The 71,129-nt window shown below is 38.2% G+C and overlaps 3 protein-coding genes, 1 long non-coding RNA gene and 5 other non-coding genes across 11 annotated transcripts in view; 2 read left to right on the forward strand and 7 right to left on the reverse strand.

The window, feature by feature from the left end:
• Positions 1-3,147: 3,147 nt before the first annotated feature.
• LOC121639383 lies at positions 3,148-27,588 on the reverse strand. Its single transcript, XR_006010146.1, has 3 exons — positions 27,510-27,588; positions 3,803-3,810; positions 3,148-3,159 (listed from the first exon to the last, which is right to left on the reverse strand). It is a non-coding gene; the product is annotated as an uncharacterized LOC121639383 (long non-coding RNA).
• On the forward strand, positions 11,410-43,807 carry LOC121639382 (meiosis 1 associated protein). Of its 3 annotated transcripts, XM_041984572.1 has the most exons (13): positions 11,410-11,648; positions 12,072-12,127; positions 13,332-13,595; positions 13,707-13,904; positions 17,985-18,150; positions 35,170-35,325; positions 35,431-35,590; positions 38,567-38,708; positions 39,195-39,258; positions 39,351-39,493; positions 39,730-39,845; positions 40,119-40,200; positions 43,213-43,807. In XM_041984572.1, exons 2-13 carry the CDS (start codon positions 12,116-12,118, stop codon positions 43,429-43,431), a joined length of 1,722 nt encoding a protein of 573 aa, XP_041840506.1. In that variant the 5' UTR covers positions 11,410-11,648; positions 12,072-12,115; the 3' UTR covers positions 43,432-43,807. The 3 variants fall into 3 exon arrangements, with proteins under 3 accessions (XP_041840506.1, XP_041840508.1, XP_041840507.1); XM_041984574.1 differs by lacking the exon at positions 40,119-40,200; XM_041984573.1 differs by lacking the exon at positions 12,072-12,127.
• trnaa-ugc lies at positions 14,988-15,059 on the reverse strand. The gene has a single exon. It is a non-coding gene; the product is annotated as a tRNA-Ala (tRNA).
• On the reverse strand, positions 16,923-16,994 carry trnaa-cgc. Its single transcript has one exon. It is a non-coding gene; the product is annotated as a tRNA-Ala (tRNA).
• On the reverse strand, positions 24,021-24,092 carry trnaa-cgc. The gene has a single exon. It is a non-coding gene; the product is annotated as a tRNA-Ala (tRNA).
• Positions 24,294-24,365, reverse strand: trnaa-ugc. Its single transcript has one exon. It is a non-coding gene; the product is annotated as a tRNA-Ala (tRNA).
• Positions 28,562-28,633, reverse strand: trnaa-ugc. The gene has a single exon. It is a non-coding gene; the product is annotated as a tRNA-Ala (tRNA).
• Positions 43,808-53,026: 9,219 nt separating the features above from the next.
• Positions 53,027-66,528, reverse strand: dok1b (docking protein 1b). The gene is made up of 5 exons (XM_041986490.1): positions 66,173-66,528; positions 55,988-56,308; positions 55,401-55,494; positions 55,095-55,267; positions 53,027-54,566 (listed from the first exon to the last, which is right to left on the reverse strand). Exons 1-5 carry the CDS (start codon positions 66,227-66,229, stop codon positions 53,181-53,183), a joined length of 2,031 nt encoding a protein of 676 aa, XP_041842424.1. The 5' UTR covers positions 66,230-66,528; the 3' UTR covers positions 53,027-53,180.
• A 2,390-nt stretch (positions 66,529-68,918) lies between these two features.
• Positions 68,919-71,129, forward strand: part of nagk (N-acetylglucosamine kinase) — a 3,636-nt gene continuing 1,425 nt past the window's right edge. Inside the window, exons 1-8 of the mRNA XM_041986676.1 lie at positions 68,919-69,069; positions 69,467-69,551; positions 69,649-69,747; positions 69,830-69,971; positions 70,356-70,466; positions 70,563-70,675; positions 70,787-70,874; positions 70,970-71,067. Coding sequence (XP_041842610.1) covers positions 69,041-69,069; positions 69,467-69,551; positions 69,649-69,747; positions 69,830-69,971; positions 70,356-70,466; positions 70,563-70,675; positions 70,787-70,874; positions 70,970-71,067 — 765 coding nt within the window. The 5' untranslated portion in view covers positions 68,919-69,040. The remainder of the gene's footprint in view (positions 69,070-69,466; positions 69,552-69,648; positions 69,748-69,829; positions 69,972-70,355; positions 70,467-70,562; positions 70,676-70,786; positions 70,875-70,969; positions 71,068-71,129) is intronic.

Raw genomic sequence — 71,129 nt, forward strand, 5'->3', positions numbered from 1 at the left:
GCTCAAACTTATAGGAACTTATGCTAATTTTAGCTGGTTTAGAGTAGAATGAAATACATTGGTTGTGAAATTAAAGGAACTTAAATTACAAATACTTTTTTAATCCCCAAAGTGGAAATAATAAAAACATATAATTTAGCATATATCATAGTTTAATTATTTCTTCATCAAAATTATCTCAACTTGGCTGCAAAGATAATTTGTTTTGGCATTTATATAACCATCCACCACACTTCTTAGCAAAAGTTGCATACATTTATAGTGCAAATTATTTACTCAACTAAAAAAAGAATCACGAAGCTAAATTAAAAGCTAAATCGGATAAAAGCTTATTTATCAAAAGCTGCAGAGAAATCAAATTGCCTGTAGGGTGTGTGGGAAAACAATCCCACAAACCCTGAGTGCAGACACGCATGTACAGGTGGACATAAGTTGTGGTTTCAGAACAACTGCTTTGACTTTGTGCATGTATATGTCAGAAACTGAACTTTGAAAACACAGTTGTGCATGAAGATGGATCTGCTGAAAGACATTAAATTTACTAGAAAATACAGTTACTTTTTTATTTTGTGCTCATTTACTGCTAATGCTAATTGCTAATGCTTTCCAGATAAACCAAACTGAGAAGTTCAAACTTCTGCAGCATATATGATGCAATTTTTTCTATTCTGATACCCTATTTATTTTACGTAAACCTGCTAGCTGATTTCTTTAGTCTCTGTGTTTAATACTAACTTGTGACAAGCAAAGAGACTTGACTCATCCATTAGCACTAATAGACTAAATGACAGGCAGGATGCAACCTGTTGTAAAACAATTCATTGACAATGAACAGGAAATATGGCATGAGCTACATCTGTTAGATAGATACATAAAATGGAAAAAAATCCCTTTTTCTTCTCTTAATCAAGTTCTAAGTTTCCCCACACGTGTGTCATATGATTTCTTCAGTCTCTTTTCAGGCAAGAGAAGCTTCTGGCAGAACAGATGATGTTTCATGAGGTTTGGAGGAACACAGGACTCATTGAAATATGATTAGATCTCTGTCTCCACTTGACAGATATCAAAGGCTGTCCACATGAAAACAACATCATATGACAGGGGTGGTAATACACAGCTGCAAGACAGTTTGCACTGCATTAGGGAGGACTGAGTTTAATGGAGCGCGAGCATGACTCATCAGGAAAGATAAAATGGTATTCTGGTAAATGCAGAGGGACAATTAAATATGGGGACGAGACATTAAATATGCATGAACAAATTCACACCACAGTGTTCAAAATACTCTTCTTCAATTTGCTGTGTTTACATGGTATTTTTGACCTGCAAAAAAGAGACCTTTGCTGCTGCAGACTTGGGCTTCAGGCCATCAAATCCTCAACTTTAAAACTACTAAATCTGTTGTGTGGGTCCTGTATCTTTGCTGAGTTATAATCCCGTCACAGATGTTACTGACCAAGAATAGAATCACTAACTCCACGTTTTGTTACTTAAATCAGAGAGCAATGACTGAGAACATAAAAAAAACAAGAGTTCAAAAGTAGCCTCTTCCCATTTATCTGAAAATCATGGGTTCCACATCTACCCACCCACACACACTCAAACACATGTTCAATCTTTTAATGTTTCTGTAATTAAGACAAAGAGCCCTATTATAACTCTATTAATGAGTGGAACAACTACGAGTCCAATCAAGTGATTTAGTCCATTCATTTTTTGGTTTCTATGGCAACAGACCTTCTGAACCTCTAAACGCTTAATTAACAGTGGTGACTGCACGACATAATGTAGTCCATTAAGACGTACTTCATACTCTGTTAATCAAGAGCAACATGAACATGAAAAATGGAGCTTTACTCAAATAACTGAAGGTTAGTGAGAGAAACAAGCTATCTGATGATGTGTAATTTGAATTAGTCATGATTTATGCCTCATATTGGGAATGTGTGACGTCTGGAGTGAGATGCAATTATCTTTGTTGCAATTAAAGACTGCCTGCATCTAAACAATAACATGTAGACACTAAGATTAATGATTTTGGGAGCTTTGATAGCTTATACGTAGAAATAATCTGACAGTTATCCAATAGTTTACCACGTTGCAAAATGATGGGAGTATTCATAACATGCTTTCATATCAGAGCTATGATTTCTTAGAGTTTGATTGAAAAACAAACTAAGATTTTCTTTGCTTGTGGCAGGCATGAACTATGATAGAATTCACTGTAAGCATAAAATATCTCAGTTATATGACAGCCACATACAATAATAAGTATAATAGCTGCATTTCTATTTAAATGTATGCTGTGCAACCATAAACTGATAAATAAAATACAAACTTACACACATTTCTGTTCACTAATATCATCACAGTTTGATTGGTTCAATAAGCTTAACAGGAAGTGATTATATGAAGGAAGTAAAAGTTGCAAGATTTTGTGATACCATGGAATACCCCATAAAAGAACCTAGTTGGAGTACAATTCAATTCAGCATTCCCCAAGAAAGAACTGGTTTAGATTAGAAATAAAAGTGTATTATTACCCTTGCAGGTTTATTTAATTCAGTCTATTTGTGTTTATTTTTACAAATAGACATCACAGGTAACCATACTCTAGGTCTGCTAACTTTAGCATTAGCTACCATAATTCACAACAAATCCTCATCTCGAAGGCACTTTTTATATATTTGTGAGACTTGGCTGTTAAATTTAAAAATACAAATGCAACTAGTAGTGCTTGCTCCAAAAGTTGATATCAAATGTGTGCAAATATACGCATATAAGCAGGTTTAATGCCTATGTGGCAACAACTTTAAATTTAAGATATGGACAAGTCAAAATAGAGGAATAAATGTATTTGAATATATTTCATGTAGTAAAACCATTGCAGAAAAGTTAGGATTATGACAAGCCGAAGAAAAATAATATAACATAGTCAGTCATTCATAACAATCAGCCCAATGAAACGAAGGCAGTCAGCTCTATCTATTTTGAAGCGCCTAACCTAGTTTTTCTTTGTGGTTTGATCAATTCTGAGCCAAAAGCAATTAGGCAAACTCAGTAGCCTTGTCAGCAAATGCAATGAATTCAATGCAGCATTGAAAAATCAACCACAGCACAGATTTTCTACTCTCCAGTCTCCATTCACCTCAGCCTTTTCTTCTTCTTTGTCCCTTTCCATTTTACCCTGTAAAGAAATGACAGAGTGATTAACTGCAGAAATCTGCCTGCTGGCCTCTCTCGCACACATACAGTGTGACAGGCACAAAACTCAAAATTCATCATTTGTGTGAAGGGGGCTGAATGTGAGGGCTCCTATTTAGAGAGCCCCAATTTCCATGACAACAGGTCAGAGGATTAGGGTGAAAACCTGTCACACCAGGAGAATTGACTGAGCACCTTGTCTGAGATGAGCACTTTAAAATGAAGGGAAGGAGCAGAGGATGGGGGTGGAAATGAAAGCTGGCTGGAAGGATCAAGGGAGAATGAAGGAATGGGTAATGATCCTGCCAAAGATCAACTACCCCACATCCTCATTCATTGTAAGGCTCTGTGGGTAACTCAAACCCAGATGTACTCATGGAAGATGTGTGTTGTATAGCACGAACAAAACAGAAAAATTGCCTTAATTGCTTAAAAGAGAAAATTTAGAGAATCCATGTGTAACAGGCCTGTAACAAAACAAAGCAACTTACCATGGCAGCTTCCCACCACACCCGGCGAAAGTAAAGATATTCGTTTTTCATTCAGAAGATAAACATTACAAGTGTGAGCAGGATGCTTCAACATTCTAACATATAACATTACAGCCTGATCAAAAATCTTAATGGCTTTGCATTTTTTTTGTCTTAGTCCAGAACATGTAGTGAGAAAGGATAATACCAGCCTTGTACATTTACACTAAATTTAGCCACTATATATCCTAATGCTGTAAAATCACACATGGAAAGCTTAAAATGCTTTTAAATGAAGTAAAACAGCCATGAGAGCATGTTGACCATAATAAAAATGGCCGGTCCTTTCATGAATTTGAAGTATTTTTGTATTGAAACTATCAGTTAGAAATTAATTAACCTGTTAAGTTTGGTTTAGTAGCAGTCACACCTCTGATCTCCTGGTCCACTCACTCAACAGTATTTGTCTCCATCTTTTAACCCCACCCTTCTTTATCACTGTCCTCATTCATCCTCATTCATCTTTCCCTCCTTCATCTATTCCTCCATCCTCGCCCTCCCATATTTACTCATCCATTTCCATTCTTTCACCCAACCATCCTTCCTTGCTTCATCCATCCTCCCCCTTCTCACCCATCTTTCTTCCTCCTCCTTCATTTCTTCCTGCCTCCATCACCCAGTCATCTGTCCTTACCTTCCCCACTCATCCATTCATTCCTTCTTCCCTCTCATCTGTTTATCCCTTCTTCCATCCATCCTTCGCTCCCCAATATGTATCTATCCCTCCCTCGCTCATCCATTCACCCCTTCTTTCCTTCATCATCCATTCATTCCTTATTCTCTCCCTCATCCTTTCAACCTTTCTCCCTATCCATTAGTCTTTCCTACCTACCCTTTCTTCATCTATCCTCCTCTCATCTTAACCCATCAACCCGTCATCTTCTCACCTCTCAACCTTTACCCTACGTTGACCTTTTCTTGTCCTTCTTTAAATCGTTCCTTTGTTTCTTGTTTATTCCAGGTACCATGTGGGAGGGGTCCTAAGTCGGCTTGGGTCACCGACATCCTTGCACAGAACCCCCATACTGAGCGTCCTTCTTCCATCTGAGACACCGAATCAATCAATCAATCACTTCATTTATGTAGCCCATTTCACAACAAAGATAGAGCTGCACACAAAATCAATATACCACAATAAATAAAATCACATCATAAAAAATAAATACCCCAGATAAACCAGATAACTTTCAAATCTCTCCATTGTTTCATCCATTCCTTTCATTAAACCAGTAAACCTCCTTGCTAGTGAATGTTCCATTAAACCTGAAATGTGCAACATGTGCAGTGCCCACAGTTGAGTCATACAAGGCAATTATCCAGGAAGGTGGGAGACGGGAGGAAAACATGTCATTCGGCTTCAAAACCTTCAAACAAGACCATGAAGAATTATCAGCAACAGAAATAATTTTAGAGTCATATCATCAGCCTTGAGGAGACTGGCACCAGGATTACAGCGTCATTTTAAAGTCTAGTTTCTTTACGTTTATATAATCTTTTTAGCACATGAGGAGCAGCTCCGACAAAATTTAGATTATCCTTTCAAAGCACAACCATGCAGTAAAATCACCCTGTATGAGGATGTTGCGTGTGGTTTCCTCTATGCAAGTTTATCAGTTTCCCTTTTTCATTTTAGAGTACTTCTCCTTATTTCATTACTAATATTAAGTTCATGAAAATTCAACAATTTATCTCTGTTAAGGATAAGTGTGGATGGCAGGAACCTCACAGAAACGAATAGATGAATGAAAAGCAAAAATAGTTTTAATAACAAAGAAATGTAATCAAGTTCAGAAAAACTGTGGCAATGCGGAGTTGCTGGGGATCTTCCAACATGCAGAAACTCCAGAGGCTGAATCCAGGGAACAAAAGGTCATGCAGTCGGCTTAAACTGAACTGAGAGGGACAAAAACAGACAAAATCAAATCAAGACAGGGGGAAAAGAACTCACTTGTTAGGTGGCCATAATTTACTGCTGGTAAGCAGACAAACTGGCGCTGAATGAAGAGCAATCCCAGGTCTTGATGCTGGAGCCAAATGAGGAGCACCTGTGTCCAATAATCAGCCACTCAGGAGTGCTAGGAGGAAGGAGGAGCAAAAACACAAACCTCAACAATCTTAATGTTTCACTGTTGCAAAAAACAGTTTTCTTTCATGTTTCAACCTGTTTGTAAAATTAATTGACGGGGAACTTGTCACTCACCACAGTTTTCTCTATAATGAATGGTTTGGAGTAACGGTTGCATGGCTGGCTACAGCTTTACTCCAATTAGCTGTCCCTGAATTTCTACAGAAATTAGCAGCCATTCATGTTCATCTTTAAACATCTGCTGTTTTTAAATTAATCAAATTAGAAAAGTTTTCTATCTCTCTCTCTCTCTCTCTCTCTCTCTCTCTCTCTCTCTCTCTCTCTCTCTCTCTCAATGCATAGCAGGATCTATCAGGATATAAAGGATCAGGATAGAATAATAGGAAACAATGCAAGAGTGGCTGAGGGAATTGCTTTGTTTCCACAAGGACTGTATTGACACTTTATAACACATGCACAATAACATATCATTTTATAGCCTAAAAGGTTAAGCTTTATGAGAGACACTGTTATTCTCACATATAGATGCAGTTTGTATCACCTAAATGTACTTTGCCAGTTTCAGGCATTATTTAAAAAAAAAAGAACGACAGGAAACAAATCTTTAACTTGTGGCTTCTGATTACACAAGAAAAAGATCTACGATTAACTTATTAATCTTTTGTAACCTGGATTGAAGTCTATGCAGGGGTCTATATATAAATAAACAGGCATGTATACATGGACATTATCTAGCCTGGGGGTAGACGACAAGCTGGGGGAAGCACAAAGGGACAGTGGGGACATTACTACCATGATGTACTCGTCTCCTTTGTCATCCCTTTCTTTTTTACCTCATATACGGATACAGAAGTGAGAGTAAAAATAAAATGTGTTGAGAAAGATAAAACATTTTCTTATGATCTTCATGAAATATTCCCTTCATGCTAGCTGCTAAATCGTCTTGTTGCAGGTCCTTTATCTATATACGCCTGAAGTCAACAAGGCCATTGATTGATTGCTTTTAGTCACATAATTATTTATGTGAATAAATCCTTTACTACTGGCTATGAAATCACTGAATTACCTTTTAAAAGAAAAACAAAGATCCTCTTGCTTCAAAGCATTAACATGACGCATCAGTACAGCTGTCCTAATCCATAATCTGTCCTGAAGCTTGTTCCTTTTCTGAACATTGAACGAGAGTAAAGAGCAACAACAGAATGGATTGTTGAAGAGTGACAAGTCACATAGGCTGATTGGATGGGACCAGTGCTGTTGCTGTTACTGTACAGAGTCATATTGTCTATACTGTCCCAGTTGAAGGGGGGGTTGTTCCTTACATATCAGCATCACACATATGGCAAAATAAGACACAAAGAAGACCATTGTCCATTGTTTCCTAGATTCACAATTAAGGAATCAGCCATGATTGTGCTGATTTTTCCACATGCTAAGATTTTTTACATGTGTATTTAAGAAAAAAACAATAAGGTTTTGTCTAAAAGAGAAAAAATCTGTCCATTCTTACATCTACTTATCAATTACAAGACTCCAACTTTGATTCCAGTCTCTTCAATAATATTCCACTTGTTTTTGACCTAGAAGTCAACAGGTAAATGGTTAAGTATTGACGTAAAAGCAATTTGATCATGTTATAATCCCAGTTATTTCTCTAAAAGCCATCAAATTGCCTTTTTAGTCCATATGCCGAAGTTATAATTCACATTTTAACGAGGCCATGAGGAGGATGGAGGATAAACTGAACAGAATTACGTCATGCAGCTCACACCATTAATCCAGAGATTTAAGTTCACTCAAACATGAGTCATCCATGCTGACGAGGTGTCTCTCAGGAGTTTGCCCTCCAGAGACTCATGTTACCCCTTTACATTATGAACACTGCCTCACTGATGAGGCTGACATCACAAGGCTATCAGGAGTGTTCTTTGTTTGGTAAACAAAGGAAACCAGTGTTGCTGATGTTAGAAACTGGGAAAAAATCAAGGTAGTAGAATAAACCTTATCTTTTCCTGTATTTGCCTAAGAGAGAGAAAAAAACTGGCTGCAGCACATCTATAATCTCATTAGAGGGGAGGACTGTTCCCAGATTTTCTAAATTAAATCAGATTTATGATTGATATGTAATGGATGATTACATTTGGCAGCACCTGAATTGTCTTAGTTATATGTCGAATAAGCAAGTGGACAGCTGCAGAATTAAGTGCTCCATCATCTCTTTCATCATTTAATACACTGAATACACACAAATGCTATAACATTTGCTTAATCAAATGCCATAAATCTCTTTAAAACTTTGCAAACAGATTATTTGGCCTCTTAGAGTCAATGCTCACCAAGCAAGTTAAAGTAATAGGGCAACAAAACAGCTTAAATTGTTTCTGCATTTCTGTAGCAGCAGCTTCTGTTCTTAAAAAGTCTGATGTTTGAGTTCTCTGACCTCAGTGCAGCCACTGCTTATTCTACCATTAGTCTTAAAACCTTGGGGTTATGTAAAGTTCCAGGAAATGTGCTGATGCCTGCAGCCAAAAGAGCAGTATTTAGTTGCAGGCAAAAAGACGTTACTGGGTCATAATGAACAGATAAGGTCTCATGGTGATAAAAAAAAATATTGTTAATAACACATCCGTGTTGCTTTATATCAACACAGACAGAAACCACCTCCTACCACTTAGAGATTCTTTAGTTAAACAAAGCTTCATGGCATTAGGCAAAGCTCTCGACAAACCATTAAGTCATAAAGGGTTTGCATCCGAAGCATTTCCTTCAAGTTAAGAGCAGTAAATGTGTTAACTGACCACTGCTTCGGCTTTGTTCTCCACTGTGCTCCGTAGCAGAAGTAAGTGCATAGCCACAGTAAACAAGTTTGTGCTCAGCAGCGAACTCATTTTCCCACCCAGATTAGTAAGACTCTCAAAGAATTAATGCTTTCCATCGCTAAGCTGAAAATGCACACACAAATACACAAATACATGTCTGCACACACATACACTTTCTACAGCTGCAGTTCGCATAAAAATTAGAATTACACTGCGACCCAAACAGATCCTCTGAAAATAGGATTGGATTGGCTTTAAAATGGTTTTCATGTGGTAAAAAAAGTATTATAATTTGTCCTTATTTGTGCTACTGAGTAAAATCCAATGATAAAAAATAAGGTAACTAGTTCTTAAAAATGTTGCCATGACTCTCATAAGAGCTACTAGGAGAGATAATATTTTATTATTTAATTTAGAAGAGCCTCATGTTTCTGTAGAATTACAACACAATAACAAACCATCACATTTTCCCCTTGTGTAGCCTAAATGGCATCTGTGCTTTATATAAGTCCTTTTCCATCTTTTTATGGTTTTTATTTATTTAATTTTAATTTATTTAATTTATTTTTCATACAATTCAACAAAAAAAAGATCAAAGAAAACAGAGACTTCAAAAGCAAGAATGAAAATTATCAGAAATAAGTAAATTTGAAAAAAAAAAAAAACATTTAATCTGCCCCTTTTGGACATGACAATTTAATCTAAATACATATACAATTTTTATATGATTGATTCCAAATTGTGAACACCTCCCTCTCCTGCTGTTTATTTGAGAGATACGGTGTGGTTTTAACATAACATGGTAAACATGTTGTTAGACATGTACCACTTTCATATGTGGCTTTAAATCAGATACATATTTGATGTTTTTCAAAGTGACCTCAGTCCGACGGCCATGTCGCATTTCATCAGACTTTTACGTCACTGAAGTGAGACAGACATCATAAATCTGGACAGGAGGAAGCGGGATACAGCCAGATTAAAAGCAAACAGGGGCCAAATGATATTATAATTTTCTTAGCTTAAATTGCGCAACTTCAAAATGACTACATACACACTATGTTGTAGCTTCCACATGGGGGGACTTCATGGGTACAGATGGGCTTTACGTTTCTTTTTCTTTTTTTCCATTTATTTAAACACTTTGTGATGCATTTTTTGTTATATACTGTTAACAAAAACTTCTTAAGGCAGCAGATTTTACAAGCAACACATCATCACAGTAAAAAAAAAGAAAAAAAAAAAAAAGCGTAAAAGGACCAAATAAATAAATACTGTACAAAATAAGTTATAAACCCACTGAGCAAAGTTTCCACCAGTTCCCCGAAGTCAATCAAAATCCATGGCGGATTAGTGCATTCTTAAAGCTCCAATTGACCTAGAACTGTGTGTTTGTCACAACTAAATAAAGAAGCACATCCACGTATGCATTTATGTGTGCAAGTGCATCATTGTAAGAGTGTGTCTGTGCTCCAATCATATCAAAGCACCTAATCCCTTTACATGGGCCTTATATTTGAGACTAAATGCTCCAATGTCTGTTTTAGTGAAGAGCTGCATAGTGAAAGCAATGCATCCTTCATGGAATCATATGCGCAACATGCAAAACATAAGATTAGAGCTTTAAACACAGACAGACATGACATAGATGAGGAGGGATAAGTATGGATGACAGAAAACTGATGGGGCGCAGATGGAGACATGAAAACTTCAAATGAGGAAAAAGGAAGATGAAATCCAGACAAGGACACATGATGAAGAATTGCTAGAATGCTCAAGAAGCCATCACCACACATACGGAGGATACACACACACATTTATAGCATGCTTTCGAGCAAAAAATTGGGTAAAAATCCATCAGTAAATGGTTCTGACAGATGCTAAACGTTAGCAGAAGTTATTTTTCTGTCACAAAAAAACATATACTTCTCAACTTATCACCAAAAGACAGATGTGCAGATTCCACATATCATCATGACAATTTCATACATATCCTTACAAGGAACATATTGTGTTAGTGGTGTCTAGGAGTTTAGCAGTACACTATAGTGTGTGTGTTAGTATGCATGTGTGAGAGCATGAGACACACAGAGAAAGAAAGAGCTTGAGAGGGCACCACGTCCATTACAAATTACATTAGTTCACACAAACATTCAGCAAAAAAATATTCAGTTCACTCTTCCAACCCTGTCTCGTTTTACATTTTGACTGCACTACAATGGCTTGGAAGGTGAATGTCTTTCCCGCATAAACACAAGTCCTGACTACTTGAAGGAACATCAATCAAGCAGGCCAAATGTAGATATCACTATCTCAGTGTGTCCCTGCCTGTAATATTAAAGGGAATTAACACATGGAAACTGGCTAAATAAAAGCAGAGGTTTAAAAAAAGACTAATCTTTCCAATCTAGTCAAAGGGTCAGACATCAGGTGGTCTCATACTGTCTAAACACTGTTAACTTTTCAACTTCACTGTTTGTTGTGGTTGGTTTGGGTTAGGCACAAGACATACATGGTTAAGACTAAATACTAATAATAAATTGTTAGGTATATGGGGATAAAAAAAACAATTTTCCTTAAATAGTAATACATATAATGTGTTATATTGTCATGAACACTTGTTCATACATACAAAACAGGCAATTAAAATGAAACTATCTCACAATTTATGCACACAACTGCATATTTACTAATAAAAATTATTTTTATTTTATTTTATTTTATTTTAACCTGTGGACACAGTGTTTCAGCCTGATTTGTGGTCCTGACTCTACTGGGCCACCATATGCTGCCAGATAGATAGCTAGCTTACTGTTAGCTCTAGTAAGCGTTAGCTTTCTAGTTAGTGAGATGTTAGGGTTTAGTTAACATCTAAGTTTTGTGTGTGTGTGTGTGTGTGTTTGTTTGTTTGTTTGTTTGTTTTGTTGTTGAAATCCTTTTTTACTTTCTTTGTTGTTTGTTTGTGCTTATAGCATTTATACATTTCAGCAGAGGCAGTTTAAAGACAAGGTAAGAGCTAGCTTATGTTGGCTAATAGACAACTTATGTTAGCTAAGTTAAGCTACAGTAGGAATAAAAATGGCAGAGTAGACAATAATCTAGTCTGATGCTATTTATTTGTAGTCTCTATCTATAGTTTTATCTAAAGAATTTGTTCTTAACTAACACTAATTAGGCATTAGGCATTATCATAATGATTATGTTTTATGCTACAGATAGGGTCATGGCTGAAGAGAAACAGATTTCTCTGTAATGTTGTGGAAAATTCACAGTATAAGATTTAGTGCCATAATCTGTGAGTTTTATTACTGTAATCCCACTGAAGAAATTAACTTGTTCAGACAACAAACCAATACAGGTGTGCCAAACTAAAGCTACAGTACATCCACTGCTCCACTGAATGTAATTAAATTTACTTCTCTGTGTTCAAAGAGAAGTCAAAGAGATGATGCAAGGGAAAGGTGTGAAGGTGAAAGATGTTTTATCTGGTAGATGAGGTTAGTTTGACTCTGAACAGGAGAATTGAATGAAAGACAGATTCTCGAGCTCAGTCTGTTATAGAGAATGATAAGCACTGACAAATGTTTACTGTCCAGGTACAATCAAGCCCAAACATTCATGTGTTTTCAGTGGGTTATGGTGTTATGTCTGCTTCTGTTCTTAGTTTGGATAAAGTGTTAGTTAGTCTTAGTTGTTAGTTTTAGTTGTGGTTAACAGCAGGCCAAGATTATTGTGAATACTGTATGTGTTTATTTGTGTTTGACCTCTATGACAAACAAATTATGTTAGGCAGATTTATGTCAAAATAATTACATGAACCTGTAGATTTATTCATCACTTAAATTAAAAATTCCCCTTGGTGAGTCCTCGTAGTAACTGTAGTGCTAATATCCTGGGAACAGGTTCATTATGGGGTTAATGGCTATGCAGCTTTAAATAGTAAATTATGGTAAGTAATGCCAAGGATAGATAGTTAAACATCCTGATTTTACATATTTCATCTTAAAGTTGCATATTTCATCTAACCAACAGTGTCAAACTCAAACACATTTAAATTTTGATAATATAAAAAACAGGATAACATTTAAAAAAATAAAATAAAAATGCTATTTTATGATTTAAATGTACTCACTGTCATGTTTTAGTCTCTTGTATGTACATTTCTGGTCTTCCCATATAACTGATCACTTAAGCAACTTTAGAAATAAAACAAAAACACCAAAACACCACCAACACCTATATGATGACATTATTAAAAGAATAATCACTGCTGGCTTGTCTGTTCTTGTTCACTGTGACATGGTGCATGGACATATAATGGTAGCTTTTCACAGATAATAATCTGTACATTCCCTAATGACAGGGTTTCAGATTAAGTGATTCATGCTGTTTGGGGGGTTGGCCTGTGGGGATTCCTAAACTTCATCTTCTGTGATGCATCACTGTCACAAAGATTAAACATTTTTTTCATCCTATAATCTTAGCTAAACTCAATAATCAAGCAAATTGAAGAAAATATGTTACCCTGGTTTGTAAATTATACCTCATGTGGCCAAATTGTCATCACTTAAATTAGTTCTTATTCTCTCATTTATCATGTTCTGTTTACCATGGCGCTTGCTTGATGATCGGGACTATAGATAATGTATTTTCTTTTGTCTTTATAAGCTTCATGTATTCTCCATTCACTAGTACTCCATGGACAACAGAAAGAGGCTCCCAGGTTCCTCCACTTCTGGAAGTTTGGTTTTTTGGTCTTCCTCGTTCCCACAACAACCAGCCAGAGCTCTCATTGTTGAGGCATTACCACCCTGGTGGTCAGAGACTTGCACAGTGCTTTGTGATGCACTTGACAACTTCCTGTCGCTGGCCTGTAGTCTCGATGGACCCTGCAGGATACCACTACTTAGCCTGTATGCCATCAGCATGCAGCAAGAGTGTCTTCTGCCATTTGTGGTAAGAGAAATAAAGGTCACATATTTCCAGATTCAACGGAAAAAACGTTCTCTCTCCTCTATTGTTTATTTTTTCCCATTTGTTACACAACCTTTCACTTTCTGTTTATAGCAAGTTCGTGGTAACTTGGCCAGACTGCATTCCTGTGTTGAAGAGCTGAGGTCTATTCCAGGTGAAGGCTGTATTAGAGGAACATCTAAAGGAGCTGATGTGTTGCGACAGGCAGTGCTGGACAGTCTGCAGCAGTTTAAACAGTACATCAGACACACCAGTGCTGGCAACAAAGCTTGTAATAATGCATCTGTGGAGGTGAGCACATATAGACTTCCCATGTCAACTAAGGAGGAAGAAAAAAAACTAATGTCTGTAAAAACAAGTCAACACAATTCAAGTTACAGCTCATTGGAAACTGGAGTTTTTAAAATAATTGATTTGGTTAGCCATTTATCTACCACTGGTTATCGACAGAGAGGAGCCAGTTATAAAATTTAAATTTTCTAAAATAAAGGTGAGAAGATTGGGAAAAGCGTAATAACAATCCTCTCTAGGAAACACTGTTATTGACTGTCATCATATCTAAAATCCCCCTGTTAATGCCAATATAATCATTCCTTTATGCCTGGAAAGTTGTGTTTCTAGAATGTGATGGTTTTATCAAGATTTTGGTAATATGCTCCCTTATTAACAATGTAATACATGAGAAGCAAATCTCAGCCACAGTTCAGTCTGTGTTTAAATCTTACCAGCTATGATGGTGATTGACAATGATAATGAAGGATTTTCAGTTCATTTCAGTAACTGACTGTGAGCGCTCATGTGTTCACTTCTGGAGTCATATCAGCCAAACAAAACTTTGTATTTATGATCGTTACCAGAGGCATTCTGGGCTGAAAACAGTACAGACAATTGTTGTGCTGCAGCAGCCTCGCAACAGAAAAGTTGTTAGTGTGACTACAAACAACCACCCATGACGCAGCAGATGAGCAAAATACACGTCATGCTCACGCCACTTCCCTGCTGTGGAACCAGCCCAAGATGCTTAGCCAGCCACAAACACATAGCCTTGGGCCTGGAGATGGATTCGCTTGAGACCAGAATCTTAAAAGTCAGGTCTGTACAGTTGTTTTAACCCCTTAAGAGCTCAAAGATGCTTGGAATTAGATCCAGAATTTTTATTTTTGCAGTGCCTGGATTACACCACAGAGATACATTTCCTCTAGTTTTGATTGCTTACATCTTGTAGATCTGTTTTTAGTCCAAAACCTATATTTAGATAGATTAACAAACAGCTGAATTGATTACACTAGCTACGAAATTTCCACAACATACTTTTCAGCTATTAATTGCATGTTCTGCTCATGAAGCAATGTGCCTCTAATGCGGGAAAACATCTGGAGATGCTGGGGATTGAACCCAGGACCTCATACACGCAAAGCATGCGCTCTACCACTGAGCCACATCCCCTGATGTCACCCAGAGAGAAGAACTAAACAAGAATGAAACATGCCTCATCATTTAAACATCAAAGTCAATCAGATTACCTCACATCTAGGTTACCTCACATCATTCTAGAATGCGCCGCTAGGTGGCAGCAGCAATTGTAGTAGCTCTGTTATTCATTCATTCATTCATCTAAATCTAAACATTTCTCAGCTTTTTTTAAACACTTCATTTTGGTAACTGAGGACTCTTCAATAGTCCACTTAAAAGAAGCTAATCTGCATTTCTATTGCAGTAAGTGGGCTTCACTTAGTAGCCATCAAATCATCATCTGACTATAACGAGTTGTAAAATGGACATCAGAAAAGCTTAAGTAGCTTCCTCTGCTCGCCTACTGGAATATCCAATAATCTGTTACTTATTCAGACAAACATTAAAACCTGTTTCCTGATGAAGTTTTGTTAATGCCATACAAAAAATATAACTAACTTGTTTCCATTTATTAATAGAGAGCATTAATATTGTTGCATTAAAAGTAAATTATGGACAATGTTAAAGGATCATAGCTACCACTTGGATGGAAAACATTAAATTGAATTACTCATCTGATGAAATTCAGAGACAACTGTAGCCTGAAAGTCCTGAATTCAAACTTGAGCCACATGTTTAACATTTTTTGTTAAACATTTAAATCCAACTTCTGAAAGCATCTAGTTGGTTAAATTTAAATGTTGTAAAGCCAGCTGAGACTGTCACTACCCTTCTTGTTAGATCTGAGCAACATGTCCTCTTGCCTCCAGACTGTGATTAGTTGATGAGGATTTCTCAGATCTAGTCAGCTGTTTCGGGAGGCTTTTGACAGATGATTACATTGAGACCTACTGTTCCCAGCAGCAGATATGAACAGACCTATTAGCAGACAGTGTGTAGAAACACAGCAGTTGTGTGCATCCGGTTAATCCATTGATACATGTTTTTATTCATTTACATGGTGCAAGTATTCATGCAGCTGCAGATTCTGCTTTTGGCATCAGAGTTGGAAACAAACCAGAACACATTAATAATCTGAATACAATCATCAATTACTGCAAATGTTAATGCAATTTAATGGTCTGCTAAACAACATCCTGACATTAATTTATCTTTTTCCTCCCATTAGGTATTTAAATTCACAGAAAACTAATTTCAGGTCTTCACATTATCAGGTTTTAGTTCTTATCTGAAGATGTTGTCATTGGCATGAAAGCATCTTTATTAAAAATGATGGATTAGTACAAACATTTGTCATTTTACCAGCAATCTTTATTTTAAAGATCACAATTTGCTTAGTTATAGAAAACATTGCTATCAAATTAAGTAATTAAGTGTTGCTGTCTGTGTCTATGTGTAGCTCTCGTTTGTATGTCTGATTTACATGAAAGGTGTGAGGCTTTACTGATCTCACACTGTAATCTTGCTTTAATTTTTATTGTTTTTATGATGATAATGTTACTGTAACGTTACTCCCAAAGTACAATATAAAAGTGCTAGGTAGGGGGCTTTCTCCTCCCATCTTGAAGGATATAAAAACTTTATACAGCAGTTAACAATATGACTTAAGTGTGCATCTTTATTGTTCCAGTGAGGCTGAAAAATCCTTTATTACTTTGCTTACTTTATTTTGAGCAGGTTCTTTATGCTTTGTCACTGCATTAATACATCCCCTCTGGTTTAGTTGTTTACTTCTTGTAGATCTATTTTTATGTTTGCAAAACATGTGCTGATTTGGTCAGAGAGTTGTCCACCCCATCCTCTTGAAGTATGTGTGTGTGTTCATATACTTGTTTAACAATTTCTACATACAAAGGATCTCAATTATTTAAATAATATTGAACAAGTCACAACAGCTGGAGATGCTGGGGATTGAACCCAGGACCTCATACATGCGAAGCATGCGCTCTACCACTGAGCTACATCCCCATTTTTTGGCTGATGCTAGGATACATTTTGGCACCGAAAACAATCACCGCACGATTGGATTTCAGGTCAAGTTTGAATTCCAGAGCTACAATCTGATATTGAGAATTGTAGGCACGCCAGTGTTGTTTTCGTCAACGATGACGAATTTATTTCGTTGACGAACATTTTTTATGACGATAACGAGACGTTGACGAGCTAAAAAATGCTCTCCGATGACAAGATGTTTGTGAGATTTCGTTGACGAGACGAAAATGTTCAAGGACTGATAGTTCGACATTAAAAATGCACGACATTTCTTTCCTCTTCTGACCGTGGTCGGAAGACACCGGAGAGATCCCTCTTCTCCAGAACCGAAGTAGCATTTGCTTCGGGGTTAACTCCTCTCTACATTTGTTAACGGGGTGAAAAACAAGGAAAGGAAGGCAGCATTTGCGCTGAGAAACGGCTTTATTACAAGACCTCGTTCATACTTTTTACACCACTTCTCCGCTCTCTTCACTCCCGATGGGCGTTTCCCTCCGCGTGCACGTTCACTCACGCTCACACACTCACTGAGCTGGCTGAACCACACACACACAGCAGTTAGACACATAACACATAGATGAATCATGACGGCAGCGTCGACAAAGCGGTTTGGTGGAAGCGACAAAACGGACATATTTTAACTGTAATGTTGAATTTCATGAGAGTGATTCTCAGTTATTATGACTACTGAGTTTGTGTCTTCGTCCACGATGAGTTCAATTTTCCTTTTGACCAAGAATGCCTGCTTCAAATTCCAGAAACTAGCACATCATAAAATGTGGACAATTGTTCAGTAGGCGTGAGGCCTCGGTCATTATTTCCAAGTGAAGATAAAACTTATATATTTATTTCCCTGCCTTTCTTTCTTTCTTTGCCTTACTTTTTCCACCATATCTTGTGCTGCTCTCACAAAATTTAGATTTATTTTTGTCCTTCAAACAAATTCCCCCCTCTTGCTCCTCCAAGGTTACCGTGGTGACCAGCCAGCTGGGGCACAGAGTTGTTCGTCAGCTGGAGACAGGGCTCAAAGATGCTGACCTGGTGTCACTGAGGCGGCTCCTGGTTGTACAGATCTGTGGTGCAGGTGACTGGGGACAGGACTCTCCCTCACCTGAGGACACTCAGACTGAAGGTATGGAAGATAAAAATACACACAAAGAAGAACACAACCAGAACCGCATTGCTTAGACATGTTGTTTATACACACTGTTTCTACTGGGTAACTGTACTATGAACAGAAAATATCACTTTATGTAAAAAGGCATAAAAGAGCACTGATAAATAGTCATTATGGTGGTCTGCTATCTATTTCCTAAGCTACTTTCCACATGCTTTTATCTTTTGCATTCATAATCATCTTCCTATTTAGGTCACTGCATTGTTTCAACTTTTTTTTTTTTAATTTTAGTACATCTAAATTCAATCCACATGCAACACTTTGTAGACTTCACCACAGCCCAAATATTTTCCAAGCCTGTCACGTAATTTCATAATCATATATAATAGTTTGTAATTGCACAGAGCTTCAAGTGGTGCGGTCTGAATTAGAAAGACGTCCCATTAGGATATGATTGGATTGAAGGAGGAGAAAAGGAGACAAGTGGAAAGCGAGAAAAGGAAAATATACAGAGGAAAAGAAAATTAGAGCAAACTTGGGGAGAGAAGAAGCATTCATTTAGAATACTTTTAAGCACTATGTGAAATATTTATTTTGTGGTGATAAATAGTTATCTGCATCTGACACAGTTTTATCAGTTATATAACATATATGCCTGAAAACTTGTTATCCTTGTCTCTTCTCCACAGTTTTTACATAATCTCTGTTTTGTCCCAGTTCTCCACATTAAACCTTGCTCCCCTTAGAGTTGATGCTGAGTGGCAAAACAATTTAGTGTCTGTAAAACTGGCAAGGCGAGAGGAAATAAAGATGTATGCACATGTTTATACCGTAAAAAAAGATGTCATTATTAAAAAAAAATCTTAAGGAATCCAAGTAAAAGTGTTCCTGCAGCAGCAATATAGGTAGATACTAAATTCATAGATCAATTTGCTGCTTATTGCTGTATCTCCCCAGTTTCTAATAAAAACAGTGATTCAAAGACATGTTTATAGCAGACCTCTGGAGGCATACTGTTATAGATATAAAGACTGTGTTCGGGCCTACACCCTTTTTCCTGGAGTGGTGCTGTTGGGATTCCTGATTTCCCAGAAACATGATGGTCTTGCAAGCTTGTTTATACTGCAGCATCCACCCTCATATTCATTTCAACAGCAGCGCTGCTACCAGGCCTCTCTTGTTTTATATCAAGATGTTTCACTGGAAATGGTTCTTTCAGTTCTGGAGAAAACAGGGTTGTAGTTATCAGGATATCTCCATACACGGTGCTAGTGGTTCTGCTACTATTTGTCTGGCTTGACGTGTACATCGTCTGTTCTGTGTTAGCTTCACAGATGTGATGGATGTGTTTATGTCTGCTGTGTAACAGGATTGCAAGTCTGAAAGCAACAGCTTTAACCAGAGACACTAAATGTTTTAACTCTTTGGGCCAGATGCTTGAAAGATGCATACACAAAAAAAACATGCATACACCTCTTACAGACAAACTAATATCTATAAAAGAAGAGTGTGTGGTGAGAACATGCAAACTTCATACATTTTTCAGACAGTGTGTACACACAGGGTGTGCACATCAGGATCCAGGGTGTAACTCATAAGGATAGATTATTAACTACATCTTCCGGGCAGATTCTTCTGTTTTATAATGCCTTTTTTGCTTATCGGCTTCATTTCCTTTGTCATTAATCCACATTTGGTTGCGAAAGGTTATGTGCAGCTTATACACTGCTTCACTATAATATTTGAACACAGTTTTGGTTCTAGGAATATTCGTGATTCTGTGGGGATCATTTAGCATTACTTTATTTATTTTAGTTGTGTCTGTATGTGAGAAAAAGGAAAAGTGTCTCCATGAAATGCAGTATAGTACAGGAAGTGGGAGGGGTAACTAGAATTTTTAGGAGACAAGTGAGACTTGCAAAAGCCAACTAACTAAATTTTTACTGTTATATTTATGATTGCAACAAAAACATGGTGTAGAAGACATATTCAAACTCTTTATTGGCAATCATTTTTGTAGAATAGCTTACTTTTCATAGTTTCCACTGTATTGTAGCATGTAATGATAGAAATAATTACAAAGTGCAATGAAGAATGGAGTTAAGAGTCAAAGCGTTGTATGTTTGATTGTGTGAAGGCCGACATTTTGATAAGCATCCTGTTTTTGTTAAACCTCCATCTATGTAAAATCCTGTCGATCTTGTTCTGTAAGTGTACAATTAAACACCAGGGAGAAGATGCAGAAAAAGACAGAAAGAGACAAAATTGTGGTTTTGGGATTCCTCTTCAAAGCTCAGCAGAGCTGCTTAGTGAAACAGTCAACAATCTGCCCCACACCGTAAACGTGGTCAAGTGTCTAACGTTACACCAGTTTTAAAAATCGTTGCATTGACTCCCTGTGCATTTGAGGATTGATTTTAAAGTTTAGTATATGAAATTCTTAATGATCTTTTTATATATCTGACTGCCTTTTAAATTATGAGCCCTCGCAGACCCGGCTTTGGCGAGGCCTTGTTCCATCATGACAGCCCTCGTCTGTGGAACAGCCTGCCAGAGAACCTCAGGGCTGCAGAGACTTTGGTGTTTTTAAAAAGAAGCTCAAGACTTCTTTTGTCGAAGAAGGAAAACATCTAAAACCTGCGGGACAGTGGCCCAAGGGGACTGGAATTTAAGTGCCCTTTGAAAAGGTTACACAGTCTGGCCTCCTGCTGTGGACTGCTACTGGTTTTGACGGTTGGCAGTGTGTATTTAGTCTGTGACATGATGAAAAAAAGTTAAACATGGAGGGAAGAGGACATTAAAAATGAATGATGTTTTTTTTATGAAAGCACACAAATATAAATGCCTCTGGTATTTTTAAAGTACTAATTATCTTAAATGATTAGATAGTCTGTGGCACAGTAAATCACAGACAATGGGGACGTGTGTAGCTGAAACAAGGAACTGATAATAAGTTAGATAAATCTAATCACCATAAATTCTGCATTCATGAGGGCATTCCTGCCAGCCTTACCTACATACTGTATTTTCCTCCCTCCAGACAACAGAAATATTAATTGTACTCCAGTTTCCTCCATCTGTTATTGTTGTGCATTTATAAGAAAGACAATACATATGCACATCAAACTAGCTGCACACAGACCAGTGTCTTTCATCTTTTTCTTTTTTTTTTTTTGCATATCTCATTGTAATGTATCGCCTCCAACTGACTTGTGATTTGATCAAGGCAGGATGCCAAGAAAAAAAGACTTAAGTGAAATGTGTTATTTTTGCAAAGTCACTTTAGTGCTGAAGGACACCCACTGTGACAAATGGTGATGCTCACACACAAAAAAACACACAAAGACTGTCTGAAGTAGTGGTAGTGATAAATTATTGTTACTGTGGCCTTTGTTTCTCAGCTGCTTCTCTTTTTTCTGGGCCTATTTAAACCTAAACAATAGGAGAAAATAGGATTTTATTGTTCTGAAAATTTCCTCTAAAGTCTAACAGCAGTTTAGTTTATACTGTCACTCCTCATGTTCTGGGACTATGTGGATAATTAACTGTATATTGGAGGCTTTACTATTCTATACCTTGTGATCTGAGTAGTGAAATAGAGATGCTCACATTTGAACTTGGAGCCTCACACCTACCAAGCTGACATACAGTGGTCCCTTGCTGTAACGTGGTTCACCTTTCACGGCCTCGCTGTTTTGCAGATTTTTTTAGTGCAATTTTGTTTTTTGGGGGTTTTTTTTGCAGCACATTGTGTTCTGCTTCCTGCGCTTTCATTCTGTAACACTGGACTTATTTTTCTACAAAGGGTTGAACTTTGAGGGTGTTCAAACAAGAGATAACCTGTGAAAATGATAATGCCTGTCTGAGAAAAGTATATAAAATATGTAGTGAGGGGTTTTACAGCCTTAAAACATCTATAATAATTGTAAAACATAAAGCTGACTACTTCGCAGATTTTACCTATTGCTGGTTATTTTTAGAACATAACTCATGTGATTAATGAGGGACCACAGTTTTACCTAAAAGTCATGTATATATATATGTTTATAGTGAGAAGGTAACATTTCCTTTAGACTGTGGATTTTATTGGACAGTGTTCAAGCATCGTGATGCCAACCTGTTGGGATGTATTAATTGACATCTTGCCCTAACTGTTTAAATCTGCACATCTGAACAACCATTTTGGACAATTATAGACCAGATGGGACTCAAATTTACTTCAGCCATGTAACTCCACATTTGACCCCTGATTAAGTCAGATGACAAAGTTGATCATTATTTTTTGACCATTACATCATTGGCAATGGTTACGTGATGTTTTTTAATTCAGAATTAATCATTCAAAATGAAATATTTCAGAATTAAAGTATTCTCCTTCACATTTACATGGAAATAGTAATTCCGAATTGTGGTTTAAACACCACTTTTTTTTCTTTTCTTTTCGTCTACAACATAGAAGACCACATAATTTAAAAGAAAAATGTTTTGCTTTGATTTTGATTATAATTTTGAAGCAGCTGCTTAACACTAACATACTAGTTCACTTTGGTCAGCTGAGGAGGAAAAGGGAGCTAGTTTACCATACGTGTGTCATCGCAACAGGACAAAGGAACGAGGATGCGCAGAATGACCAGAATTCATTTAAAGTGGAATGAACATATACATGACTTTTTTTTAAAGAGGATTCCATTTTTATTCTGTGGAATTAAAACTCTCCTGTAAACGTTGCTATTGTTGTCCTGGACCAATTTGCCCTGCTGCCACCTCCCTGTATGTAGCTTCCAGCCTCAACACTATTTTATTTGCTGTAGACACTTTGCTGGCCCCTTCCTGCAATAAATTTCAGTTATACTCATTTACAAACCTATTTTCTTTTGCTTCTCAGTAGTTAGTAGTTGATTGTATACCTTGGCGCATACCACACACTAAAAAAAGCTTTGGGATCTCTTGATTTTATGTGCCTGTTTGCAGCTTTTGTGTATATTAGTTTGGTTTCTCTTCAACATACATAGTGTTTACATTCATATGCAAATAAATGAGCTGTGCTTATGTGAAAATCAACATGGCTCGTGCTTCTTAAAGCTTTCTTTAAATCCTTTTCCAACAGCTGACAAAATCTGTTTGCTCTTTTCTTTTTTTTCTTTTTTTTACAAATGCTTATATAAAAAGGATTTAGTCTTATTCACATCACTTCTCAGCTTTGTTAAGTCAGTTATTTTGTTTAAAAACCAACTTTGTGTGAAAGCGTTCATTTGACCCACATTTATTTATCACCTAAATCCAGGTTCAGAATGAACAAATCCTTCACCGATGCAGCCATCAGTCTAACATCAAAACACTTCTTTGTTGCTGACCGGCATTAACTTGGAGTTGATCATTATTCTGCAGCAAACACACTCCAAACGAAACACATCAAGGTTGCACAGTAAAAATCTACTTTTTACTGGTGCTCATTCAGAGCTACTGCCTGATTTCAGCTACAACTCCATGCTGGTGAGATACTCATGATGTGTCCTTTTGTACAGGGAATCCTCAGTCTCCGTACAGACAGGAAGCAGAAACAGCATGTCATTAGTGTTTCTAATTTCACTGCTACCAGTTAGTTCACACTCCATATTTAACTGAGATTGGTTTAATGCAGGAATCCTCAGTCCTGGTCCTTGAGGGGCAAGGTCCTGCAGGTTTTAAAAGCTTCAAATCAATGGGTTATTAGCAGACTTATGCAAGCATTGACTTCAAGTCTGAATCTGGTGTTGTGTTGATGGTCCCAGTTGCAGAGGGAAACATCTGAAAGACACTGGGTCTCAAGGACCAGGACTTAGGATCCCTGGTATGAGGTGTTTATTCCAAGATTTTCTTTGTCCTGACGGGAATCAGAATAATTCTGGAGATGCTGGGGATTGAACCCAGGACCTCATACATGCGAAGCATGCGCTCTACCACTGAGCTACATCCCCTTGCTTTTGAGATGGATCTGAAGATTCATAGAATCGTCCTCCTCTGACCACAAAAAGGCATGCTGAGTTCACCAAATTTTTGGATAACTACAAAATGCTTGGTAAATTTTCAGTTTGTAGCATGCTCAAACTTCCTTGTATTTCATGGATGGTATTTTGGCACAGAGAATCAGAATGTAGAACTCTTTAATAAACAAATATTGGAGATGCTGGGGATTGAACCCAGGACCTCATACATGCAAAGCATGCGCTCTACCACTGAGCTACATCCCCTGACTTTTAAGAAAGATCTGAAGATTCATAGAATCGTCCTATTCTAACCACAAAAAGGCATGCTGAGTTTACCAAATCTTTAAATAACTAATAAAATGTTTAGTAAATTTTCAGTATAAGGCTTCAAACATGTAGCATGCTCAACCTTCCTTTGTATTTCATGGTTGGTATATCGGTATCATTACCAGTTTACTGCCAAATGAGTTCCAAAATATCGACAAATCGGCCAAAAATACAATATTGTGCATCCCCTAATGACCCCATGAGTTGGACTGATTGCTTCTTTTTGTTACAGCTTCCCAACCAGGCAGAAACATTTAATTTTCATTTGCTTTAGTTTTTTTTAAAAATTCTCAAAGAAAAACAAAATCATGGTACGTCTGATGTGCTCAGATTACTCAGAACTTCTGTGTGAACTCAACACCTGCTGGATGTTAATGAAAACCATTCTCACATTTTTGGGGAATCTAATCCCTTATTCCAAGATGTACATCCCCTCTGAATACCAGCCCAACAAGCATTCATTTGTTGCAGTTTTCTTTTTTTTATTATTATTTCTTTACCGCTGCAGATTAGCAACTTGGGAAATTAATGAAAAAGAAATGGGAAGCCTACTTTCTTAAACCCTGAAGGAAAAATATTACATAAAATAATATGTAGTCAGTTTACATGTGTAGGGTTGTGCACAGTTATTGTCATGCTTACCAATATATATACCTGGCATTACATTTAAAAGGTTATATCATAGGTAAAAAGTGTTCATTTCATGTTTTATTTTTTGTTTTGATTAAAACATCTGAGGTAAAAGTAGAAGCGGTCAATAAACAGGTTCATCATGGACTAACTTATCATTGTTTAGATTATTAAATCTCTCAAAAAGAAGTGATTATAACCTGTTACATCTCCTCTAATCCGCTTTCCCTTTTTTTCCATGACTAACCCTCATAATTTACTTCTCATTCCTTACAAACCACAGCACAAGCTTAGTCCTCTTCATGAATATTTCTCTACTCTGTTTTACATCCTGAGAGCAAATACATCTATAAATGAATAAATCACAGCTATCTTTCATTGCACCTTTTCCCACTCGTTGCAGGCTAATGTATAGGTATTGTATGTGTGTGTGTGTGTTTGTATATGTGTGCATGTGTGTGTGTGTGTGTCTGTGTGGTCCTTGCCAAAGTAATTTTCCTTCATAATTTTCACTTTTCTTTTAATGATACCTCACTTCCCAGCCTGTCATGCTCTATCAAACCATGGCAGAAAGATGGCAGGGCATTTTCCTCTTTCCTTCTCTTCTCTCTCCAGCTACCTAATTACTTTGTCCTCCTCCACTGCTTCCCTCCTCCTACATCTCTTTTTAGGAGAAAAATAATTCTTTGCAGTGTCATGCCTCCCTGTTCTCCCCTTTCCTCTCTCCTCTTATCTTCTGTATTACAATAGATTTATAATGTATTAACCTAGATTTAGTCAACTCCTCTGCCTAAATAAGTTTTTTTCCTCATTAAATACACTCCATTCATCAAAATACTGCTTTCATATTAATCTGTAACCATAAATAAAGATTAAGAGGGAAATCAAGTTATTTATTTAAATCCTTTTAAAAACTTCTGTGTAAAATGACTAAACAATACAAAAACAATGACAGGATCCTGTTCTCAATCCAAATATTTCTACATCTGGTCATAACTGGATACATGCATGTTGATAAGCTTGTGGGTGTTCTGTGTTGTGTAATCACGTAAACTGTTGTGCGTTCTGTATCCCTCCTTATCTTCGTGGCTGTCACCTTGAACAAGTCATGCTCTTTTTGTTTGGAAGTGTTTGCCGTTTCCATATTTGCCTTCTTTATAAGGCTAAAGCCATTTTCACACCCCACACAGTTGCGTTTGGATCAGCACACATTCCTCAAATCCAATTTGAGTTGCAGAAATAATGGCTGTGAAAATTTTGATCCCTAAAGAGAGGGATTATAATCCACGGCCCACAGCAAAGTCGTCTTCACAAAAGCTCACATTGAGTCATATTTCCTGTGTTACTTTACAACAATAGTGTGAAGTTTTATCTAGTCCCAGAGGCAGCAACTCTTCTCAGCTGGCCTGCTCTCCATGATTACTTTAAACTTAGATAGCAGAAAACTTGAGCCTTTTTCAAGCTGTTTGACAAAATAAATGCTTAGGACTGTTGTATTAACTTTGGCCATGTAGATTGTGAGGCAGAGTTTGATTGGAATCCAGGTGAATCATAAACATTTGACTTCCAGAGCCTACAATACAGTCACATGTCAAGCAATGTAGACATCTATCATGTAACTGCAGAAATACATCATTTGGGTATATGCACTTAGCAGAGCAGAAACAAAACTAAAAAAAAAAACATATAAACACACACCTAAACATGTCAACGATTAAAAATATCAGCAACTGTAAAGACAAAAATATAAATATGAATACAAACAACTTTATTGATCCTGAAGGAAGAGTCAAGTTTCAAAATCTTAATTGTCATTATGCAGGCATAATGACAATTTTGAGTTGGATAAAGATAGAAAATAAATAAGAACACCTCCATATTTACAGAAAATGAGAGAATTCACATTAGACGGTAATATTTACAGGGTGGATAAAGTACATCATAGTGCAAGGATAGAGGTCTGTGTGTGTGTGTGTGGGGGGGGGGGGGGGTCTTCAGTGTGTGACTGTGGAGGGTTGGGTGTATGTGTGTGTGTACTGTAAGGGGAGGCTGAACTGCAGGGGGGCTATTGCTTTCACAGCTCTGGGGAAGAAGCTGTCTCTGAGGCATGTCCACATGGCACTGAAGCTGGTTCAGATGTGAAAACGGTGGCGAAAATTAGGAGAAAGTCTTCAACATCCCCATGAAACTGCTGTAGTAGATACTACAAGGATGTGGGGCCGCTATGATGATTAATGAGTAACACTCCAGAGCTAGAACAATACGTAGCGCATCTGCTTGCTCCCGCTGCTGATAGTACAGTAGCGCAGTACTGTGTTGTGAAAGCAGTGCATTTTGTTGTTGCTGTGTTTATTGTTGATGTCTTTGGCATGCATTCATCACACTGACGTCATATCCTCTAGTGGTGTTGTTACACTGTCCTCACAGTACCACAGACAATAGAGGTACTACAGTGGTTTCGTGGAGATGGTGAAGCCTTTTTCCTAGTTTTCACCACCATTTTCACATCTGAACCGGCTTTGGCGCCATGTGGACATAGCCTGAGTCTTTTTGTGGTGGTTTTAATGTTCCTGTACCACTTTTCTGATGGAAATGGTACAAACAGTGCATTGCCCAGGTAGGTGGGGTTGGCTGCAATGCATCTGGTGTTCTTCTGGACTCAGGCGGTGTAGATGGGGTCCAGATCTGATAGACGGTGGCCCACAATCACTTGAGCTGTCCTCACCACCTGGGCTAACTACCTCTTATCCTGTGCTGTGCAGCTGCCATACCACACCGTCACATGTATGCAGAGAGGAGCATGCTCAGTCTTCCAGGACATCCTGTAATCTACTATGACCTCCTTTTGCACTGATGATTGATGAACCAGATTGATCTTGGAACACCATTTTATGAGACTCTGGACCTCTTTTCTGTAGTTGGTCTCATCATTGTTAGATATGAGCCATGGTACAGAGTGATGCTAACAGGCCCAGGTTGTGTAGCTTCAGGGCCAGCACATCTGGGAGAACAGTTTTAAATGCTGAGCTGAAGTCCACAAACAGCATCCTGACATAGGTGTTGGGAAGCTGCAGGTGAGTCAGGGCTGTGTGAATTGCTAGTCACACAATCTCAATCTAAAGCAAGAAAAGTCAGTACAGACATGAAATAGAAAGAGCAAGTCAATAGTCTTCTCATTTTCAAGACCCACTGGCTGTGTTCTTTAGTGAGATCAATTTAAGGCAGGCCTCTTCAATTCCAGTTTTTAAGGGTCATTTAGCTGTAGGTTTCAGATGCTGTCCTGCTTCAACATACATGATTCAGATTAATGGGTCATTAAGCATAATTTCAGTCAGTTGTGTCAGAACAGGGAAACGCCTGAAACATGCAGGACCATTAGCTAGTTTAAGGTGTTCATTCCAAAGTAAGAATGTGCCTTGTTTTCATTGAATGTACAAAGCACCAGTATAGAGACAGTCCTTTTGGGTTGTAACTCTTTACTTTTCAAGGAAATATCAAAGAGCTGGAGATGCTGGGGATCGAACCCAGGACCTCATACATGCAAAGCATGCGCTCTACCACTGAGCTACATCCCCGCTGAGTATTGGAAGGAGCTGAAGATAGAATCATCCTCCTCTGACCTCTCAAATGCATGATGAGTTTACCAAATTTTTGAATAACTACAAAATGTTTGGTAAATTTTCAGTTTGTAGCATGCTCAACCTTCCTTGTATTTCATGGTTGGTATGTTGGCACAGAGATTCAGAATGTAGAACTCTTTAATAAACAAAGACTGGAGATGCAACCCAGGACCTCATACATGCAAAGCATGCGCTCTACCACTGAGCTACATCCCCTTACTTCAGAGGAAGATCTGAAGATTCATAGAATCGTCCTATTCTAACCACAAAAAGGCATGCTGAGTTTACCAAATCTTTAAATAACTAAAAAAGGTTTAGTAAATTTTCAAAATAAGGCTTCAGACATGTAGCATGCTCAACCTTCCTTTGTATTTCATGGTTGGTATATCGGTATCATTACCAGTTTCCAGCCAAATGAGTTGCAAAATATCGACAAATCTGCCAAAAAAAACAATATTGTGCATCCCCTAATGACCCCATGAGTTGGACTGATTGCTTCTTTTTGTTACTGTCTTGCTGCAGCTTCCCAACCAGGCAGCAACATTTAATTTTCATTTGCTTTAGTTTTTTTAAAAATTCTCAAAGAAAAACAAAATCATGGTACGTCTGATGTGCTCAGATTACTCAGAACTCCTGTGTCAACACCTGCTGGATTTTAATGAAAACCATTCCCACATTTTTGTGCAATCAGTTTTCCAATTTTCAACAGACTTTTCCTTTTCAGCTACTGTTACGACCACACAGACACATTCATTCAACACAGGATCGTTATGTCCCTCTGTCTTACTCTCGGTCTCTCTCTTTTGGTAAATTTTCCATCACAGTCAGCGTGTTCAGTTTGGTGTGTGGTAGCAGAGAGGTGTTCAGAGGAAACTCCACCCAGACCTCCTGATGTATGCGCACTCACATAACTGCAACTACTGCAAAGCATTTGCAGCACACCCTCATATCATTTTGGCTGAAAACCAGGTAGAATCAAAATGAAAACTGGTTTTTTTTTCAGTCATTAATTGAATTATATGTTGTATGTACATGCACTCAGTGCCAAGGTCAGGCTCTTCACACCTCTGCATTAACAGAACAGCAGGTGGTCACACAGATGGAGACCAGCATCTGTTTACACCAGAATATGGAACACATTAGTCCCTCTGCTGCTCTACATCATGCACCCACTAAAACACACACCTTTTCTTTATATAAGAAAAATTCTGTCCCAACATATTAACTATCAGTTTATCTTCTTGTAATAATTGGTTCTTTTTTAATTTTCTGTTTGCACAAGTTGATAGCAAGAAAACAAATATTGTATGCACATCTGCACCATATCTAGGCGAACACACTTCAAACAAAGGGTGTGGTGACAGATGTTTTGTATCACTTCAGCTGTGGTTTGCAGATACACATTTTGGTTGCCAAAAGAAACCGTTTTAGTTACTCTGTAAAGCAAACAGCACAAAGGATGTTTTGTAAAAGGAATGTTGAAAGTATGTGAAGATACAAGTGAAACTAAAAAAGTTCCTCGCAGAGGTTCACAGTTATTAAACACCCCGACTGTGTTAGACACTCTTCTCTCTATCCTCTAGCTGCCATCCTGCTCTGTTAATCATATCCTTTTTTAGCCTTCAGCAACCCCAAGATTAGAAGTTGAATGTTTTGCAGTCAGAAGCATCATGATTTGTTGAGGTATGATACTGATTTTAGTTTACAAAGCCTGTTTCTGATGACTCCTGGAATTTGGCTTTTATTCAGCACTTCTAATTAAGTGTTGTAAACGATGTTTAAACCATGCAGCTGTTTTTTCTCATCGTCTCCTCTCTGGTTTCTGTTCCTTCTCTTTCATGTGCCTCCTTGATATGTTTGTTTCTAGTGCATCAAAGAATTCAGCCGGCTATCATCTTCTGGGCCTCCGTGTCCTTCTCCTCCATTTAACCATTGCCTTTATTTCATTTTTTTTTTCCAGAATCAAGTCAGTGCACTTGCATCATTCAATTGTGGACATTGTTTTTCTGATTTTTCTAAAAATTCAGATGTTTACATTTCTCATATGTAACCTTGTAGCACCAGAGTTATCATCATGAACAAATGGCTATTTATACAAGTAAAGCTTGCAGGGTTTTTCTTTATTTAGTCTGCCATATACAGTTATTTAACTTTTTATGCATAATAGAGTCTATCAGTAAACAATATTTTCATGCATTTTGCAGCTCATCTCATTTTCAGGTTGTTAAAATTCAACCTACTTCAGAAGTGGTCAAAAACTAGATTTGAATATTAAAAGCTTAATTTACTGAGGCCAGAAATGAGATGTCTCAAGTCTCAGGTGTGATGTTTTAGAGCATCAAACTTTGACATTTTAGATTATACATTGTAAACTTTAGGTCACACTCAACAAAGTAGATGTGTTCACTGGAGGAAACGCCAGCATGTGTCACATTTCTACAAAGTGTGGTTTTTCAGAGAAAAATTTCAGAGCAGGAAATACATAAAAGCATCTTTTGTAAGAACATTGATACCCCACCCAAAATCTAACAAGGCTTCACATGAGAATATCTCCCTCTCTAATAAAGATGTCCCATTATTCAACTTTCCCTGACACATTTCTTTTGTCTGTCCTTTGACATTCAGATAACAGAGGTGTTCTTTCCCTTCATCCTCACATCCTTTTAAAGCATCTGCTTAATTGTCCTTATGACCGTATGGCTTTGACAGCAGAGACTGTGAGGCAATTATGTCACACAGACGCTGGTCTTGTGAGACCATGTTTCAGACCAGATGATCAGTGTCCTATTTGTCATCGTCTAACAACATCAATGAGCTATTCATCATTGATGTTCACACAGACAGGGCGAAGACAGAGTGTGTGCTGTCAGCCTCACTTTATGACAGAGATGTTGATGTCAGAGGGAAATTCCTCATTCATCAACACTTGCTTCATGTTTATAAGCATGTTGTGAACTTGGTGTCAGAGGGACACGTGAGGGTGAAAGCTCACTTTCATGTTAATTTGATACATGAGCACAAGAACAAATAGATTCGTATAATACCTGGTGTACTTGAACCATAATATATTATATTGCCTATATGGAAACAATAAGGCATCTTTATTTTTAGTGATACAATGACACCTGAAAGCTAGTTAACTTAGTTAAGACAAAGCTATTATAACCACACCTACAGACATTAGATTAGAAGTTAAAATAAAGATGAAAATAATCCATTGTGTTAAAATGGTTATAAATATTCAATTTTGTAAGAATCTGAGACAATAAAACCACCCCTCAACCACTCTTTTCTGTGCATCAGCCGAGGATCAAACCTGTGTCAACTTCTTTGAAAACTGTGCTTAGTGCTCCTGCTAACACCAAAGGCTATCATCCTAGATGAACTAAGAAATGTAAACTAGAAGCTTTTAGGAGGATCCCCACCATTAGGCACAATGTCCATTACCCCTATCAGGAGATGATTATCTGAGAGTGAAAACAGAGCTGGAGAAGAGTGCTCAGCTTCCTCTACTTGTAAAGTATTAGTGTCATTACTTAAAATGCACAAGCTGATGCTAAATTGGTCAGTGGTCCTGAGGACAAGGCACTCCTCCTAATGCATAGATAAAAGGAAGCATTGCTGGATGAGGGTCAGAGAGAGTGGAGTTTTAACCCTTACTGACTGAAGGGAAGAACAGTATCTCTTAAAGAAAGCAACTAGTAGTTATTTAGTAGTCATTTACTTTCTTCTGTTATTTATGTACATATTTGCATTTATGTACTGTACATACTCACTCTGTCAGACCATACACTGTGCATATTTATTGTAATATATTTATATGGTGGATTTTAGGAGCTTTAGATGTCCAAAGCCAGATAGATAGGATTCTCCTTGGGAGGCTGTCACTTCTAATAAATATGACATTTAAAAAGTATTTCCATTTCTCCCCCCCCGTTGTGCAGAAAGTGACAAAATGACAGACTGTGAAAAATAAACCAGCATCCTTTAAAAATGCTCACCAGCCTGACTGTGTTGAGGGAAATAGGCACAAATCATGACTGAAATCTTTCCAAATGTATCTGCTCATGTTCATCAGGTTTAATGTGTCTTTTATGAGCGTATGTGTGTATCATACATACAAACCAGCAGTGGCTTTAGATTGCATTTGTTGTTCATATCACTTTTTTTTTATTTGCTATTTTTTTCCCCATTTTGTGATATTGTGTTTTGTATTTTATCCATGAATTTTATTACGGCCTCTTTTGCTCCTCAATTAACAAAATACAGTTTGAACATAGGTTCATGCCAGAAACACACACACTTAATGAGATTCGACTGCCATCTAGCCATGCTTACCTCAGCATGCATGTCACAAATACACACATATTCCCACAAGGATATTTTAACAAGATGCAGGAGCACAATTAGACTTGTAGATCAGGGGGATGGGTGACTAGCTCTGGTTCATGATTAAATAGTTTCCTAATCTCTAACCAGAGCAGGCAGATCAGAAACAGTTACACTGCAAGGAGAGAAAGTGCTATGCAGATGGGAAATAATATAATTGATTCCTTTTTTTTTATTATTTTTTCCAAATCTTGTATACCTGTAGTAAACACACTCTTAATGAACTCAGCTGAGACCGAGAAGGGGCCATCTGTAGAAGGATTTAACAGTGTAAACACATTCTTCTTCATGAGTGGAGATAAGCCCACCAGAGAGAAACTGCCTCATTATTTCAGCTCTTTACCATCTCACACAGCACTCTCATTGGGGTTAACTATCACCTACTCTCCTCTGGTAATGTAGTCATTCAGGCCTCTTGGAAATGCAGTACACCTCTGTTTTGCTCATCATTTTCTCTTTATCACACATTCTCAGAAACATACAAATACAGCTTCACTTGGTGGTCTATTTGCAAGCACTGCTGGCAGTGTGGTCCTTCATCCATCATCCATCATCCCCATCCATCTCTTTTCTATCTCATCTTATCTTCAGCTGCCTCTGATGTTTCTTCCGCCTGGTCTTGCTCTGTATGTATGTTCAAACTCCCTTAATTCCTTCTCTCTTCTGTCCTTCACTGGATTTAATCCACCTCCTTCTCCATCCATTTGTGCTCCCCAGACAAACATTATCGAAGGGAATGGCGATCGATTTACTCCAACCTACTTTCCTCCATCTATGGCTGCCTCTTGAGGATCTTTCTCTTGAATCTCTATTACGTTTTCCATAAAGACAAGGACCCATCCTGTCTTGGTTTGCTGTTTCTTCACCTTTAATTCTACATATATTTGTAATATTGGTAAACTCATATCTAATTCTTCTCTGCCACATTTAGATTTTTGGAGATGTGAAGATTAATGTGGAATAATACTAAATCTTTCTAACCATTTCTTTTTCTTTCCCTTTTCTGTACTGGTATACAGGATGTACAGGAACTGATCCCAAAAAGAGTTTTTGATTGTTAGGAGCTAGAGCAGTGTCACTTGTGACACATCTGAAAGCATTTTGACTTCATAGTATGGCTTCTTGACATGTAAAAGGAGAACTTGTAAAGCTAAAAAAGTTATTAGTAGACACTTCGTTGTGCTTTAAATCTTCTTTCTCTCTCAGCTTTCAACCCTCCTGCCCTCAACTGGCAGGGATCACACCACAGGCGACCAGTAGCAAAATATAGCAGAGGATATAATTATTTCCCTTCATACTGAGCTGCTTATTTCAAGATGAAACACTTCTGCAAGCTTTGGCCCAGAATCAAAAATATCTTCCGAACTGTAGCCACATCTGACAAAAATATGAAACGAGCAATGACATATTTTAGTCTGCTGTAGGAATTTAAAGTTGCTTCATTTCTTCCTGGCAAGGAAAGTCTAGCTAATATCCATCCATCTTCTCTGCTCTGTCTCCAACTTATCCTCCCTTCTGTCAACTTCATGATCCTCTGTTCTCCCTCTAGTCCCATTGCTCATCTCCTGATGGGTCATTAACTATTGAACAGGAGGCAAAAGTACTGAGAGACGAGGGGGGGTTTTGTAAGTCTTGTGTCCAGAATGCAATAACTAAATGGATATGAGGGGATGAGAACAGAAAGAGAAAACCAGAGCTCATAATAATAAATAGCAGTTTGCTTTATCCTATGGGACGAGGGAAAGGCACATAAATAAAAGAGGGTAAATCATCACAAAAACAAATTTTTCCCTGCATCTCCTGTTTTCTGAAATTTGACCTCATGAAATCAGTTCAAGCTCCTCTCATCCAGAAAGAATTGAAATAACTTTCAAACTATGCAGAGACCATGAAGCCTTCAAATGACAACAAGCTCAGAAGTCTGTGTGGGTCGCCGAGGTCATGCGCTGCTGAATTTGTTGGTGTTATTGAATATTGCTGCCATCTGGTGGTGACAAATGTTTGTCTCAGCAGTATGTTGTTCAGATATGGGTTTAAAAACCTTAACTTGATCTGTAACAGTCTTCTCCGACGATCTGATTTCCCTTTGCACACATCTGCAGATGCTCTGATGTTGGGCACAGAGGTCAACCTCCAGCAGGTGGAGAACAGCGTGTTTGCCATGGAGACTGTATTAAAGGCATGGCTTCAAGACCAAGGAGGAGACAGAGAGCATCTCCACCTTCTGCTACCAACCCCCTCTGATAATCCCATTCCAGGCTAGACTCACTTATACAAACACAAGTCTAATTTTTTCTTGGAAATTAGACATAAAAAGGCAGGAAATGTATTTATGTGATTATATTATGTGCACCTTTGTACAGTGTGTGTGAAGTGTGACATGCAGGAGCGTCTGGTTAGCCCCGCTCTGGTACCCCTGACCCCCAACCTTGGAGTAAAGACTGAGAGCATTAGAGACTTCCTGCCTGTCATTAAGGACTCGGCCAATCAGAGCTCCACACCACAGAAACTGAAGGCAGTCAAGTAAGTGAGCATCAGATGTGGAAGCCAAAAAAACAGCTAGTTGTACTGTTTCACTAACCACTGGTTCTCAAACTTTGTTTAACATTTTACCCCCTGAAGAATATTTTTCAGCTCAGTACCCCCTAAAACCAGGGGTGTAAATTTATATTTTAGTTGGGGGTTCGCATACAGCACAATCTTATCTCAGGCCAGTAAAAATAACAGCATAAAACTTATAAATAACTTTAAAATTTATTTTAGTGTAAAAAAGTACAAGTACATTATCAAGATTTTTATTAACGATCCTTTTATAAAATATTATGAATACCCTGAAATTTATTAAGAAATATAAGCAGTTTCAGTAATTTGCATCAGTTATACATTTACATTATTTTTTATTTACATATTTTATTTTCTTAAATATACTTTTTATTATATAAATTTTATATATATAAAATATAAAATATTCATATTTTTATTAAATATATATATATATTTAACTATTTTAATAACTTAATATGTTTTTACTATATTATTATATTTTTATTATAAATTTTGATCTGTAAAAACATTTTAAACTTTTATTTTCTATATCTTTTATTACATTCATTTTAACTTACAGATTACAATGGATCTGCAAGATCAGCCAACATTTAATCACAGGTGTCTGGAACTGAAAAATACACTATTTCATATTATGATTAAATTAACTTTCAAGATTTAAAGTTATTTTAAATGTACATACCTGTATATTTCCACATGTGTGTAGTAATCCTGACCACCTGGACCTACTCGCCTCATAATACAAACTAAAGTCAGATCTATGACAAAAGCGTTAAAAGAAAGAACAAGTTATTCCTCATTTTTTAGTTTCTCATGTACACCCTTGAGTGTCTCCAAGTACCGCAGATGAGGATACACTTACCCCTGCCTGCAGTCACTGCCTTTAACTGATCTTTTCTTTCACTTGTGATGAATCTACATCACAGATTTTCTAAGTTAAACGTAAGAAACTGTGCTAATAAATACTGACCTATATTTTCATGTGATTTGAATGAGTTGATATGTGTTGAAATGTTTGATAAATGGATATTACTCTTCAAAAATATGACAAATCTATGACAAAAGCAGTTAAAAGAAACTCTGACAGAGGACAAGTTTAACTTCTTTTTCTGCATGTAAAGGAAATAAACTATTTTTGTGTCACATCCACCCTTCATCATTTTTTGGACTGCTGAAACTTTGGGAGGGAGGATGTGTGCAGGCCATGTGCCGTTTGTGTACTGTTGCATGTTTCCAGTAATATCCCTCTGTCTATGAATGGCTTCTTTCTGACACTAGAGTAGTGAAATATTTCATAGATGAAACTCTCTCGTCGCATCAAAGCGAGCTTTGTTCTGCTGTGATGTTTGAAATATAGCAAAACAGCTACAGATGAGCAGAAAAAACTCCCCACCCTTGTTTATAGGTTTAAATTTAGAAGATTCAAATTCAGTGGTGCACAAGGAAAAGGCTGTCTGAATAAAGACTAGTACAGACTTCAGAGAATAAGATTTTTTTTTTTTTTAGTTCCATTTATCCATCCATCCTCAAGTGAGTCAGGGTAGACCCTGACTAGACCCTAGATCAATCACAGGGCCAACGCAGAGACCAACAACCACACAAGCTCACACTCTGAAAAGCAAACACAAAAGAATATAGATTATTGTCTTTAGAGCTGTACAGCTGATACTGTCATAGTGTGAGAGAAAATAGTTACCTTAGAACCTAAACAAAGACTCGGGAAGATAAGGAAAAGGAGCAAATAAAACTTTATTTACTTACTTGATAACTGAATGCTGTTGAAGGTAGTTTAGAAATTTAAAAACCATAAGAGACACAAGAAACAGGATGAATAGCTCAAGAGTCAAACTGAAAGAAACAGTACAAAACCCATCAACCAGGGCTACTCCGTTCGGCTCTAGAAGGGCCTTGCAAAAGTCTTGCAGGTTATCAATGTCTCTCTGCACCAACACACAAATTAATGACTCATTGTTCATAACGTTAAAGGATCCATTTAGCAGGGATATATTGAAAACCTGCAGAACTGCGACCCTCGTAGGACTGAATTGCGTAGCCCTGCCATAGACCCTGACTGATTTACTTCACAAGCTCCCAGGTAATTGTAATTAATATGACTTCTCACACATGTAATGTCCAAATCTTCACATTTAGAACATGAAAAAGTCTGACCTGCCCAAAATGTACATTTTTTTACAGATCAAATGACAACATTATAGATATTGTCACTCTTTTATTATGTCTGTTGAATTATTTCAGTACATCCGCTATTCCATTACAGAGAAAAGTTCATCATCTAGTCTTTTCTAATCGACCTAATGATGTACCAACTGTGCCGTTGTTTAAGTTATGAACTAAAGCTGCAAATTCGTACACTTTTTGAGTCTCATATGAATGAATCATTTTCTTGACACTGTTTTGAATATATCTTTATTATGAATGACTACTTTGTCATTTCTCCATAAATACACAAACACGCACAGTATAACATCACAGGCACATGTAGGTGTCTGACAGAAAGAAGGCACTTGGGTATAATTTGTGTTGGTTTATTGTCACCCAGATTTGCATTAGTTTTGGATTTTCTGGCAGGTGAAACTAATGTGTGTCAGTGAGTAAATGTGTGTCTGTTTTCAGGATACAGATCACTGTGCTGTGTTTGTTTTTCAAACAAATGACTCATAGTTTTTATATCAGTCACACTGTTACCAAGTTCACCTTGGCCGGGATGATGTCATTCTCTGTGCCTCTGCTCATGATGTCATGCACTGTACTTGCATACTGACTGCTGTCTGCTGAGCAGAGCAGGTTTTCTTTGACACAAAGAACATTTAGAAGTTTTCTGTAATTAAGTCTTTTTATTATATTCCATTGTAGAAACATCGGTCTATCAGGATTCTTATGGGAGCCATGGCTGTGTGTGTTTGTATGTTGCAGGCTGCTACGTGCAGACGGAGTGTGTGAGAGTGTGTTGTATGGCCTGCCGCTGGTCATCCGCCCCACCACCTGCTGGCGTCTGGACTGGGATGAGATGGAGACCAACCACAGCTTGTTCCACGCTCTCTGCCACACACTCAGGGTGTGAAAACTTTACTGATTTTCTTATCTTGTGACAGTTAAATTTAGAGGTTGCGCTGTAGATTTTAGCAATAGAAACAGACAGATGTCATTTTATGTGTTGATGTTAGAGCTGAGAAGGTTCAGTTTTTGGGAATCTTCTCAGTTATCCCATATTTGCAATATACCCAGGCCTTTGTTAATCAAACAGCCACAGGGTAGTACAAGTCACAGTAAACTTGAACAAGCTAACAAGGCTGTTTCCGTTTTAAAGGATTCATGCTGCTTAACTTTTTATCTGCTTATTTTTTGTTCTGTTTCATAATAATCTGTGCCATGACCACAGACATGTTTAAAACAACCTTTATATAGATCGTGTGTGAAAAGAAAACTTGCAGTAATTTTTAATTATCAGATTGGCTGACGTAAACATTTTCCTGTGTTCTCCTCTGCAAAACAAATGATAATCATTTCTAATATTATTTTATTTGCTTTTCTGGCTTTTAAGAGTCGTGACTTGTTACTGCTGCTGCAGATGGAGTCTGATCTAAGGTCTGCATCTGCAGCCTCAGGTCTGTGTGTTAGAGTCAACCGAAGTCATACTGGCAATCTATCAGTCTTGTTTGTGCACTCATGCTGCCCTCTCTGTTTGCAAACAACATAGGTGTGCATTCTCACTATATCCTCCAGCCATCCCCATCCCTCTCCCTCCTCTTGAAGCCTGTCGTCTCCAGAGAGTTGCTGCTGCCCTGCTCCCAGCCTGTCTCAGCTCAGGACCCAGCACCTTCTGCCTTGCAGACTGTGCAGGTCGGATCATCTTTGATATTTTTACACAAGTTAGACAAAGACATCAAGAGTTCAAACGTGCAAATTACTTGTGGATGCATAAATGTAGCAGTCTTCTATATTTAAAAATGAGAATTTGACCTTGTTTATCTTAATATGTCATGTGGTCAAGATTTATTACAGGACATTGTGATGATCTGATGGCATGTAAATGATGCTTGTTTACCTGAGTGTCCTGTGTTTTCTGTCTGTGTCAGGGTTGTCTTGCTCAGCTCAGTGAGGAGTTTGTGTTGAACCCGCTCTCACTGAGCAGTAACCTGTACCAGCACCTCAGGCACAGAGGCCTGCGCTCACAGCCACGGTACCCATACAGGTCAGCAGCAACAGGAGCCATGTCAGAAAACAAGACTCGGTCATGTATGCCTTGTGATAATTTTAGATAATAATATTCAGTTTACTGACAGACGTGAAGGATGCACAGGTAGATAGTGTAAGACAATACCCCAACAAAGATCATGACCAGGATAAAATTAGATGTAAGATTAATACAAATTGATACAAATACTAACACACACAGTTTGATTGGTTGTCATAAAGCAGGTAAGGATGACTATGATTAATATTAAAATGCTGTTTATGGCTTCAGACTTCAGTCAGCAGCTGCACACAGAGAGCATCCTCAGACTCTACAGAGCCCCAGAAACACAGCCAGCCGACAGCCACGACAGGTAAACACAACAACAGTGTCGCTGTCTGGTGCTCATAGAGATCGTAACATAAATCCACTCCATCTACACACACCTCCTCATGACTGCACCACTTTGTTAGGTGTACACACACACACTCATCCTACCTAGCAGTGAGCCTAGTGTGAATAATTACAAAGAATGTCATTTAAAGTAGCATGTAGTTTATCATTCTGTCTTCCTTAAATTATTTTATTTTTTTATTCATTGCACCGAGAGAAGCTGGTGCATTCTTGGAACATTACTGTGTGAAATAACAATAAACAGATCTTGAATCTTGAAATGGAGGCGTTGGCTTGAGAGAATGTTTGACAGCATAACCGGGCGGTTTCATTTTTAAAGCTGTGAAGATTGTAGTTATGTTTTTTACTGAAGCAACTTCCTCCAAACATTTCACTTCCTTATATTCTCACTAGATGGCAGCATGCAGTGCATGGAGAAACACGTGGGACAATCATCTCATAACTTTCTCAACACTGTTTGAAGACACTAGTTCTCTGTGAGAAGTGGGAAGGAAACTCTTCAGATGCAACAGTTGTTTCATAGTGTCTTCTGGAGTCAGATCATCAGCTGTACACAGCTTTTTGTTGTTGTAGTTTTTTATGCACATCAGAGTACTTTAGCCAAGATTACAGGATTACCGTGCTGTAAAATATCAGCTAAACAGTTGTTTTAGGGTCCAGTGTAAAACACAGATTTTTGACCTTTTAGTGTTTATTGTGGGATATTAAAAAATAGTCAAAGCTACGACTGAAGCTATTTGAAATTGTGCAAAAAATAAGCCTGTAAATAGAAGTTTGATTTTGACTCTGTAAAGAACTCAAAGCTGTTTTTTAAGGGTTTACAGAAACCTAAAATTCCTTTTATTTCTCACCCTGATTATAACTAGAATTAACGTTGATCCTGCTGGACGTTGTAGTTACAGCTTTCAATTGATTGGTTAGCCCATTAAAAATAAACAAAGTGCAGCTGAGTGAAATTTTAACTGAATAAATGTGTAAATGTAAAAAGTGTTGCGGTGGTTCCAGGCTGTAAGAACGAGGCTGGTTAGTAATTTATTTTGTTCCTTGCTGGAGAGGAAAATGCTAAGAGAATCTAGCTGCTGTTGTTTGGCATTTTCATTAAAAACCTCAATAAAATCTCCAGGGGGGGTAGCTGAAAGGATGCCATTGTAGGTCTGGGAGAGGTGATGTCTCAGTACTCCTCCTTTGTTAAGTGAAGGTTTATCTGCTTTGACACACAGTAGATGACTACAGCTGAGTCATAACACAGTGATGGTTGTAGACTCTAAAACATCAATAGTTTTTCAGGCTACTTAAGTGAAATCTCTCGCTATTTCCATCCGAACTGAAGAGTCTCCTCTGGATGAGAGCTAAACATCTTCAAGAAACTAAACCCAGTCCAGTTCACTAGACTCAGCAACATTTAATACCATGACAAGGATAAATGAAAACCTTAACAGACATCAATGAAAACAGTTTAAAGAAACATATGATTAAATAAATTCAGGTTATTTCCCTCCTATAAAAAAAAAATAGAGCCCTGCCAACGAAACCAACACAACCAATTTATGTGTTAAAGTGCATTTGTGAAAAGAAAACACAGAAATATGTTTGGAACTTTGAAGTCACACACACTCAAATTAAACCATCACAGACGTTTATCAACTAGCAGCAAACTGTCTGATCGTATATGTTATCAATTCCAATTCCTTCCCTTGGCCCTAACTTTGTTTTGAAGTGGGGATCTTAAGGCGTAGTGGTCATCTAGCTATCTAAATACTTCTTGTTCTCCAGAAGAAAAGAGGACTTCCTCTGAATAATAAAAAGATAGGACCATCGGTTTGAATTCGGACTGGGCCATTGTTATGACAAGGGTGGTACTCTATAACAATCGCTTGTATTGGATCATCTTATCATGTTTGTTTTCAGTGAGAAAATGACTCTTTAAAAAGTTATTACAAGTTGAAGCTGTCAAAAATACAGAAGGGTAAATTATAAAAAATCTTTAAATGCTAAATAAACATAAAGCCCACCATGACTGTAAAGAAAGATCCATCTGAAATCCGTACTGTAGCTTTATGGAAACCCAAAACTAAAATGTTCAAATAAGAAGTGGCATTGAGTCACACCCTATCTGTGTGTTTAATGCCACAACAGATAATGTTTTGAGTCATTCTGCTGTTTCATTTTAGTATCTTTATAATGAGTCATGCATGCTGATTAAACACACTGACAGACCAGTGCTGCAGTGCTAGCTGATACTCTGCATCACTGTAAAGAAAATGTTTCTCCTGTAAAAAGAGTCAAGCTAGAATTTAATAGTATTTGTTCCATGAAAAAAAATAACAAAAATTCTATTCCAGTGGGTTTCTTTGGGAATATTTAACTGGACTTTCATGAAGTTGATGTGGATGCAAAGATCTGAAGGCTTTCAGTATGACTCAAACTGTCATACTGTAATTAAGTCAGACTGTAAGTTATCACTTGTTCAAATATGACCAGTTTATGAAACAATATCTCACCTAAGAACTTGCATTTAATCTATTTATATTGTTCCACTACCTGAGCTGAGCCTCCCCGAGGCTAAATGTGTAGCAGTTGGCTGTGTGACTCATCAGGGCTGATAAGGCTGCTGGCATGCAAATAGCACACTTTAGTTAAAAACAAAGAAAATGTTCATTGCTCTTCTTGTTTTATCCTGCTCTTTAGTTTAATTCTGACATCTGATCATAACATGGGTTGTTTTTATTCCTTTTTTTCTTGTGTCCTTCCTCTTTTCCACTCTTGTATTGGTTTTCTTTTACACCCTGCTGAACCTCTTCCCCCCCTTGTTTAAATAACATCTATCTTCTCCATCTCTTGCTGCTCTTTTGAATCAAGTGTACAAAAAAAGCCATTCTCTTAATGACTGCATTATTAAGCCAATTTAAATGTTATTGCTTTAATTCCATCAAGCCTAAACTCACAGCATGTGTGTGTTGTTTCCGTTCAGCTACAAAAACAGGGTCGCCAACTGGGCTCCAACAGCAAGGTCAGGGCCACTGTGGCTCCTCTGCCCTCAACCGCCTCCTCCTTCTCTTCTTCCTCCTCCCTGGGACCTCCTCCTGCAAAGAATTCCCGCCCAGCTCTGAGCTTCCTCAGCAGCAGCTGTTGGGCCCGGGCCCCAGCTCAGGAAGACGGTGATGATGGCAGCTCTGTGATAATACAGTAACTGAAGGGTGAATGGAAGAAAGAGGGCAGTAAAAAAAAATGCTGATCACATCCTTAAAACACACACTTTGAAATCCTGACCTTCAGAGGGGTTTCCACACATTAATAGTAAAGCTTAGTCAGCATATAGGCAAAAACACACACACACGTTTACTAATTGGTCTACATTGTAAAGCCTGTGAGCAATTACGCAGCTAATAAAGCCTTTAAAGACGTTGTAAAGCAAGGGAAGACATGATAATTTGCACATAAATACACAGACAGTAACTTGCTGTGATAATACCCTGATTCTGCATTACACTCTGCGAGGTTTCATTTGACATTTCTTTTCATCTCTACTCTCACCACACAAGCAGTTTTAGCAGTTCTGACTAGACCTTAATTTAAGAACACCATCTATGTGCGTGCAAACGTGGTTGTGTGTGCATGTGTTAAAAAGGGAAAGTTTCAACTCACTGCTATGTGTGGACTGCTGAGGCAGCAAACTTTAAAACTGCACAGCATAAACAATGAAAAAGCAGGACTAAAGGAGAGAAGAAAGGAAACAGCAGAACAGTGATAATAAAAAGAAAGTAGCTGATACAAGATTAAAAGCTGATGGATATTTTAAAAGAAGCACTTCCACGGTACAGTAAGACGTGCTAACAGATCATTTAAACCTGAAAAAGTAACGATATTATAACGACTCAGACGTAATATGTCAGATACTCTGTGCAGCAAAGCTATGTGAGTATAAGGACTTACAGACAAACACACACATATGCACATTCCTCTTTCATTTTGCCCTTAAGCCCTGGTTTGAACACAGCTTCACTGTTTTAATGAGACAGAGAATAAAGCAGCAGACAGAGGGGCCTCTCTGCTCTCCTTCACCCCTACAGTGAGCTCCCGCTCTGGGGGCTGAAAGGCAGAATGAGTGGGGGGGGGGGGGGGGGGGGGGGGGGGGGGCATAGAAGAGAGACTGATGAAATCTCCAGGATGTTCTATGAACTAGTAGATATGACAAGTTTGTATTTTGACACATTTCCTTTGTGTGTTGGTTTGTCAGTGGATTAATTTGAGTCCATGAGGGGGCATCACTTTTTGCAAAGTCTTAAAATTACACACATGTAGGCTGTGATTCATGTTCATACGTAGATACTGATGTAAGTAATCCCTTTCGTCAGTTTATTCATTGTCAAAGAGCTTGTCATCCACATACACACACACTCAGTCGGGCTTAATGAGTTTCCCGCCATTCCGCCCCCTTGTTGAACTTTTTAACATTAAGGGACAACCCAGCAGCAAATGACTTTATGACACTACAGCGTCAGAGGACTTCCGCATTCACAAATTAAAACCACAACGATGCTTTTGTCCCGACAAGAATTCGCTCACATTTTACCAGCTTCACCATCCCGCCGCCCCTCTGTCACGTCCGTAGGTTCTAATTAATCGTCTTGAGCTCTGAGAAGTCGACAACATGTATGAATATCATCAGTTTATGAAACAGCAGCTTTTCTCCTAAAGAAAAGGTCAAAGGGCTAAAACTAGAGCTCCTCTGTTTGACCCTAACTTTATCAGACACGCGTCACTTTAAATGTCACAACTCAGAGAGATGAGTGGGACGTGACCGAGGGCTGGCTGAAGTGTGACTGTAGTCGGTTTAAATTCATTCAGAGCTACTGTTCTCCTCTTAGAAAAGTTTAGTTTTTTTTTCTTGTTATTCCTTATAGCTCTAACATACAAACACCCTTATCTCAGTGTTGACTCAGTCGTGTTCCTGTCCACCCTTCACATTGTGTTTGCTCAACATTTTCAATCTGATTTATTGTCTTTGCTACAAATGGAATTGACACGGATTTATGCTGTTTGTTCACCCTGTCAGTGTTTTACCAGCTATGTAATAATTCAGCAGTTATGGCATTTTAGGGGTTTTAAATATGTTCAGTATCTTCATATTGATTCTTGTTACTGTGAGTTGTAACTAAATAAAAGGAGCAGTTGGTGGGAGATTTATCATGATCATATTTTTGTGAAACAAAGAAGCTGTTGGAAAAAAGAGGGAACCAACCACCTTTAACCTTTACCACCCACTGGTTTGTCTGCAGAATAAGACAGCAGCATTAAACTAGGCCAGCACTAGCAGGAAAAAGTATGAACTTATGACATATTCAGTGATTAAATGCTGCAAATCTTTAAAAAAATAATGACTTTTTAAAATTGTTATGGCAGTTTATGACTAAAAGTTGAAATATCTGTTAAATTTTGGTGAAATGTTTAGCCTAAAAGCAATTTAACTGTATTTTACCTCTGTCTATCCACCGTACTACCCAAACAGACCTTTTACAAAGTGCCACAACCGTTACAGTAACATGAAATATATTTTACAACAGTCTGAAACAGACTGCATGATGAAGATTTGGCTCAGACTTCACTCATTTACAGTTTTGGCAGGAGTTATACGCTGCAAAACCTCAGCCATCAAAAACAAGAAACAAAACAGAATAAAATGGATTGTAGATTAATGAAAATAAGCAAAATTATCTGCCAACAGATCAGGACAGTTTGACTTGCCAAGATATTTTGGCAAAAAAAAGGAATATTTTCTAGACTCAGAGGCCCCAAAGAAATTCGAACAAGAAATCAAACAAGTAAATGTGTCTGTTTAAAGGTAAAAATAGTTTTGTACTTGTCGGTGTTGATCAAATAGCTAAATGATGTTGGGTTTTCTCGTTTAAAGAACCAAATTCAGGACTAAAGTGCTAAATTCACTTATACAAATTATTCTCACACACACAATGTAGCTGCTACACAGCGTGGGTGTGACCTAGACCTATAATTAAGAATGTAACCAGAGGTTTTTAGGTCTTTCAGCAACATACACCCTCACCCAGGTGGTTAATCAGAGCCCAATTTGTGGGTTGCTTATGTGCTACATGTACCCAGCTCAGCTAGGGAAGGAGGAAGTAACATAAAAGCATAATGCCCAGATGTAAGGTGACGTAACAGGGAATTTATTGTCCCAGGTGGCAGGTGGAATGAAAAAAGACAAATCAAATCAAACAAATAGAACAAACTAAAAAAAAAACAGCCAGTCTTATTGACGTCCTAAACAAAACAAAACCTGACTGCACTGAATGCAAAACTAGCAACAGGAAGCAGCACTGAACTAGGAACATAATAAATAAAAACTACTGTGAAATGATGCCCATATCTAACTGACCCAGTCACAATTAACAATTACACTGATTACACACAGCTCAAGCCTTAAAGGCTCAACACTAGACCTCAGGGGTATAAGCCAAGAGGTCAGACACAAACCAACAACTTCCATTCACAATACAATCAGAATCACACCGTAACAGAATCAACCAGAACACAGCTCGGGGATGCCATGTCCTTGTAACACTGGTATGAGTTTTCAGCAGCTGCGATTGGTTCAGGGGGCAGCGAACAGGGGAGCAGGTGGAGAAGGTGTAGCGGTGTGCAGCCAGTCCCTGACAAAACAGAGTGATTTACATGCTGAATAAGAGCAATAATTAGGTCAGCGGGTGACAACCGTAACACCGGGTGACAAGGCTGCAGGTCAAAACTGGATTCTCAAGAACCACGGCTACAGGCCCTCAGCAATGTGCTGCTTTAAAAAGAGACATGATCTCTACTGGAAATCCCAGCAGGGGCTAGGGAACACTTCCAGAAATCACTTTCTGTGAACACATCTAATCCACAAATGCAGCTTAAAGTGGAGGGTGGGGGATTTGTTTTTAATCTAAGCTTGTATTTTGTGTTTTGTTTTGTTTTGTTTTTTATGTATTGCTTCTTCGTTAAGTAATATCAATCTGTCATTTTAGCAATAATTATTCTTTCAGTTTAAACTGTAGGAGGCAGAAAATCTCCACTGAAGTGATACTTTGCCAGTAGCGATATTTAAATAACCTCTTAAACTTCAGCTCTTATTAGATACCTTAAAAATTTGGAGTCTGTCTTCTCTCAAGGCATGCTGGCAGTCCTTCAGGGGTTTAAGAAGAAAGATCTGGCGAGACAGTCTCAAACAGTGACAGGGTGATGTTTTTCATCAAAAGAAACCAGGACAATGAGACAGTTGGAAGGTGTTACGCAGTGTGATAACTCACAGCTGTGTCTTTGTTTTCTACTTTTAAAGTTTGATTCATAGTTTCCTGAAGACAGAGTTGCGGCCTTTCACTGCACTATTTTGGAGTCTTAAGTCAACCTGAACAGGATTCAGTAGTTATGGTCTCATACACACACGCTTTTTCATTAGCTCTTTCTTTAAACATTTCATACCAAAAATAACTTTTTTTTTCTTTTTTTTTTTCCATTGTGGTCCATAAAAAACTATGGTTGAACTGTTGAAAATTGCGGTAGTATTTTTTCTGTCTTTTCTATATATGTGTTAAGATAATATTAGCGCCGTGACTTCCTGCTTCATTGTCAATGTTCCATTTCCTTTTTTGCTGCAATCTGCAGCACAGACAGAAAGATAGAAATGTTTTTAGACTCTCTGAGTGTCTCACAAACTGTAAATCTTTGTCTCCTTCCTGTAATTGTCCTTACTAGACTCTAAAGCACCACACATGGAGAAGAAGAGAGCAGGAACACACATTTCATACACACAGAGAATAATCATTTCTTTTACTAGCAAACCATACTAGAACTGGAAGAGGAAGTTCATCTTTGTGAGGGGGAAGTGGGGAGATTAGGTCAGAACCTTACAGGTCCTGAACTACATTTTTATGACAGAAATCCAAAAGGTCTCTTCCTATACTGCCTGAATAAACTAGGAGTCTTAAAATGGTTTTTCACAGTTGAATATCTATTAGAAAATCTCATGAACAAAACCACCCCGAACACCAAATTTGGTCCAGAAATGAAGCACTGCAAACAGGACTTTTAGGTTAGTTTGGTCCGTCACAACTTCTTTATCACTTAAGTAGATTTACCAGAATAAAATTATTGTTTTAGCTGAGTTACAAAGTCACTGAAACTGCCTTAAAATCCATCACATTTCTCCTGGGAGTACATAATAAAACATGCTTTGTGCAGACATACCTTTTATTTATGATGCAGCAACATTGCAATATGAATAAGAGGCTGTCGTCTCCTTCAGGTAGCACTGAGAGCTGAAAGACTGAATGAAAACCCTTTTTCAGACACATGACTGAAAGGGTTTACCCACGCAAAGCCAAAAATAAAAGATGGAGGTCTGCAAAGTCAAAGAAAAGGAAACCAGATAGTTTCAGGAGGAGCTGAGAACAATCCCAGTTAAGATGTGCAAAACAGAAAGGTCTCATGTTCTGTCTTGCTTGGAAACGAATGAGGAAATGCAGCCGAGTTTCAGCTGAAATTGGTTTTAAATTAAGAAGTGCAGCTGACAGCTGCGGCATTTTCTTCAGATTTAAATATATATATAAAACTTTAAAAATGCACTATGTGACATTAATAACAGGCATTTTTGGTTCATGAACTTTTTTTGGGTTAAAAGCTTTAAAATAACACATTTGGTGGGAAAATTGTTGCATTAACATTCTTTGCAATGTCAGCTTTCAGGGAGTTTTTAGACTCTTTGAAGGCCTCCACATAGTATCACTCACTATGGAGAACTGTTTTATGATGTGCTTTTAAAACTTTACTAGATTTACTAGATTCCTTTTTCACTTTTATTGGACTTAACCTGGAAAGGTAGAGAGTTGTCCATAGTCCAAAAGCACAGAAGCTTTAATGATGCTAAAATGGAAAAGGTTCTGAAGCATCAGAAGTCCTCCTTGATTTAGTTTCCAGGCCAAAGTAATCAGTAGGACTGGTAATCAATCAAACACTCTTTCTGCTTATGAAGGCTGAGTAAATGTACACAATCGCTTCCTTTCTGACCCGGTCACGGACCGCTGATCATGTCTGTGCACATTGTTGTTGGACCAATCCTCTTCTCTGTCCGCAAGTCTGACATGACCTTTACATGAAGGAGCAGAACAAGAGATGGACAGGAAGAGGACAGCTAAACAATGCAGAGGACAGACAGTAAAGGAGACAGGAACACTGTCACATGATAATAGTTGAAGACTGTATGAGTGCTTGTGCAGACATCCAGTAATAAAGTGGCCTGAAAGCTGCTGCAGATAAAACTGGCCAGAGAGAGACTTGTGTTGCCAGAAACAGCACACAATCTCACCTACACTCATGCATCGTGTCTGTTTTAGTAAAACCAGTCTATCAGTACTAAAAGAAGAATGCACATTAAAGTGCCTTCTGTTGATTTGAGTTTCTTTCAAAAACTAAATAAACATCTAATGATGTTGATTTGAAACTATGAAGAGAGGTTTTGGATGCAGCAGGCTTCCAGCATGAGGCTGAGGTTACCAATTTAAGCACACCACCTAATGCCACAAGAATGCACACGCGTTAGCATGGCAACATTAATATGATGCATGCAAAGTCCAACGCTGATATACAAGCAACAGGCCTGTTTGTACATTTTATATTTGTCGGTGGAGCTGCTCTGCAGATGCATTAGAGGTCAAAACATGAAAATGTGAAGAAAGAAGAAGTGTGTTGAGCTTTAGTTTGGTCTGGTGTGCTATCAGTGTGAGACTCCAGGAAGTCATTGGACTCACTGCATGTAAAAGTGAAGCAGTTAACAGCCTGTAAAGAAGAAGAAGAAGATTAAATGTTTCGCTCAGGTTTATGCTGAGATAAGCTTGATATCAGCGCATTTTCTCTCCTGTCATTTGCAAATATTATAAATACAGGCAAGTTAGTATATATGGTGCTCTAAAAAGCTAAACAAATTTTTTTACAGCTTTATTCTCACACTTTGCTTCAGTTTTTGTTGCTATAGTCAGTTTTCCACCAATGTTTTCAATGCAAATTTTGATCAAAAATAAATATATAGTCAATGAAAGGTTTACTTTCACTTCTTGAGGTGTTTTTTCTTTACTTGTTGAAAGAAGTGTTGTGACATAAAAGAGGAGAGGAAACCTCCGGCAAGTGGATTCTGATGCAAACATGCTACTGTTCACATGACTGATCACATAAAGATCAGCTGTTTTCCTTTTCTAGACAATAAACAGCTGAAATGAGGTCCCAAAGACCTTTGTCCATTTTCTTTCCTATAAAGCCAAGCGACTGATATTGTTTGGGTTTTCTTCCCTAAAGTTTTGTTTCAGGTTAGTGACAGCTAGTCTCATCTTAATTTAATCAAAACATAAATATACAAAAATGTGTTTCAGCTTCCTGCTCAAACAGAAAGAAGTGAAATTATATTCTTAATTAATTGTACTTTACAATACTGTGCAACAAATCTTGAGCCATCCATTATGTTCACATTTATTGCCAGTGAATTGTCAAAAGGTCCAAAGAAAAACTTAATAAGACCACTTTATAAGCTCACCAGGACGTCTGGCATTGTATTGTGTCAAGAAAACCTTAAAAGCAGGAACCTCTAGTTCAGGGCTACTCAATTCGGTCCTACGAGGGCCGCAATCCAGCAGGTTTTCCATGTATCCCTGCGCCAACACACCTGAGTCAAATTAATGAGTCATTGTGTAGGACCTGATTGGCTGTTAGAGCCACCTAATTTGACTCAGGTGTGTTGGTGCAGGGATACATGGAAAACCTGCTGGATTGCGGCCCTCGTAGGACCGAATTGAGTAGCCCTGCTCTAGTTTGTGTGGTAAATATAAAGCTTGCTTATACACGATGATGAAGGAATCCACGGGGGAAAGTCCTCTGTATAAATAAAATGATAAATGGCGTGTTTCCAGTTTGTAAAACAAAGTCAGTGAAGATAAACCTGCCAATGAAACCGAATTAAGGTTTGTGTCATGTGATTTATCAGTTTTAGGAGCAGATTTTGTTCTCTGCACAAACAGTCTGTAAATGTGTAAACGGCTTGTTGTGAATTTCCAAAGAGGAAGTGTTGAAGCATGTAAAAGAAATGTTGACAGTAGTGTGTGCAGTGTGCCCTTTCCTCACTATCTCTCTGTTTTTTCCACTGAGGTCAACCAGAGTTTAATGTGAAAGACATTTGCTGCTCTTTAACCTTCTGTTTTTCTTCCCTCACTCTGTCTGAGAGGAGATGTAATCCAGTTACTTTTCCTCTGCTCAAAGTACTCTAGCAGCAGGTGGAGGGGAAAAAAGGAAAAGAGAGGGATGAAGGGGATATGGAGCAGCAGTAAAAGGAACAGTCTGTACCTGTTTGAGAGCCAAGCTGACACAGACAGGTTCATCCAGCAAGCATTCATCATGTCAGCATCTTTTTTATGTCCTCTCTCCGTCTTTAAATCCCCTTTTCTTACTCTTTGGTCATCCTCAGCTCAGGACAAACACCCACATGCTCCCCCCGTCTTCCCTCCAGCAATTTCCAGAATGTCAATTAGCTGTTTTTCCCCAACTTTCCTTCCATCTTTTTCTTGTTTCAGTCTCGCGTCCCTGCCGTCTTCTTACGGTATCTCTCTGCAGTTAAAATGCACGGCATGTCCGACACAAACCAGCCACCATTTGTCACCAGGGCAACCAAACAACACAATTAATGGGGAGATGGGGAGAGGAAGGAAGAAAGAAAAGGAAGAAAGAACGTCTTTGTTTTTTTGTGTGTGTGTATGTGTGTTTTGTGGCTTAGCTTTAACGGTGTGCTTAAGTGGTTGGAAACCGACTGAAAAAACAAAAACAGAGCGTGGCAGAAGGAGAGAAGCAAAGGATGAGGTCAGACTGCTTTACTGTCCCGTTCAGTCCAAAAACAGAAAAGTCTTTTAAACACAAATAACAGACTCTGATTGGCTCTTGGACAAACACACTGAAGGGGAGGTGGCAGTGCAGCAATTAGAGGAGCTCTGTTTAAAAATTCACTTTGGAAAAAAAAAATTTGATGTTTTTCAAGTCACTTTTATTTTTAGTTATACTTACAGACAGCACAGCTGTATCTGACGCAAACACACATACTGGCACACTGCCAAGAATTGATTAGTTTCATATTTACTTCATCTATACATAGAAACATTCAGGTTTTCAAAAAAAATATTATCCTGTGCAGAATCAGAATGCAACCTCACCTCATTTTAGTATCCTGGGCTGAAAGTTTATCCCTGGATAATAAAGGTAATAAAGTCCTTCCAGAAATCCCAGAAAAAGATCAGCTTCTTTTTCCAGGTCCTTTTCGCAAAGATATTTCAGTCCTGTCAAACGACAACGTCTAGCCATCGTACTGTCTCGTATTTCAGAGAAAACTGAAAAGCAGCAGTGCAAATCCTGCTGCTTCAGAAGCACAGCAGACTTTTGGAGAAAAAAGAAGAGCCAAGCCCGTCTTTCAGCTTGTTAAACCGAAGGCCTACGCTGGGATCATTCTGGAGAATCTGTGCCGTTTCTGTGCAAGTTTGTGTGTGTTCCAGTGAAGTGGCTGGTTCCAACCACGCTGTGGCTTGGTTGGCCAATTATGGGTTTGACCATGCAAACACACTCTCTCTTTCAAACACACACACACACAGGGTGGCCCAGCAATAATTGTACTTCATATTTCAAAATGCATCCATAATGTGGTTTTCTCATAGCTGTGAGCTAATCCACTCAGAATGAATGGAGTGTCTCATATAATTATCGCTGTTCACAGATGGAATAAATGTGAAATGAGAACGAGCTGACGGTCGTCTCTTCCTGCAAGCACACTGGCACAAAGGCTTGTTTTTCAACCTCTTCTTTTCTCATAGGCTAGAAAGGTTATAAACACTCCTTTTAAGTCCATTAGGAAGTAGAATAAAGTCAAATATCTCCCAAGTTGTCATAAATTATGTCAGGTGATCTTAATTGTGCCTGGTGGTTCTGGTTGTACCACAAATTAGTGGTAGAAGGTTTCTGTTTGGACACTCTGCTGTAAAGCTCCTTCCCCCCTGCTTCTGCGCTCCACATATTGTTGTTGTTGTTTATGTTACCACCATGTTTCCCAGTGGGCAGCGGCACTGGCTCCTTCCGAGCAAAAGCACCTTTGCCTGGCTTGGGAGCGGTGACAGGCTTAGGCCACTTTGGCACCGGAGGTTGCGGCGTGCCACGACTTGGACCCAAGGGAGACTGTCTTTGTGGATCTGCTGGCTTCCCCTGAGAGGGAGTTCTGTAATTCCCCTCCAGACTCGATGGAGCTGCCACTTCTTCCTGTCTAATTTGGCGGGGCTCCAAGCGAGCCTCATCGTAAATGCTCAACGCTAAGCTAACAGATATGTTACCGCTTCCTTTGGCGCAACCCTCCGGTTCATCATATATGTGCTCCTGAGAAGGGGCAGGAGGCGATGAAGACCCTTCTGTTTGACCCCCTGGAGGTCTCTTGTTACTATTTATCCCTCTTCCTCCATCTCTTCCACCCCCTGCAGCTCCATTTAGACTCAGCATACCTGTTTTCAGGTTCAGCTCCTGGCTAATTTGGTCATACACATGTGAATACAGGTCAGGGGGATTCCTGTGGCTACCTCCGCGATGATGATGATCTCCTTGGACACCACCTCCAGTAGCATCATCTCCTACTGGTCGGAGACGTGGAGTGGGTACAGGGGTAGAGCATGGGTTGCTGGTTTGGTTCTGACCTTTGATGCTGTCCACTGGGTCAGAATAGAGGCAATCGGAGCTGTGAAGACGCAGACGGACTGAATCTGCTGGCTCAGAATAAAAACTTGCATGTTCATCAGATGAGGACACACCCTTCCTTCGCTCCCCTCTGGGAGACCGCGGAGGTGTTTCACCGCCTCCCACAACCCCCAGCATCCCTGGAGGTTCTGGTAAACTCCTCCCCTTGTGCCCTGTTCCACCTCCTTGCCCCCTTCCTCCATCTCCTCCTTCTCTCTTCCCAAGTACGCCATCAGCTGAGCCTGGTTTGCTGCCACCTGAGTCGCCATCTGCTTCCCGACTGCTGCAGCTGCTGCTGTCGCCGCTTCCTGTCGTCACGGCACCAGGAACAGCATTGCGTATGTGCTGCAACGACGAGGGGCAGTCTGGGTCCACATTTATGGGGCCGCTGAGGTGGCGCTCCTCCGCCAGGGCCTTTTGTGACTGGATGGCCTGCTCCACCAACATGAAGATCTCGTTGCCTTTTTTTGTTTCAAAGGTGAAGTTGCCAGGGCCAGAGTCACACCTGCGGCCAGCTTCAAACGAAAACATCACCTAGAGATGGGGGGGGAGAATTAGACTCCATGAGTGGTTTAACATGTAAGTAAATGCCAAAATGGGATTTGTTTTACACCAAAAAATAATGCATCCTATGCAATCCATAAAAATAATGCATCCTATTTTCCTCTCAAATTTTTTTTACTTTTTTTAAAAAAATACATTAGTCATTTTTGTTTCATTAATGCACATATGATAAAGATTTATAAAACATATACATAACTAAACATTGTGTGCAGACAAATGCACAAACAAAACACACACTATAAAGGTTATGTGTCACTTTTAGGTCTGATGGTTGGGTCCTGAAGTGTCATACTGACACAAATGCAACCACAGACTAAAGCTAAATATACTCCTACTAACTACATGCAGACAAAGTTATGTTATTTACACTTCCAGCTTGTGATCAGTCATGCAGCCTGAGCTAAAAATTTTACAGAACTGTCATCATCTTTGGTGTTTCAGAACCACTTTTGAGCCCCTTTGGAGATTTCTTTGTGTTTCTGTGCATCAGGCACCCACCCGGTCCCTCCCGTATCTTCTCAGTAGCTTGTAGGGCCACACCAGAACATTCCTCTTTGTCTTTGGCTCCTTTAAAATCAAGATGTCGCTTTCAGCTTTCAGCCAATAGCTGCCCGCTAGCCCGCAACGTTCCGATGCCTCGGTACGTTGAATTGTCACCCAGAACTCATTTACTGCAAAGAAAGAGCCGTGATTCAATTTCTCATTGAAAATGTCAACTAGGATTAAATTGCTTTCATTTCAACGAGCATCTGAGCTGCAGTATTCACCCATGGACACCCCAAATATACTTTTTAGTGCCCTTACCCTCTTCTCTGGAATAGTAGATGAGGTTTTCAGACATCTGCAGGTCCTGGAGTCCTCCGTTAGCGTCTACAGCACTGCTGCTACCACTTCCTCCCTGTACAAACAGACGGTGAATCAGCTGAGAAACACATCATCCTAAGACTGTTATAGTGTGCCCTCAGGTTTCCAGAAGGAGTTCAATGATGTGTGCATGAAAAAAGGCAGTAAAGACCACCAAGGACTGAGCATGCAAAGAGTTGGAGAGGCTGAGGATGCAACAGAAAACAAAACAAAACAAGCTTTCCTCCTGGAAACTCCCTTTTGCTTCCTCTCTGCAGAAGTGATCGAGTAGGTGTACGTAAGCACTCTGTACTCAGGGGGTGTGTAGGAAGATTTGGAAGATTTTTATTATAATCAAACTGCATCACAACTTCTGCATCACAAATCTAAAACAGCTGCTTTAAGCTTTTTTTCCCCCATAAAACTAATTTTCTTTTTTAAATGGAGATATTTTTAATCACATTTCAGCTCAGATGATAGAAAATAAAGATTGCCTAATTAAAACACTGAGCTTGCTTGTTATCCTGCATGTAGAGGTGTGAACATACCTGAAACGCGATGTCACACATGGTGTCCATCCACTCTTTGGCAGCATTCTTCTCTGCTGCAAACACGTGCGTTTTATCATTTGTTTCCACACAAAACGCTGCCATGTTTTCTTTGGGACAGCTCTCCATCAGAGAGGGCAGGATGGAGATGCACTCCGACAAGCGGATGATCTTCTTGTCCAGCTTCCTGGTTTTCTCATTCCCTCCGCCTCCCGAGCCTCCTCCGGATCCACCTCCGCCCGAAGGTGAGTCGAAGAACTCGAGGCGAGCGATGCCGTTTTGGCTGGCAGGGTAAAGGACGAACCAGTTCTTTTTCCATTTCTGATGAGTGAAAAAGAAGGCCAAGTTACAGAAGAGCAAAGCTGCACAATCCATGTCAAATGAGTGGGTGTAATGTGAAAGGTGACGAAGCCATGGAAACTAAGATGCAGTTTCTTTATAATAACATTTTAACTTGTTTTACCTTTGCTCTTTTTTACAAAAGCCAAATAAGCCCATAGCTCACATTTTTCCTACTCGCTCATAAAGAGGTCAAACCAGAGCTTCAAAGGACATTTATATTGCAATTAAATCGTATGAAATTGACATAAACCTGACAACAGATACCTAAAACACTTATCATCCAGCTTTAGAAGATGGTATATAATCATTTAAACTCATTTATAAGTGCCCTAATGTTACTGTAACTATTTTCTTTTAAATCCTTTTCCTTCTTTTTCTGCTTTTTATTATTTATGACACAAGCAGCACACACCTTTGCTTCATCCAGAAACCAGCAATTGAGGCTTTAAGATAAAAACAAAGCTCTCAGAGCTGGGTGGGAAGGCTAGAAGGATGTTAGCTGAGGAGGTTGGCGAGCAGAAAATGTGTCTTGCAACACTCATCTTTCCTGTGAATAGCTAAAAAGGAAAAAGCTATTTGCATGTAACTTGTTGAGACGGCTATAGGGGGAAAAAAAACTACAACCAGGTAATAATTAAAATCGATAAAGAGAAAAAAGGAGATTATTAACAAAAATCAAAAGCATTTGAGTCAAAGTGATATTTCCGGATGTTTTCTTTTTACCTACTTTAGTGGCTGTGGTTTAATGTAGGAGGAATGTGGAGATAAAATCTAAAGCAGTTTGACGCAGAGATGTTGCAAACCATTGCTTCTCCTAGATTTAATCAGCAGCAGCACATCACAGTGACAGTTAGTCCTTCAGTACTCACCAGGAGAAAAGCCCCCAAATTCAGACCAAATACTAGTCTAGTTTTTACTACTTGAAAAGATAAAATAAGATACAGATCATCCTACGCGGTCTATTGTAATATGTACATGTAGCGCATTCCAGCAGTTATTTTCAGTGTAAGTCATTTCAGTTTTAAAATAATTACTCCCACCAACCTGCCTCTGCATGCCTAAATTCAAGCTGATATTTACAGTTGATGGTGGGTTTCCTTTAAAATAACAAGAACCAAATGCTGAAATAAAATTTTATCACTGTAAGGGTATTAGCAAAAGACTATGAGAGCGTTATCATTAGTCAGAACTGAGGTGGTGCATCTACATGTGCAGGCAGGTAAAAATGGGAAAGCCAACATTAACCATCTTTTGTTGTTTTTACACTTAAAGCATTTACAACTTCTAAAACAAGCTGATTTACTCCCTCCTCATTTCCATTCCTAGGAGTAGTATGCTCAAATATCTAAGACTCATTCGTCAGGCATACCTCTACCTCTCCGAGGCGTTTCACCATGACAACATAACTCCCGCCATGACTGTGATGTCTCATGTTAATTAATAAAGTCTTTGCAAATTCTCCAATGAAAGCATATTTCGGGTTCACCAATACAGACATTCAAAAGTTACATTTTAACTTATCTTCAACTGTAAGTTGAAACTGAGCTCATGGTGTTGTGGCAGAAAGAAAAAAACTAACTATCCAATGTGGACTGAACCTGACCTTTCCAAAGACTAGGGCTGGGCGATATCGCCTAAAAATAAAATCACATATTTTTTTATAACCAAATTCGATTTCCGATTTTAATAGATTTTTTTTTCTTTTCTTTTACAAAACATAAATAAACTTATTAAACACATTTATTTGTTTATATAGATGAATGCCAGCAAAAATGAAGCATATGTCATAGCTTTTCCACCAAAAAAACTACTTCATATCTCACACAGAAATATGCGTCACAATACATCTGTGATCTCTTTCCATCTGGATCATTATCATACAGGATCCACTGCAGGAATAATTCCCCTTATGAAGGTTGTCTCTTAGTTTGTGGGCTAAGTTGACTTCTGCATCTCGTAGAGAGCAGCATTTCTCACTGCAGTTATACGCACAGCTAAATCCCTGGCGTGAGTGAAAGATCACTTCACTGAAAATCTGTCAGACAAACACCGTTCTGGTGTGGAGGAAGGGCTAAGTCTGCTGCTAACTAAATATGGAAAAAAATCCAGATTTTCATGAAAATAAATATCCAGAAATGGAAAATTCAATTTATCGATTTTATCGATTAATCGCCCAGCCCTACCAAACACCCTTCATATTAAAGGTCATGTGTAATGGAAGTGAAGTAGTGACTAAATCAAGTGTGACATATTTGGAGTTAACACTGGGTCAGTCATTTACAGGTGAATTTATTGCTTCCAAAGTATTAGCTAAACTTGCCTGCAAATTAAAGTTTTTATTTCGTAGGACAAAGTGCTTTGATTTTCCTGTAAAGAAATTACTGGTGTGGTCTTTAATTCAATGCCGCTTTGACTATGCATGTTCTATGTGGTTCTCTTGTTTTATTCTGAAAAACAAATTACAAAATTTCAAAAACATCTCATTTGGCATCTTTAAAGTGCTCCCCCATTAAGTCATATTGGTAGGGAAGAGTTTAGTAGAGCTGGTCTGCTGCCAATCCATCTGAGGGTAGAGCAATTCAAGTTAAATCATATGCATAATATCATCAAGCATTTAATTTAATATAAAGGTACAGTCAGCTGTTTTAATGCACATGTGCTGCTGTTCCTTAATAAAAGTATATTTGCCACTAAAGGCTGTAAATTAGAACTGTCTTTTTGGTTACTTGACAAAAAAAATATATATCGAGATATATATCGTGATTCAGGTAAAAAATGTTGAGATATAAGATTTGGTTCATATCACCCAGCCCTAGTCATGCCCCAAAGCACTTATGCTCTAATACACAACCATGGTTCACACACGGGACAATCATAAAGGGCTAGTATCTGTTCCTGTTTAGTGCCACGAGTTAATAATTCAGCTAGAAACACTTGTTTTTACACTGGTATTATGGGACCAACTTCCATAAAACTTATCATGTAGAAGTTTTAACAGCCAGGTTATCTTTTATGGAACAAAGTGAATGTTGTTGTGAGAATGTGATGGGTTTTTACTGCTATTTCTATCTGTTTAAAACTAATGACTACTAATAATATTTGCATTTTTATTCTCATTAAGCCAACTTGTTCACACTATGAATGAAAGCACTGTCAGTCTGGAAAAGACCACTCCCATTACTCAGCACAGACTTGTAGGACGGTGCCAGCAAAATGCCTCCCCCAGCATACCAGCATGGGGCTTCTTCAGTGGGAGGTTTGTTTACTAATTATATGTGTCTCCTATGTGGATTTTTTCAATGTGCTTTGATCTCCAAACTGATTAAAAATACGGCCAGACTGTGTCCAAAACATGTGGCAGGTTCAGGTTCATGATTTCAAAAAGAGGAAAACAGTGAGGAAGCAACAGCTGAAAACAAACTCTTCCTCTGAGAGAACAAACAGCAAAACACCCGATACTGAACAATGAGAAGTGCAGCAGGTGTGTAACACTCCAGATGTTCAGAGGTAATAATAGACACGGTGGCATCTTATAGCCAACATTTTGTGCAGTCAACACAGTCACATACATGTCATGGTTCAGCTGTGTGACATAATCGTCCCACCTAAACATACATGTGCGCACAGTGCAGCCCCGTTAGACTAAGCATCCTCTCAGTTACATCACTCCAGAGTGTGTGTGCTTTCCCCTAATTTCACACATTGGAACGGAAGCTGCACGACAAACAGAGAGCTGAGCTTGTGACAGGAAGGTCAGCGCTTTTAAAATCCTTTGCCCAGCAGGGAAAATCCAACTATGACACTTTAATGCCACAACTGTAGGCCCTCAAAAGAAGCTCCCTAGATGTCTGTGTTCAGAAAGGAGTAGCCTTTCAAAAAATCTGTCATTTTATTGATGCAATCTGTAATATGAGACATAAAATAAGCTAATAATGACATTTACAATGCCTTATTTATATTCAAATATCCCATATACACCTGACAGTGTGAGACTAAGCATGTACAAGCTCCCTTAAAAGGCTTACAATAGTGAACTTAGGTGGAAAATAAATTATTATAATTAAGTTTAAACCAATTACAACTTTGCTGATACTCAAAGAAATGCTGAATCATGTCAGCCTGCCCATTTGTTGCCCAGGTGGATATAACACAGACCATACTACTGCTTACATGAACATGAAGAGAACACACATGTGAAATATGACCTGTTTATATGGAAATACTTGTATAAAGCACACAATTATGCATCCAAAGTTGATACTGATTGAACGGGGTCTCACTGTGTATGCTCTGTGGCAGATTAATCCATAACAGTACATCATATCTTATATACAGTCATCACGTATTTTGTTTGCTATGTCAAATCTTAACAGCTATGTAACTGGGCTCCAAACTGTGATGAAGTAAAAGCACCGACTGTGCATAATCGCATTGTACCATCAGGCTCTGGCTCTAACTGAACGCTAAAAACATCTCGCCTCTTCACTATCATTTGCAGCATGAAAATAAGAGACATGTAAGTCAATACAATTACAGAATTATGGTATTTGCATGATAGGCCCGGTACAATTATTGCCACAGGGAATATTTATCTACAATCTACAGACTTCTTGTTTTTCTCCCTGAGGTTTCCATTTCCCATTTAAGATGTTATGGTTTTATGTTTTTGTTTTGTTTTTTTAAGCTGAATGAAAAGCCTGAGAACAAACAATGTCGTATGGTCTAAAGACTGTGTAGCCTTTTGAAGTAAACTGAGCATAACAACTGGCACAACTACAGAGGTGTCTGCATTCATGCACGGCAGTTTCATTCATTTCATGGTTTTGTAAGTCTATGCACACACTGAAACCCTTAAAACGAACTGCCAAAGAGGACAGGAAATGTGTGGGATGGCCATTACCCAGGATTCTCTTTGCTTCCTTATTCTGCATCCAGGTGTGGTTCAATATATATACGCGTGTGTGTGCGTGTGTGTGTGTGCGAAAGTCCTTCTGTTTGTATTGTTATTATTCCTCGGACTCTTTAGGCCATCTGGAATTGTGCATATACAGGCTCTGAAAAGCCGGACACATTTAGTCAGTACAAACATCACAATATTATTGTTCTTGGATGAGGTGTGAAACTTTATACCTTGTTGCATCATGGCTTTACCACGTGTGTGTGTGTGTGTGTGTGTGTGTGTGTGTGTGTGTGTGTGTGTGTGTGTGTGTGTGTGTGTGTGTGTGTGTGTGTGTGTGTGTGTGTGTGTCAAACAGCTGGTCCATATAAGGCAACAGAGCGTTATCAGTCTCTACACTAGGTGGAAATTATGCAAAAAAAAAAGATCATGGTAGCGAGTAGGAGAGAAACTTCCTCACTGATACTCTGCCTGTTAGCAAAAACTAACTCAATTTAACAGCATTAACCAAGATACAAGTGAATGAGTTTGCCTTTCTCCACACCACTGCCTTGAAAAACATCAGCTGTTGTATCTGTGGACATGATCAAGACATACAACACCTATCACACTGTAACAGTAGAAAAGCTTAAAACATACAGAATGACTCTGCAGTTTGATTTCCATTTACAGATTATCAAGTCATTCCAGTAACAGTGACATTAGCTAATAATAAAACAACAGTACCATTCAGATGTCACTCTTGCCAGACAGATGGATGACGTACTGAAAATTAAAATCCTTTTTTTTATATTACTATGAAACTAAACCACTCAACCATGTCCCCATTGGCCACAATCAGACCTCAGAGCACATGCTGTTTATGCTTAAGTATCCGTTACTGACAACACTATTACTGTTAATGTGTGTCAAAGGGAAGAATCGGGGGACAAGAGGCGGTGTTATCTGTGTGTACAATAATGCAATAGAGGATAAAATAAACAGAAGTTAGGGTTTTAAAGGGAGGGTATGTCTGCTGCTTTGACCACAGAGTGAACTTTATTAAATATATTAATTTACTAGATTACACTTGATGTCAATCTCTCCCTGCTTAGCTGGACATTTAGTTGTGTGCTTCTTGTGCATGTAATGTAATTCTACCTCAGATAACAACATATTTGTGAAGTGGACAAAAATTTAAATAGATACTTATGTTGATAAGTAGGTCAACTCAGGCAGCCAAAGTGATAGCACAAAAGCAGAACAAATATACAGTGCACATGATTCAGGTGCCAAAATCAGCCTATAACCAAACCTGCAAACGTCCAGTGCAAAGATATAGTGACTGGTGGTGGGAAGCATACCTTTATTGCAAAGGAAAAAACTACAATGATTACAAAAAACACAAAAGTCCTGCTCAAGGGTTAATATATGCTTTGTTCCTACTGGGCTACTGTAGTCATTTTAAACATAATCACAATGTTTTATTGTACTTCTACCAATAGGTAACTCAATTAATTACCTAGTGGGACAGGCCTTTTGATGGTTTGTTTTTTTTTTTGGGTGGGGGTGATGAATAAAAGGGTAATTATATCTTCATTTGTGGTTTTCAAAACTGCCAACTTGCACGACAGACGAAGAGGTGCAAAGCCACTGCAGACGAAAGTAGAGATGGGCTACAAAAGTATGCATTCTAATGACCTTTTATAAATAATGAGGGCATGTGAGCTGTAGCCTCCAATCCAGATGGAGGACAACTTAAAAATACAAGAACAGCAGATTTAATTATTTTTTAAAGATAATCCTTTAAATCATCCCGTCACTGATCACATGGTCACTGTGTTAGTGTTTAATAATCCAATAATTCTCTGAAATTACCACAGAAATCAGACTTAAGTAAAATCAGACAAAAAGATGAAAAGTAATTAAGAGGATATGACAGTAATTTATCCAGCATGTAAGGGTATTTTTTTACTTTAATGCAGTAAATAGTACATTGATATGACATGTTGAATAATCATTAATCACTGGTGAGTTCAGAATATAAGCTGCCATTGTACTCAAGTCTCCATGAGTCCAGCACAAGCTTAACTATACCTTTCAGTTAGCATCACCAAGTAACAACATCACTATATTCTTCCAAAAACTCACCTACAGGAGAGTATATATATGGAGAATTACACATTTTAGCCTTTCAAGCTACTTCGTCAGCACTACTAATGATTCACAGCTTCGTTTCTGGTGATTATGATTTAGAATCTGAGATGCCATCTATGAAGAACAAAAGGAAACAAGAAGATCTGACATGAAAACTCATTAATCCATTAGGCAGACTTCAAACATGAATCATTGTTGTAGAGATGTGGCAGGAGTTTATAATTCTACTTTAATATGACACACCCTATCGTTCAATGAGCAGCAAGCTCTTGCCCGAAACTGTCTGTAACACCAAGATGAAAACCATTCCCACATCAACAGTTTTTACTTGTGGTTTTCAAGCAGCTGCCAAGTACACACTAGAAGATTTTTGTAGCTCAACGGTGCCGATGAGGAGCGTGCATGTCCAAGCATCTTCAACCTGGATGAGTGGCGGACAAGCTGATACAAATCCAGACATGACTGCCCGTTAAATCTAGCGTGTAGCTGTAGAGGACTAATCTGCTAAAATAAATAGTTATTACATGAATTGTTTAATAAATAAAATATGGTTAAAAATTCTAAGCATTATAAATTAGGCTTTTTATTTTTGTAATATAATTTTCTTTTTAGCAATTTCCCAGTAATCGTGTCTAATTGATTCATTTGTATATTTATAATTTTATTGTTTTATCTACTTATAATATTTTTCTTTGCATTTCCACCATTTATTTTTTTAAACATCTTTTTTTATTTTTGTATTTTCATTTTATTTTTCCCAATTTTACACTGTATTTCTCAATTGAATCAAATTGATTTTTTTTTTCTTTTGTTGTTTTTTTTTTTTTTTTTTGGTATCACTTTGTCATTTCCTACAATTATTTTATTTTTGCAAGAATATTTATTTCTGTGTTTCCATTTTATATTTATCTTTGCATTTCTATTCCATTACGCAAATGACTGGAGGGGAGTGCTTATCAAGGTGTGTAATGAGGTCAGCTTCTTATCACCTCAATGTACAGGTTTTAAATTAAAACCAAATTTACATAACACAGACTAAACGTGCAGAAAAAATATTTTTAAAACCATATTTGTGTCATTAAAATTACCATGGAAATATTAATCTAATCTGCCATTCAAAAAGTCACCCAACAACTTCATCACCACAAATATTTACCATGCTTTGCACACTACTGCACAGGCACCAACTGGATGAGTAAACATTTATGTAAATCATACCTATGATGTTTTTTCTAATGCAGTGTGTGTCAAGCTTCAGTAGAAAGAGGCTATGTAGTTTGTGCTGAGTAGGGCTGTTTAATAAGTAAGATTTTGGAGATTAGGTTTGTGATGCTTTTCATTTTCTAAATAACTGCATCATTAAACAGCTGTAAAAAAAATAAAATCAGCTAAGCTGCTGTTACAAAACAGTCTTATAGCGCAATGCAATAACTAAGATGAACTAAATGTGTGAAATGCACTGTGGCTGCATTTTGATGGTTTAACAGCTCAACATTACTGCCAGTTACTTCTCACCTCACAACAGCCAGAAAGAGGACTTGTTCTGAACAGCACCACAACGTCCTTATGTCAAAGTTTCCACCCATGTGGAAACCAGACGATGTGTGTGTCTGTGTCTGAACGTCCACTGGCTGCCACATAACTGACCCAACAAACCACACAGCAATATTGCCACATTTCAAGTAAAGGGCATTCAGTTTCCTTTTCTATTCTTTTCAACATTGATGGGTTTGTTTTTATCCCTTCAAGGTACTTGTGTGGCCTGTTCTTCTTCTTTTTGGTTTTTTTTTTTTTTGTTTGTTTTTTGTTTTTTGTTTTTGAGAAGATATTTGTTCATTTTCTATTGAAAACCATTTGACAAATGTTTTGAAACTCTGTTTTGGGTGCATGAATGCGTATTGTGAAGTGAATTCTGGGCAGGAAACATGGCCTGAATGTTTTGTCGGTCCATGTCATATGACCAGAGAGCCACAGCCAGACAAAGACCCTCTTACAAATCTTAAAGTGTAACTGAGTCCTTATGCAGTAGTGCTGGGTAGCGAAGGTTGTATGGATCCCATGGACTGGCACAAACACACACTGACAGAAACAACTATCTTCTAAGGGACTTGTGAATAAGCAACAGTAAGGTGACAAAAAAAATAGGTTTCAGTGGTATAAACACCTTTATAGATATGCTGACACTGACATACAGCCATCTTTGAATATAAGAATTATAGTTTCAACTTTTAAGCTTTGATGTTATTGGTTTGGCACTCTTTTGTGATGTGTTACTTGTGCAAGGTTTATTTAATCTTATCCAGTTTGACATACTTCACTGAGTGCTGTTCATTGCAGCAGGGATTTTGCACTTTATGTGAATCATATCAGCAAATTTACTTCAAACCACCAGATCAAAACAAGGCCATATGAGTAGATAACTTCCTCTCTCTGCAGGTACAAGGGAGTTTGAAGCCAGAGGACATGAAGACTAAGCAGAAATTCTGCATTACTTACTTGTTTATCAAACACATTTAAGTTCAGTCTTAAAAGTCTAACTGGGCCATTAATATCCACTACAAGCAGTTTTTATTCATGCTACCATAATACTGCAACAGTGGCTTTATTTCACTTCGTTATGTAGCTATTGAACTGAGTTTGTGTATATAACAGACGTTTTAATCATTTATTCATCCTTCATTACGGGTCTATCGCTCTGTTTGTATTACAACCATCCTCACATTTATTTTCGGGTCGCTGCTGTATTTTTCCTCTGTGTCATTACTGTAAACGTACCACAAATAAAACACACGTCTTTTTTGGTAACTTACCTTTCCAAACTTTTGGTGTTGCACATAAAGTTGTCCCTCCTTAACCTGGGTGTCCATTCCCCCAAAACACCGATGCAAAGCTTCCTCCAGTAAGGAAGAAATTAAACTTGAACTTGCCCAAAGAAAATCACTTTCTATTGGTTTAATTGTTTTTTCTCTCTCTCTCTTTAACCACCAACACTTCCCCTTTTTCACTTCCGCTCCACAGCAGTCGCAAAAAATATCGAGTAACGCGCGCGCACAAGTAACGGTGTCATGGTGGGAAATGAAAAGTCCAAACAGGGGCCGAGTGGTTCCGACAAAGTTAAATAATGTCCAAAATGTTGTCGGTGGGTCGTCTTTCTATCTCCTCTCCGGTGGAAAGCCGCACACAACACCTAAGATGTTACTTCCGGTTAGGGCGTCCATAATAAAAGCCAAGTTAACAAACATCTATGGATTCAGAGTTCAATAATTGTGACAGCGGCAACAAAGTATTTTTTAATTTGAGTTGACAGTTTTAGTGCCTTGATTCTGCATTAATGTGTGTGCAAAAAAAAGTATTATTTAATGGGCCTGTTGTGCACAGAGAACTGGAATTATCCTTGTCTTTTATTGCTTGTGCTCAGAGGTCTGCAGTTTTATAAGCTGTCCAAGGTAGTATATGCTTAATTTTTTAAACACAGATCTTCTTCAAACCCTTTATTTCACATGCTGGATTTTTTCCTCTATTGACTAAGGACTTTTGAAGAATCCTTTACTCTTATAAAGCTGAAGAAATAGTGATAAAACTTGGAATTAGGCTTGAAGCAAGACTAATATTTCTCTTTATCAATTAAGTGAAAGTTTGTGCACCTGTAGTTACAGCCACACAACTACTGTGACTAAAAGATATCAGTGGCTGTTTACTTTTACTATTTTTTCTTTTGCTTTTTATGTTAAGTGGCCACTTTAGCTATAATATTCAGGTAATTATTTCCTTAAATCTAAACCTCTTTTTAAGGTCTCATTTACACATGCCACCCTTTATTCAATCTAAACAAAACATTGCAAACAACAGAAATACAAACAACCATAGTTTTAAGCAAGTAATAGGTTTAAGTGAAGAGACTCTGCATTGGTGCTGAGGTGTGGCAATTAGGAAGAAGGTTCCTAGTTCAAACTTCTGCAGGTCTTTCTGTATGAAGTTTGCATACTCGCCCATGCATGTGTGGGTTCTCCATGGGTACTCTGTCCAAAAACATGTTGGGCTCTTTTTTTTTCCTAAATTCTCTTTAATATTAAGTGCAAGCATGGGTGGTTGTTTAGGTCCCTGTGATGGACTGGCGAGCTTTCTAGGATGTACCCTGCTTCTCATCTGATTGTAGCTTTAATGGGCCCTGCAACCCTAATTTGGCAAAAGCAGGTATAGAAAATGGATAGATAGAGTTTCTGCTTGGAGCTGTTTATGTACTTGTCATGTTTTGAGTTAGAGTTTAGTTAGTTTTGACGTTAACGTGCTTATTTTGAAATGGAAGTTTGCATCCGGTGCGGTGGTAGCTGTATGTAGCTTGACACGTTTCTCTTTCTGCAGGAGGAGTTGAGCAGCAGCGCGTGGTGAGCGCTCTGAGCCTTTCTTCTACTTTCCTCTTCCCACCTCCTCACTCTTGTGTAACTTCTCTAGATTACAGCTCACACACTGACTTTACTGCACAATGTATAACATGATGCATACTCTAATTTATAGTTATTTTTTATTGTATTATTATTAATATTGTGTTTGTTGTTGTTGTTGTTATTATTATTATTATTATTATTATTATTACTTATGTCATTACTGGATCCAGTCATCGGATTTTATAAATACGCAGCAGGATAACACAACAAATTAATTATCAGAGAAAACCAGGCTGTTTTTTTTTTCTTTCTTTTTTAAATTGTAAAAACAAAAACTTCTGCCATGTTTCTGCAGACTTTCTGTTTGTACTTAAATGCACTTTTAGGTCAGAAACATTATAAGTCTTGAGTTGCGCAGGCTGTGTTGGAAAGTAAAGCTGCCAACCGATTTAATGTGTTGCAGATGCCTCCTGTTGGCTCACAATATAACTGCGGTGTCCCTATTTTCAACCCCAAGTGGTGCTAAATCTCATTTAATGTTGTTTTTGACATTTTATATGAATGTTTAAACCACGAGTAAAGACACAGATGGTTTTGTTTGTTTCCGCACATGACCAGAAATCATTGAACTTTATGTATAATTAATTTTGATGCAAGATAGCTTTATGCAAAGCTGAATACATTGCAAAAACCAACATTTTCTGTCATACTGTTTGTTCCTCAGTAAAAAGATAACATAACAGTACGAAGGATCTTGTAGATTTGAAACCATGATGAATATTTGTACATCTACCTCAAATCACCTAAACACAATACTGCAATGTTTCCCAAACTTAAAGAAACTATGAGATGTTGTTCGGGCTGTTATTATTTTAAACATTAATATCAGTAGGCCTATGATATGGAAAAATGTAATAACACAATTAAAACACGCAAATCCAACGTCAAATACATGGTCAGTTTGATAACTCCGTTAGAAAATTTAAATTTCATAAATGTAAAACAAATAAATATGCCCGGTGATTTCATTGGGCATATATGTAAATTTTCTGAATATACAATTGAGGTAATAAACAGTTCAAAGAGTAATGAAACTTCAAACCGATACTATTTCTCAGCTTGTGTGTGGTGTTTATATTGTGCCCCTCTTCTGATAAAATTGGCAATTTGCAGGTAAAACGAGGAAACGCACAACTGCCACCTACAGGTGATTACTTAGAATTGCAGATTATAGCTTCGACACAGTTCTCGCGAGATCTCAGTTATTTTCATGACCAAAACAGGAACTGAAACATGGCATCAGTGTTCGGAGGAATAGAGGGGTAAGAACGAATTAAAATATACAACATTTGTCCAAGATTTTGTTTTTTAATGAGAAATATGGAATGTTTTGTGTTTATGAGTGGTGTATGTACATGTTTATAAGGTTGTCATTTAGAGGCTAAAGCTAAACTGAAAGACTTTCCTGACGCGGAAGCTTTGCGCTTGTATCTCGTGATCATTTTATGCCAAGCCCAGTAGTACTGTCAGTTAAACTATCTGCATTTATTTTAAATAAATCGTTTAACGACCATATTCAAGTTTAAAAATATATTTCTTGTCTTTTATTAGAAAAAAATAACTTAAACGTAATTGTTTATACCACAACCAAGAGAATATATTTTCTTAATTAAGTTACCAACTTTGTGTATGTCTGTCTTTCTCCTACCCTTCATCCAGTGGAGGGACCCACTCCAAAGCAGTGTTGCTATCAGGAGATGGGAAAATCCTAGCAGAGGCGGTGGGGCCATGCACCAACCACTGGGTGAGCAGTATTGGTGATGGAAAATTTTTTAATCAAATGAAGGAAATTTTATGTACTGTCCTCTAAAGATCTTTGTGTGTGTTTGTGTCTTACACAGTTAATTGGAGTGGACAAATGTATTGAAACTATCAATGATATGGTCCAGAGAGCCAAGACAGAGGCAGGACTGAATCCAAACACCCCAATTTACTCTCTGGTAAGCTAAACTATGTGCTTCTGCTGATTCTTAATTTGCAAATTGATACCAAGCCTAAATTCTGATTTATGTTTGTGTGAAGGGCATGTCTCTGAGTGGAGGGGAGCAGAAGGATGCCATTGACAAAGTGATCGCTCTCATGAGTGAACGCTTCCCCAGTCTCAGCAAACACTACTTCATCACCACTGATGCCATTGGTGCCATGGCAACGGCCAGTGATCGGGGTAACCTGACATTTGTCTGTCAAGTTTTGTGATGTACTTAATTCTGAACGCAGAGCTTTAAGTTTTTACAATTCATTAACTCTTAAATGACATAATTAATACACAATTCAAACCTTTCATTAAAGAACCTTTCGTGTGTAGTTAAATACTGATATTACAGCAGATTCTTTACATTGTGAACGTTTTACAGGATATGAATGAGCTTAATCTACACTTGAATTTGAAAGCAGCTAACTGACAGGTACAGTTAGAGGATAAGGCATTAAACTTTACCCTCTAGGGTGTGTCTTTGCGAGAGAAACATCACTGTTCGTGCATCTTACTAAATTTTATGGCTTAATTAGCCAAGTCACTGTCATTATCTGTGACTATCCTCTTCTTCAGGTGGTGTAGTTCTGATATCAGGGACTGGCTCAAACTGCAAGTTAGTCCATCCTGATGGCTCTCAGATTGGCTGCGGGGGCTGGGGTCACATGATGGGTGACGAAGGATCAGGTAACCATAGTGATATGCTGCACATGAGTACTGTGTAGCCTAATGTTGTTGTAAGACAAATTTAAGTTTTTGTTTTGTTTTATTTCAATATCCCAGCATTCTGGACAGCTCAATTGGCTGTGAAAACAGTGTTTGATGCCAGAGACAATCTGGTTGCTCCTCCTCATGATATTACACATGTTAGAAAAGCCATGGAGGAATATTTCCAGGTTAGATTGCAACCACACCGAGAAATGCATTTACTTTCAGAATGTTACCAGCTCATATTATAACAGGGCACGTCAGTGTCAGTCAGGGTAAAATGCTCTTGTTAATTTCAGGTGACAGATCTGATGGGAATGCTGCCACACCTCTACACAAACTTCAAGAAGTCCTTCTTTGCTGGTTTCTGCAAAAAGCTGGCTGAAGGTAGACAGCAAATCGCTTCCTGCCTTTTTTTTCTCTCTTTTGTTATTGTTTTAAGGAAGCCAACTGTACATGTTCTGTTTGTGTACTTGTCAAAGGTGCAGAGGCCGGAGATGCTCTCTGTAAATACGTGTTCACGCAGGCTGGGAGAGTCCTGGCAAAACATGTGGAAGCAGTCTTGCCTGCAGCGCAGGAGGTAACACACACATATATATATATATATATATATATATATATAGACACTGGGTACAAACAATT

The sequence above is a fragment of the Melanotaenia boesemani genome, chromosome 5 (genome assembly GCF_017639745.1).
Source record: "Melanotaenia boesemani isolate fMelBoe1 chromosome 5, fMelBoe1.pri, whole genome shotgun sequence".
Classification (NCBI taxonomy): Eukaryota; Metazoa; Chordata; class Actinopteri; order Atheriniformes; family Melanotaeniidae; genus Melanotaenia; species Melanotaenia boesemani.

Coding starts and splice junctions, on each gene's coding strand:
- dok1b (XM_041986490.1), bottom strand. CDS start 66,229: ATGGACACCCAGGTTAAGGAGGGACAACTTTATGTGCAACACCAAAAG. Junction 55,495..55,987: donor TGTGTGACATCGCGTTTCAG/GTATGTTCACAC, acceptor CTGTTTGTACAG/GGAGGAAGTGGTAGCAGCAG. Junction 54,567..55,094: donor GAAGATACGGGAGGGACCGG/GTGGGTGCCTGA, acceptor CCCCATCTCTAG/GTGATGTTTTCGTTTGAAGC.
- LOC121639382 (XM_041984572.1), top strand. Junction 13,596..13,706: donor AGTGTCTTCTGCCATTTGTG/GTAAGAGAAATA, acceptor TTCTGTTTATAG/CAAGTTCGTGGTAACTTGGC. Junction 40,201..43,212: donor CCAGCCGACAGCCACGACAG/GTAAACACAACA, acceptor GTTTCCGTTCAG/CTACAAAAACAGGGTCGCCA.